The following is a 72,089-nucleotide window of genomic DNA, read 5'->3' on the forward strand; positions in this document are numbered from 1 at the left end:
GAGGACTGAAAGCTATATTGAATATAGCATTTTTATTTCAAATCAAAATCCAGGAAAATATACTTTTATTCACATAATCTTTATAATAGATTAATTTTATTCAAATCAAAATCAATCCAATCACGAACTCTAATCTTTATAATGGACTTTAAGATTTTAATATAAAAAAAAAAAATTTAACAATTAATATATGATGATGATATAATGGGGAAGGATGAAGTCAAAGTTTGAGAAATTTAAATTAATGTGCTAAAATGTAATACTCTTTAAAAATATAAATTAGAAAATTCCCAGTTTGTGCTGACATATCATGGGAAACCAAATCCAAATCTAAACATACAATGTAAATGTATATGTATACATACAAGTACAACAGATAAGATATACACAATTACCTACCCTAATCCTCGGAACTCTGGAATATACGCGGCGCCACGACTTTGCATCTGTTTCTGACTCCTTCTCTGTACCTAACAAAAATATATTTTTTAATTTTTAGTAAAATCGACCCAAGTTGTTGCTTTCTTCTTCCAATTGTTATATATATAGCCTGGAAATTAGTCTCCCAAAAAGCTTAAATTGTGAAAAGACTTGCCAAATACACTCATCTGACTGCCATGGCCTCCGATCTCTCTGTGATCCTCCCTCGTGTTGTCATTGTCTCTAGACGTACCGTTCGCAAAAACAAGTTCGTAGATTTTGTGGGTACGTCCTCTTATTCCACGTATCTAAGTTCTTGCGCAAATCAATTTTTACAACATATTTAAGTATATTCGGGGGCATCTCACTACGGATTTAATGGACTTGAATATCTTGCTGTAAATCCAAGGATCCTAATTTTCATCTAACACGATTTTTGGGGTGTTTGAAGGGTAGGGGGTGGAATAGTTTCGGTTAAGAACTTGCAGCTCAATTGACACTTGTGTATCAAAAACTCAAAAAAAAAAAATTCATTTTATTTTTTATAATTATTTTATTCTTGTATGGCCAACTAAAACTTTATGTGATTTATCAGGTGAATATCATCTAGATCTTATAGTAGGCTATGGTGCAGTACCGGTAATTGTTCCCCGTGTTAATGGGGTTCATATGCTATTAGATAGCTTTGAGCCAATTCACGGCGTTCTTCTTTGTGAAGGAGAGGACATTGATCCTTCTCTATACGAAGAGGCCTCAGGTCTTTCTCCAGAAGAATTGGAAGAAATCAGGAGGCTTCATTCTAGTGATACCTCTATTGATAGAGAAAAAGATACGATCGAGTTAAGGCTAGCAAAGCTCTGCCTAGAGAGGAACATACCCTACTTGGGGATCTGCAGGGGTTCGCAAGTACTAAATGTTGCATGTGGAGGTACTCTTTACCAAGATCTAGAGAAAGAAATATCAAGGAAGTGCCCAGAAAGCCAGAGAGTCCAGCACATTGATTATGACAATTATGATGGGCATAGGCATGTGGTTAAGGTTGTGGAGAACACACCATTGGATCACTGGTTTAAGGATTCTTTGGAAGAAGGGAAAATGGAGATTTTGGTGAATAGTTATCATCATCAAGGAGTTAAGAGATTGGCTCAGCGGTTTGTTCCAATGGCATTTGCATCCGATGGTCTAATTGAAGGGTTTTATGATCCCGATGCTTATAATCCTGAAGAGGGTAAATTTATAATGGGACTCCAATTTCATCCCGAGAGAATGAGGCGGCCAGATTCTGAGGAATTTGATTATCCAGGATGCCCATCTGCTTATCAGGTTTATTATGATCTCTTATTTAAGATAAATGTTAGAGATGCAATGAAATAGTTTTTTTTTTTTTCTTCATTTTAAAGCTTTTCTAATTAGCATGGAAATTGTGCAGGAATTTGTAAAGGCAGTTATTGCTTATCAGAAAAAGCTTAATAGCACAATATCTGTGCCAAAGCCCCTAAAGTTGGATCAAGAAATGGAGAAGCAAAGAAAAATTATCATTCGGAGTTTCTCACTTGCAAGAAACTTATACGCTACTGGCCGTGTGAGACATCCCTGGAAAGAATCTGAACTTGAAGCTGGAGCAGAATTTCTTGAGGTATTATATAGATATAGATCAGAAGAGTGCTTGATTTATTTATTTATTAGGGCTTTCCTTTTTAATTAGATATTATACAAATATACAATCTTTGCCTATTAATTTTTATATGTTTTGGTATGAATTGGGTATGTTATTTCATTGCAGTCAAACACAGCACTAAGTTTTCAACAAGAGAATAGGTTGAAGCAAATGGGTGCAACAGTAAGGAATGCAGGTTCCTACATTGAGAGATTGAAGTTGAATGAGGAGAAAGAAAAGTTAGCAAGAAGTGTGATGGGGAAAATGACAGTAGAACAGCTGTCTGATCTCATGTCTTTCTACCATATGATGGGGAACATATGTTCCGAAGTGTTGGAAAGAAAGCTAAGTTGCATTGTCAGTGACCTTGGTTCATGATCTTTTTCCTATCCCAGCTATTGTGTCGTGCTTTTCGAAAAAGATGATCCACTAGCTGTAGGACTCACATGATTCATGGTTGATGGAGTTGTAGTTGCTTCTTCTGTCTCTTTTAAGAAGAGAAAAAGATTGTTAAATAATTTTTTTTTTCTTTTGCTCTGTGAATTGAAAAATGAGTCTTTTGGCTGAATATTGCAAAAAATTGATTTTATTGGTGATATAAGTACTGTTCAAAGTTATTTGGAAAAATGAGAAAAAAAAGTGAATTTCATCAACAGTGTTGTCGAAATTGCAAAAAAAATATATAAGAGAGAGTAAAGATAAGTGATGTAATGGAGGAGGGAGAAAAAAATTGAATTTCGGTAATGAGATTGCAACATTCTTGTTGCCCGAAGCTGCTGCCCAAGTGAGTGTGAAGTGCCTAAGTGCTAGTGCTAGGTGGAGTGCCCAAAGGGAAACCAATTGTGACAACCAAGTTGCTGAAATTGTAGAGGAGGGAGGATAGAGAAAATATGAATTGTGGCAACCAAGTTACCGAAAATGAGAGAAAAAAAAAAAAAAAAACAATTGTGGCAACCAAGTTGCCGAAATCTAGGGGATGAATTTAAAAAAAAAAAAATTGTGGTTGATTTGTGGCATTTTATATAACTAAATTTGATTCCCTAATTATTATAACACATAATAAATAATTATTATAATGCATTTCCCATGGCATGGGACATGGCTAGTAGTTAATAAATATATATTCATGCATGCCATCGGCTAGTAATTAAAAAATATATATTCATTCACAAGACAAGTTAGACTATTTTCTAAAGCTTATAATGGTCTAAGGCTTAGAAAGTAAGATAATATAGAAAAATAATAATTAACAAAATACATTTTTGTGCAATAACTTTTGCACAAAGTCGCCGAAATTTTAAAAAAAAAAAAATTGTGGCAATTGATTTCGGCAATGCCATTGCTGAAATCAATTGCCACAATTTTTTTTTTTTTTTGTTTTAAATTCCTCCCCAAGATTTCAGCAACTTGGTTGCCACAATTCTTTTTTTTTTCCCCCTCCCATTTTCAGCAACTTGTGTGCCACAATTCATATTTTCTCTCTCCTCCCTTCCCTCCAATTTCGGCAACTTGGTTGCCACAATTGGTTTCCGTTTGGGCACTCCACCTAGCACTAGTACTTCGAGCACTTCACACTCACTTGGGCAGCAGCTTCAAGCAGCAAGAATTTCGGTAATTTCATTACCGAAATTCAATTTTTTCTCCCTCCTTCATCACATCACTTATCTTTACTCTTTCTCATACTTTTCTTGCAATTTCGGCAACACTGTTGCCGAAATTCACTCTCTTCCCTCATTTTTCCAAATAACTTTGAACAGTACCTATATCACCAATGAACTCAGTTTTTTGCAATATTCAGCCAAAAGACTCAAAAAATGAATCAAAAGCATATTTTCTGTACACATAATTACTTCCACTCCTTTTAATTAAATTGCTTTTCCTTTCTAGTTTTCTCTATGTCAAGGTTGCTAAGATTCAATTAGGCCTAAATAATATAGCAAATGGAATCTTGCCAACTTAATGCTAAATAATAGTTTGGATGGAAGACCCAAATATGGGGACAGATGTACCTTGAGACTATGGGGGCCGTGGTCCCATTGGCCCAAGGCTTTATATATATAGCAAAAGTTTTTATAATATATGTAGTTAAAATGAAGTTTGGATTTTCAAAAGTTACATTTGGCTCCCTCTTCAAGCATTGACATTAGGTGTGCCAAAAGCTATAGTTTTAGCATTTGGCACATCAAACACCAAAATCCACATTTATCAGATGTTTCAAATCTCAAAAATTTTAGCAATGTGGGTTCTAGTTAGCCTAATTGGTAAAGTCTCTAATGGTTAAATAAAAGATCCGAGATTCAATTCCCGCCCACACCAAAAACTGATTGGTGTTTGGGTCTGATGATAAAGAGATATCATCAGGAGTGGATGTCATAGGTTGAAACTCTCTCAAAAAAAATTTTAGCATTGAGTTACAGTATTGTTCTAAATTTGAGATGGTCTAAACATATATTCTAAAATTTATACTCTCTCTCTTTCTCTCTCTCTCTTCTATCTTCTCTTTCTCTCTCTCTTAACCCACCTTTGTCTTCTTTTTCTCTCTTGCAACCCACCTCCATAGCAACAAAGATCACAGACCCACTTTCAACACCTCTGCCAATCACCATTAATCATAGCAAAAAATTAAAAATAATAATAATAAAATGTTGGCAAAATCCACCTCACCCAACCACTGGCCAAACCCACTAATCATAGCATAGCCAATAATTGGCTAAACCCACTGATCACACTAAACAAATCATCTTCAAAACCTGCAAAGCCAAATCCCACTACCTCTTTCTTCTACCACCCTCTCTCTTCGTCCTAGATCACTTCTCCCTCACAACCATTCAAATCTATTGCAATACCTAGCAATCAAGAGCTCAAGGTTGCTTTTTACTGAGATCAAACCTCGCCGTAAGAGGAGTTTCATATGTGTTTTGATTTTTTTTTTCCTCCCATGGTGGTTACTAGTGAGTTTTAGACAAAGATTGTGAGTTGTGATTGGTTATTGGTGGTAGCGGGTACCGGGTAGTGGGTTTGAGGTGGTGGTGGTGTTCATTTATTTATTTATTTTAATAGCTACGTCAACATTCTGTGTGCCAACATGCAGTTCGTTTGTCATGTAGGTTATTTTATGTTAATAAGATGACGGTAGGGACCAAATGGAATGGTTTTTTATTTTGGGACTAAAAGCGGTAAAAAAAAAAAAGTAGGGACCAAATTGAGAATGGAATGAAAATGTAGGGACGAAAATAATATTTTTGGCTTTTTTTTTTCTTTCTTTTTCAATCTCTGATGCAAATGATCTTAAGAATTAAGTTGCACAAATATATTATTAAGAAAAAAACCAAGAATTAATAGCTGACCGCACCTATGGTCCCCTCCTAATATATACAAGGGGAAAATTGTAGTTTTATGAATACCTAAACTCATGGTGCTGCTTTTCGATCAAAAAACAAAAAAAAAAAAAAATGGTGCTGCTTTATTAAAAGCAAGAGCCACCTCAAGAGATACAATCAATAATTAACTCATGCATGCATGGAATGCTAGTATCTCTAGACCGGCCTTAATTATCGATGAAACTAACATTAGACAAGTGGGTTCCATTAAGCTTAACTGTTAAAGTCTTTGATGGTTGAATAAAAAATCTTGGGTTTAATTCTCGCCTACACAAAAAACAATTGGTGTCTTAATCTGATGATAAAGAGTCTATCATCAAGAGCAGACGCCATAGGTTAAAATTCTCTCTCTCTCTCTCTCTCTCTCTCTCTCTAAAAAAAAAAAAAACATTTGATGAAGAGGGTCATCCCCAAGATTAAAAAAAATAAAAAATTAAATAGTATGTAATTATGTATACATAATATTTTATAATTTGAACCCATATACTTGGCCCCAAATTTATTTTATTTTATTTAAAATTTGTCCAAGGGAACCAAAAAAAAAGATTTGGTCTTCTGGCCTGTGATTGTGCAGTGAGATGTGCCTATTTGGTGTGTGTTATCATTGAATTTTTTTTAACATCTCAAAACACACTTTTTAGAGCATTTACATTCGAACTGCTATATGCCAAATGTAGGTATATTTTACCATCAAAACACAAAAACTTCGCAGCACCCGGCACGCCAATTGTAAAATAAAATACAATTAAGCTATAGTAGTATTCTACCTTTAGAATCCTACTGTAGCAACTTGCAAAACCAAAATATTCAATTTTTATTCATTTTTCCTAAAATATCTTCTTCTTTCTCTCTCTTCAGCCTCTCATCTCCTCTCTCTCCCTCTCTCTTCAGCCTCTCTTTCTCTCTCTCTCTCTCTCTTCCCCTCTACATTCCCGCCATTATCAATTCCTCCCGCACCATCATCATCATCCTCATCCAACACTCAGACTCAAAGCCACAACTAGAGACGACGTCGTCATAGTCGGCGGTGGCAGAAATTTCAATTTCAACTTCAATTCGTTCCTCTTCGTCGCTAAATTCCTCTACCTCACTTCTTCCTTGGTCGGCCTCACGGTGAATCTTGCGGTGCTCTTGAGCTCGAAGAAGCTGGTGCTGGTGGAATTGGTTGGGAACAAGGTTTGTGCATGGTAGGGGATTGCATTGTTGGCCAGTGGAGTCGTAATTGGGCCATGGATTCGAAGGCGGCAGTGGCAGCGGTTGTGTAGGCAAACTTGGAATAACGGCGGTGGTGGAGTGGTGGAGGTGAATTTGCTGGAGAGGATTGAGAAATTGGTGGTGGTGGTGAGTGGTGAGTGGTTGAGAGAGAGTAAGAGAAACAAAATTAGAGAATTAGAGAGAGAAGTAAGAAATATTAAAATGTTATTTTTATATTATTTTAATGTGTAGTATGGTAAAATAAAAGTTGGGATGTTAGATGTGTTGTAAAATGGTATAGTATAAATGATAAAGTAGCTTTTAAGATGGTAAAATAGAATTTTTTGTAGATATCAGATGTGAATGCTCTTAGTTGCTCACAGTTAGTTTTCTTACCAAATGCGTCATTTTAAAATTGGATTGCAAGTTTCAGTTAACTCAACTGGTAAAGTTTTTAATGGTTGAATAAGAGATCTGAAGCGGAAGCTATAAGTTGAAAATCTATTTAAAAAAAAAAAAAACATGTTTGAAGATTAAATCCTTGAAAATTGTTTTCAAATCACAAACCATGTTTAAAAATTTCGAGCATGTTTGGTTTCAAAAGCGGTGTATCCATTTTTCATTTTCTTTATTCTATATTTAAATCCTAAATTTGAATGTAGAAAAAAAAAAAAAAACACGTATTTTCACATTTGGTAGTGTTTGGTAAGTTGTTTTGAAACATAATTAGGGTATAAGAATACATCATACTTGGGTTTGGTCATTATTTTCTATTTTTTAAAAAAGTAACTTTTCTCACTTTCACATATCACATCACTAAAAAAGAAGTAATTTTGTATTTTCACAATATTTACAAATGTGTAAAAAAGTTATATTCATTTTTTGTATTCAAATCCAACTTTTAGGATACTGAAAACTGAATACAAATATTAAAACCAAATTAGTTTAATGCAAATCCACCATGGAACCCACTAAAAACTGAAAATGAAAACAAAAAAAATAGTGATTTTTTCAGCTAACCAAACAGGCCCTTAAATCCTTGAAAATTGTTTTCAAATCACAAGTTACCAAACAAGCCCTTGGCCATCCACACCGAATTTCATTATCTTAGAGCATTATTATTGGTGGTACTAAAAAATTATATTACTATTTTTAGGACCACCTACAAAAATGAGGCTGCATTAGTGGAGCCAAAGCCAAAAATTTTGGCTTCTCAGTTACCATGCATAACTAAAGATGGCTGTGCACAAGTAAAAAGAAAAAAAAAATAAAAACCATTTTATGTTGCGTCTACACTAGTCAAAATATTTTAATTTTTCTTTTCTTTTCTTTTGCCCTCATCCTTTTCCATTTTTGCTCGTTGCTTCTCTTTACCCAGTCCTCACACTCTTCATTTTTACTTGTTGCCACCAACCAAGCCCCTGCCCAGCACCAACCAAAGCCCCACCTAGCACCAACCACTCTCTTTGTTCTTCATGACTTCGCTCCTCTCTCTCTCTCTCTCTCTCTCTCTCTCTGTGCTATCTTATGCCCAGCGTCGACATGGGTCTCTATCTCGCATTTTCTCTCTCTGGATCTCCACCTCAAAGGCCGAACCTCCAAGCTCCACCCTCTCTCTGCTATCTCATGCCTAGCGCTGATGTGGGTTTGTGTTTGTGTTTTCCGATTTGTTGTGGCCAGTGGGTTTGTGTTTTCTGAACTGTGGCCATTTTGGTACAATTGATGAAATTTTCAAGGGTATTTTGTTTAAAAGGTTACTTTAAGAGTTGTTGGTTCTTGTGTCTTTGGTGTTTTATGTATGTGTTTATGGCATTTAAGTGAAGTATTGGTTGGGAATGGTTGTGTTTATAATGGATTTTGTTTGTCAAGCCCACTAATTATGCTTTCTTTGTTCTTGAGCTTAGTGGTTGTAGCTGTTGTGGGCAGTGTTTTGTGGTTGTTGTGGTTAAGTAATCATATGTATCCAATACTTGTGTTTATGGCTATTGTGGGTAGTGTTTTCCAATCTGATGTGAGGATTGGCTATGGATTGAAAAGAGGAAAAAAGAGAGATAGAGAAGAACAGATAAAAAAAAAAAAAGAATTATTTATTGTAGTAGATATATTATTTTATTGTATTGAAAGCTAAAATAAAACTATTGTTTTGTAAAGTGAGGTGGTAAAATAAATAAAATAGCTTTTTATGGAGCTAAATTGCTGAATTTATGGCTCTATCATTGTGAATGCTCTTAACACATCCCTAACTTCTTTTTTTACACTAGTACCAGAAGGAAAAGGAAAAAAAAAAAATATTTTACTTTTTTTTTTTTTACTTGGAGGTGACCGCATCCACATGTACCATCCTCCTCGATGCTTGAACAGGACACATGGTTTCACTTTAATTAGTTATACTCCTTTACATTTGTATTGTTGTGGAAGGTGAGTGAAAAAGTTCTATGTAAGCTAAAGCGAATGTGGAATTTTTGGGGAAGAAGAAAAATTCAAGTGAAGTGACTGGTCTATTTGGGGATAAGAAGCTAAAATTTAAGGACGAAACAAAAAAAAAAAAATTGAGTGTTCTGTTAGCCTCTCATTTAGGATTGGCAGAGGTTGCTGAGCAACCCCGCTAGGAGCAACAAATCTTTTAAGTTGGAACTGTTGAGGGCTTGGAAACCCTCGTACAGTTAATGCTTTAAAGGAGATGATTAGGTTAGAAGATCCCAAAATTGTTTTCTTGATGGAAACTAAGTTAGACAAAGATTGGGTGGTTAATGTTCGTGATAGGTGTGGTTTTAAACAAGGTCTAATTGTTCCAAGTAGAGGTAATAGTGGTGGTCTTGCCTTGTTTTGGAAGGATGATGTTCAAGTTAATGTTGTAAAATATTCCCTTTCACAAATTGATGCTGAGGTGAATAGTGGCAAGGGGTTTGGCTAGTGGCATTTAACAGGGTTTTACGGGAATCCTGAAACTTCAAAAAGGGATGAATCTTGGGCTCTCTTGAAACATTTAAGTGGTCTTTCCCAATTACCTTAGATGGTTATAGGTGATTTTAAGGAATTGACGGGATTATCTGAGAAAGAAGGTGGTGCAATGAGACCGACTCATCTAATGAAAAAAATTATTAACACTTTGAATTGGTGTGGTATGAAGGATATGGGGTTTGTTGGTTCAAAGTTTACAAGGCTTTATAAAAAATCTGATGGGACTCAAATTAGGGAGAGGTTAGATAGGACTCTAGCAACTGTGGATTGGATGATTAAGTTCCCTCAAGCGAACCTTTTCCATAGATCTACATCAGTTTCTAATCATTGTCCTTTGTCTTTGCAATTGGTGAGGAAGCTGAAATCTAGAAATTATGGTTAGATTTTTAGATTTGAAGCTATGTGGTTGAAGGATGAGAGTTGTGAGGATGTTGTTAAATTTTCTTGGGAAGAATGATTACAATTAGGGACTGAATTTCCTATTCAACAATGCATTGCAAATTGTAAAACAAAGCTAGATGTTTGGAATAGAGATGTCTTTGGTCATGTTGGTAAGAAAATTTTCAAGAAATACAATTGATGGTCTGTTTGATCAAGATAATGTTTGGAACAATGAAGATTCTCTGTACAAAATATATTTTGAACTATTATGATGACCTGTTTAAGACTTCCAATCCTGTGGAATTCTCTGAATTAATTGATGTGTCCAGCCAAAGGTGTCTTCAGAGATGAATGCAATGTTAATGCTATTTTCAAGAGCTTGAGGTATGTAGAGCTCTAAAACAAATGTATCCTCTTAAATCTTCAGGTTGATGGTATGCCACCTTTATTTTTTCAACACTTTTGGCCTACTATTGGGGTGTGGTCAATAAAACTGTTTTGGATTTCCTTAATTTAGGTGTTATCCCTCTTAAATTTAATGAGACTCATATTGTTTTAATTCCAAAATTAAGGATCCAAAGAAAGTCATGATTTTCATCCCATTAGCTTGTGCAATGTCATTTATAAATTGGAATCTAAAGTTCTTGCAAACAAACTTAAGAAAGTTTTACCAAACATTATTAGTGTTCTCAAAGTGCCTTTGTGCATGGCAGGTTAATCACTGATAATGTTTTGTGGCTTTTGAAACAATGCATCATATCAATCAAAATAAAAATGGAAGAATTGGGAGATGGCTTTGAAATTGGATATGAAAATGGAAAAGTTAGGTATTAATGAAAGGTGGAGGAGACTTATGATGCAGTGTATTTCTACAATTTCATATGCTGTTCGAATTAATGGAGTTCCTCGAGGCCAAATCACTCCTTCATGTGGTTTACGCCAACGGGATCCTTTGTCTCCTTATTTGTTTCTAATTTGTGCAAAAGGTCTTTTAGCTTTAATCAAGAAAAGTGTGCAAGATGGTTTTATGCAGGGAGTGGCAATTTGTAATGGACCCCTAACCTTTCTCATTTATTCTTTGCGATGAAGTCTTATATTTTTGTAAGGCTACTTTGGCTAATGTGATTCATTGTAGCATGTACTAAAAGTTTATGAGGAGGCTTCGGGACAACAATTGAATCGGCTAAAACTTCATTGTTTTTCAGTAGTAATACTGAGAGTGAAGTCAAAGAGGAGATTAAGATAAGATTTGGGCTCAAATTATTAAACAAATGAGAAATATCTTGGTTTACCTTCTTTGGTGGGTAGGAAGAAGAAAAATACTTTTATGATATTAAAGAAAAATTGGCAAAAAAGTTAGCAAGATGGAAAGAGAAGTTGTTGTCAAAGGCTAGAAAAGAAGTGTTGATTAAGGTTGTTGCACAAGCTATTCCGGCTTATGCTAAGAGTAGCTTTCGATTCTTGATTCCCTTTGTGATGAATTGACTAGTATGATACGAATTTTTGAGAGGGACAAAAGAAAGATGAAAAGAAAATGACATGGCTAAGTTGGGAGAAATTGTGTGTGCCTAACTCATGTGGAGATTTGGAGTTTAAACTTTTAAAACCATTTAATTTGGCTCTATTAGCGAAGCAAGGTTGGTGTCTTCAATGGGTCAAAATTCATTGGTGTACAAAGTTTTCAAAGCAAGATATTTTCTAGATTGTGATTTTCTACATGCATCTTTAGGGAGAAGCCTTCTTTTATTTGGAGAAGTATCCATTCTACCAAGGGGGATTGTGGAAAGAGGAGTTCGATGGCATGTGGGTAATGGTCAGTGTATTAGGATATGGGATGATAAGTGGATTCCTAATTCTTCTTCACATCAAATTATCTCTCCTAGAAAATCATGTTCACGGGTCTCTATGGTGAGTGATCTTATTGATGTGGAAAAGAAGTCGTGGGATTTGGATATTCTAATCAGGTTTTTCTTCTTTTTGAGGTTGAAATTATTGAGGGGATTCCTTTAAGTAATCTATGCCTGTTGATAAACAAATCTGGTTTGAGACTGCAAATGGAATTTTTCCAGTTAGGAGTGCTTATAAGATTGCTTTGGAGATGCAGGAAACTAATGTGGGTGACTCTGTTTCAAATGGTGGAAGCATACTTGCCTTTTGGAAAAAATTGTGGAAGTTTCAAGTCCTTAACAAGGTTAGACATTTTGTTTGGAGAGTAGCCAGAGATATTTTTCCAACAAAAACTAATTTAGTCCTGCAGCATGTGATTGTTGATGATTTATGTGAGGAGTTTGGGCTATATGCTGAGTCTCTGTTTCATTTGTTAATGGAATGTCCTAAAGCTCGAGAAACTTGGGACTTTACTCAGTTTTCTCATCTACTTTCTTCAATGAATTTTTGAAGTTTTGTGGACTTTCTGTGGTATATTGTAATGGTGGCTATATGGTCAAATGAAGATGTGGCCTTGGCTGTTATCATTGCATGGGCTTTATGGACAAATAGAAATGANTGTAGATTTGAAGAAAAAATTACAGTGGTGGAATTCCAATCCAATACTCTGAGAATATGGCTGCTATGAGGGAAACTCAAGTGGAACTCAATTGTTGGTTAGATAAGGAAGATTCTATGTGGCATCAACGCTCTAGATTGAATTGGATTCAAGTAAGGGACCGAAATACAACCTTTTTTTCACTCAAGGCATCATCACTTTCAAAGAAATACAATTGATGGTCTGTTTGATCAAGATAATGTTTGGAACAATGAAGATTCTCTGTACAGAATATATTTTGAACTATTATGATGACCTGTTTAAGACTTCCAATCCTGTGGAATTCTCTGAATTAATTGATGCTATGGGCTTTATGGACAAATAGAAATGAAACACAGCATGGAGGGATGAGGAAATCTACGAACCTGATTTTTCAGTGGTGTATCCAATACTTAGATGAATATTGGTCAGCTTGTAGTTTACCTGTGAAGAAGCCTGGTGCATCAAAGAAAAATTGGGTGCCTCCTACGGGTTTAAACTATAAGGTGAATGTAGATGGCGCTGTGTTTTCTGCCCAAAAAGCAGCTGGAGTAGGCGTTGTAATCAGAGACAATGAAGGACATTTTATTGCTGGACTTAGTAAGAAGCTTTAATCTTCCTTTAGGAGCAATTGAAATTGAGGCTTATGGCATTTGAAGTTGGAATTGCTTTTGCTGGGGAGATTGGGATGCGGGATTTTGTTTTGGAAGGTGACTCTCTTATTATGATACAAGCTTTGTGTGATTCTGCCCCAACACCATCTTCGATGGCTTCTCTAGTTTATGGTATTGCAGTGGTTGCTCGTGATTTTAGGAGTGTGAAATTCTCCCATGGCTATCGCAATGGAAATATTTCTGCACATTCGTTAGCTAAACATGTTTTACACATTGTTAATTATTGTGCTTAAATTGAGGAGAGTCCTTGCTTTATTAAACAAGCATTTCTCCAAGACGTATCTATGGCCTTTACTAATTAATTAAGTTTCAATTTGTTATATAAAAAAAAGAAAAAAAATATTAAAAAAAAAGAAGAAAAGAAAGTGCAACAGCAAGCAATAATTCTAGGAATCTATTCTAGGATAGCCAGTTAGGTTCAAGTGACAAAAAGATCAAAAATTGTAGAGGAGCCTTATTTTACTTTACATTGGGCTTAAAATTAGAAGATTTACTAAATAGGAGGAGAGTAGGCGGAGGCGGAGGCTGAGGCGGAGGAAATCTTTTATACATCTCACTCTTCAATCTTCATCCCTCCTTTCTCCACTCTAATGGCAATGTACCAAATCACTTTCTCTCCGACTGATATCTTCCTCTCCGCTTTACTCTTCTCCGTCGCCACGACGTCGTTTGCCTCCAATGATACCCACTGTGATCATCAGCCCTTTGACTGTGGGCCCTTCAAACGGTGGCGCATGAGCTTACAAGTAACCCAATTACGCTTAGGGAGGCTTTGATGGAAGGCTTCAACGTTAATTATAGTGATTGTGGCATTCAACCTTGTCGTACGCCAGGTATTCGAGCCTTTTCCCCTGTGAAAATTGCCTTTTTTGACGTGTTCTGCATTTGGTTGTGAATGATTATTAGGATGGAAATGTATTTCCAGGAGCAGTAATTTTATTAGGTTTTTGAGTAGGACATTTTTTGTATAATTTATTATTATTATTGATAATTAACCCATAACTATTGTATATATTGTTTGTTGTAAATGTCAAAATTTTAGTTGAGTATAGAATTTTTGTAGTACTTAGGCGGCAGGTGAAGATTAATGCAGGTTAACACACTAGTCGTAAGTCATGACTTTGTATCTAAGGATGTATATAGTGATTTAGTGATTTAGAGTGTATACTTGAACTAATTTGAATACCCTACTACTCCCCTTAATTTCATGGGGTGTAAGTGGGGCTGTCTTAGTGAGTGGTCAAATTCTGGCATTTAGAGATATTTTTCTGATTCCCATATATTGAAAAATCAAACTTCCATTTATTATTGTATTCGTGATTAGTTAAAAATAGATCTTGATCCGTTAACTTGTTCCTGCTATGGGAGGATGTGCCATTTGAACTAGAACTTGTTGATATACCCTATGTTGCATGAACTCAGCCAAGTATCCGTACCTGTGTTGGTACCCATGCAACTTAGGTGTTTAGTTTATTTGAACTCTTGGTTTGTACTTTAGACATCATTTTATGGGTGTCATTGTACTTCTTTGCTACTTATTATTGCCTTTAAATTAATTTTAGATATGTTTTCAAGAATTTTATTGTTGTTAATCAATTTTAAAACCTAAAAATAAACATATTATGTCAAGCAATATTTAAAATATACCTAAAAAAAAATTATAAATTAATTAATTGATGTACCCCGTACCCGTACCCATGCAACTTAGGGTATACCTACCTTTGTGCATAAGTAATCCTTTCACTCGTTTTATTGCTTTTTTTAGAATCCAGAAACTGAATGAAGCTCTGCACTCAATCATCTGGTTTAGATTCTTGTCATATTTGCTAGAACAAGCTTGTTTACATTGACATTGACATGGTTGTAATTGAAAAGGGTGTTAAAAACAAGTTTTAAAGAGTCGAGAACCGATTTAAAAGCGACCCCAAATTAGAGTTGTGAAAGGTGCATTTTATATCCTAACAACACAATAAAAATGGTGTCAATGCTGGTCACATAAGAAAGCGAAATTTTTCTGCCTCTAGCATTACTTTCAACCTAATGTTAAGACATTCTTATTTCTCACAATAATATTAAAAAACAAAAAATTAAAGCAAATGAAATGGTGAACCTCGGCGTGGCTCAGCTGGTCTGTGGTAGTACTCTGCTGCTGCTGCCCCTCGTGCTCCTGCACGGCCCAGAGGCCTTGTGCCGGAGCTGAGGTGGTGTAGTAATCATCCTCATCCTCATCATCCACATCGGCCCAGGATTTACCCCGTACCCGTACCCGTACCCATGCAACTTAGGGTATACTTACCTTTGTGCATAAGTAATCCTTTCACAAGTTTTATTGCTTTCATTAGAATCCAGAAACTGAATGAAGCTCTGCACTCAACCATCTGGTTTAGATTCTTGTCTAGAACATCAATCTCTCATTGGGTTTTAAGATTTTTCTTTTGGCAAGAAATTTTTTGATACCTGTTATACAAGGGATGTCATGTACGTCATCTTGTCATTTGATATCATATTTTGTACCCTTGTTAGCACATGGAGTTGTAGAGTTTTACTTTTGATCCTGGTATTGAATCATATAATAATGTGCCAAAAATCTTCTTCTTTCTATATTTTAATGAGATTTTCTGTTCCTTGGTGTCCATGGAACTGCAGTTCTGTCGTGCTTTCCATAATTATCTCCATAGATAATATCAGTCTGTATTTATCCTTTTTAATATCTTAACACTGGTTTCTTTCCAGCTAGGGATACCCGACTTGCATCATTTCCCTATGTCAAATAAAAATGCTTTGTAATTATGTAACATTATTGAGATAGAGATAAATTCTTCTTAAGGAGGAAAAGTGATTATGGCTTTCTTGAACAATGTCTTTTGGAATTTTAGTACATAAAACAGAATTTTTGTTTGTACAAATATCATTAAATTTGAAATGATAATATTATTAATATCTTTAGTTTTTAACATAGGAAAATCAGGGGAATTTGTCTACTTGTGCCTTGTGGTTGTGATGGGTTAAGATTTGGGAGGATTTTGGGTATAAAACCTCTTTAGAAGAAGGGTAAGGGTTCAAGTGAGAGAAATATTGATTTGTGGTTGAAAGAGAAAAAAGAAAAAAGAAAAAAGAGAGGATTTGGGGTATAAAACCTCTTTAGAAGAAGGGTTAGGGTTCAAGTGAGAATAATATTGATTTGTGGTTGAAAGAGGGGAAAAAAAAATTGCTATTTTTTTTTTAGTTTAATTTTATTTTTATTTTTTTTTTAAATGTGAATAGTGCTGTGAACAATGCTGATGAACAGCGTTGTGCAAAGCATCGATGAACAGTACCTGAGAGAAGAAAAGAAGTAGAAAAGAGGAAAGAAAGAAAGAGAAAGGGAGGAAAAAGAACCTTAAGGCCAACATGCCTCAATAATCAAAACACTCAATAATTAAATTAATAACCTTTAACTTATTTGAGACAATAAGACAATTATATAGACCATTCTCTTAACTTCTTCTAGTAGAACAGTGGGACTAAGATTTCTAATTAGCCAAACCCTAATTGAATTAGACCAAAGCCCATAAATAAAGACCCATAAGCTTAACAAGAATTATTTATTAATAAAAGAAAACACATGGCCCATAACTATGACCCATACCCAACAATTGTAGAATTATTACTAAATATCTTTGACTATATAATAACCAAATAAAATATAAAACTTAATTAACTACTATGGACACTCATTCTTGGGCTTCTGAAAAGAATTGACTCTGTTAGGTTAGAGTTGGACCAAGAATGCAATCAAAAGGGAACAATTTTCCAAATAAGAAAGGAACTCTTCTTCAACTTCATGGTTAGCATGTCTTTATTTTATTTTATTTTGATAGGTAATCAAAGATTTATTGCATAAAAAAAGACATCATGTTCATGATGGTGAACACTCTGAACTTAAAACGAATACAAGTAACTCAAGAAGAGATACGAACAGAAAGAAGAAATTCAGAAATGGAAATACATTGTGTAAAACCCCAAATTCCACCCCAATGAAATAAGGTCCCAACTATTATAGGCTTCAAAAGATCTACCAATCTCACAATATCTTCAAAAGTACGATTATTACGCTCCCGCCAAATTAACCACATCAAAGAAGCTGCAACCATATTCTAAATATTTAAGGAATGCTTCTCCGACTAATTCCACCAACCAAAAAGAAAGAAGGCTACTGTCTTCGGCATCACCCACTAGATCCCAAATAAAAAAAAAAAATAAATAAAATAAATAAAAATTTCACTCCACAAGACATAAGCAAACTTACAATTGAGTAGAAGATGATCCACAGTTTCCTCATCACTCCGGCACATGTAACACCAATTAACTAGAGGTAGACGTCTAAGAACCAGATTAACAATGGTAAGAATACTACCCCTAGCTGCTATCCATAAAAAGAAAGACACCCTTTTAGGTACCTTTATATTCCAAATACTCTTCGAGGGGAAAGAGATAGAAGGAGAGCCATCCGGAAAAGCTAACAAATTATAATAAGAGTGAACATCAAAGACACCCGAATGATTTAACTTCCAAGTCAAAGTATCATCTCCCTCCCCCCTTGGCATATTGGAGCAAAGATGCTTAAGTGGAGAACACGCTCTCTCTACCTCCCCGTCATGAAAATATCGACGGAATTGTAAATTCCAGCTTCTATTTCCCCCTTCTAAACTAGAAACAACCAAATCAGAAATTCAAGATTCTTTAGAAATAGAACAAGCAAAAAGATTTGGATAGAGATCCTTTAGAGGGATAGGCCCACTCCAAGGGTCGTACCAAAAACGAATATGATGGCCTTCGCCCACAACATACCCTACCTTTCTAAGGAAACTCTCAGCTCCTGCTCTAATATTCTTCCACATTCCACAGCCATAAGTCCCTCGAACATCCTTTGTGCACCAGCCCCCACTATCCACTCCATATTCGGTTGCTATAACCTGACGCCATAACCTGTGAACTCTTTCCCAAAGCACCATAACCACCTACCAAGCAAGGCTTGATTGAACAACCCCACCCTCCGTATTCCCAAGCCACCTTCCTCCATCGGTAAACAAACTTTATCCCTCGTGACTAAAGAATATTTAAAGACTTCATTAGTAGTCCCCCAAAGGAAATTCTTTTGTATCTTTTCCAATCTAGCTGCTACAGCTTGAGGAATAGTGAACAATGATAAAAAAATAAGTAGGAAGGCTTGAAAGAGTACTCTTTAACAAAGTCTGCCGCCCTTAGTTTGTGAGAGTATACTTTTGGTTGCCATTAGTTTGTGGGACAGGTTCTTATTGTTTATTCACTTTGATGTAGATGAAGGGATCGGAGTTCGGTTTTGTCATGATCAGTGGTAGCGAACAACTATTGAGTTTGGTCTTCAGTGACTTGTATAGTTGTTCCTTAGCTAGAGATGCTTTAGTTGGATCCTTTCCTTGTTGGGGAGACAGAGGGATGGGAGCAGAGGAGATATGATGTAAACTTTGTTCAGGATTTTAATGATCAATAGAGGTGGTCAAGTCCTTCAACCTTCTTTATTCTAGAATCCCTCATCATGAGGGTAGTGAATTAGCGATAGATTGAGTGAAGTTTGAAAAGAAATGGAGATTTTGGCGTTCCTTCTTTTTATGATGTCTTAAGGGGTTTTTGTGTGCATGTAACAAACCCAAGGAGAGGTTTTATTTTTTGGACAATAACATGGAGACAGTGATTTCCTTCCATAAAACAAGACCTTGATTTGTGAACACAGTGGAGATTGTGTTTTCTGTGGGGGCATCTGGCTAGTACTTGGTGCATGGGAATTTATGGAAGAAAAATTTATTGAACTTAAGGGAAGTATAGGGGCTACACCTGGACCTAATTTAAAGAATTTGGGGCCTTGATCATGGTGGTTTCAGTAGAAATTTTGCCAAGAACGACTGCTGACAGCCTATCGAAAGCTCCTTTCATGGCGGGTAATTCTTTGAGCTTTACTTCTATTCAATTCACCTTCTCATATAACTAGTTTAAATTCTTCTTTGTTTCTTCGTAATCTTGAGAAAAAGCCTTAAAATCGGATTCTAATTCCACATTAGTCACCATTTTCTAGGATGAGAAATTTGTCTAGTGGTTGGCAGACGTAGATTCTAAAAATGGATTTGAGGTAGGATTTGGCCTTTGAAACCAAATTGACAGTAGAAAAATTGTGGGAATTAAACTACGTGTGGTTATGGTTGACTATGGTTTAGGAGGTCTTGTAGATTTTGGGGTTTAGAACCTTTTTAGAAGGAAAATCAGGGTTCAAGAGAGAAAAAAAAAAAAAAAAAAAGATTTATTATTGATAGATAAGAAAAAAAAAAGAATTAGAATAGTTTTTAATTTTGAGGAGGGAGGGAGGGAGAGTGGAGAAGAGTAGAGTAGAGGTGGCTGAAAATAAGTTAATTTTGGGCCAATTTTTCTCTACTCAACTCTCACTCCCTCCCTCCCTCTCAATCCAAACAGACCATTAGGTCCATCACAAACAGAAACCATAGAACATTTTGTTGGGTTATAGATTGACCCCAGTTAATTAATTCAATTACCTAAGAGCATTCACATAAGCTCTTTTATAAATGTGTAAAATACACATTTTGACAACTTTTACACATTTTGAACCAAAAAACACTCCACATCAGTCCTTTTAAAATCGTGTATACTTGTGTAAAATTATCAAAGAGTTATAGTACCCGTGTAAATTTACACGGGCACTGTAGCTCGTTTATTTTGTTTTTTAATAGTTTTTTTTTCTCTCCTCTCTAACTGACTCTCACCTCCCTCTCTCTCTTTCAGATACTGCGCTCTCCCTTTCTCTCTCCTCTCTCAAACTACCTCTCTTCTCCAATCATTACAACAACCCAACATGCCAGAATCAACTGAAAATTAACCCAAACAAACCCACACACAAACAAACCCAAACGGACAAACAACAAAGAGAGATTGGTGCTTATTGGAACGATTTGGGTTGTCGGAGCTCGTGGGTCGGCTGATGAAGCGTGGAGCGTGGATCGGTGCTTGTGGAGCGTGGATCAGCCGGTGAAGAAATGATCTGGGTCACTAAAGCTCGTGGGTCTCACTTGATCGAAGCTCGTGGGTAGGTTGGTGAAGCGTGGAGTATGGATCGGTGCTTGGGGAGTGTGGATCGGCCAGTGAAGAAAGGATCTAGGTTGCCGGAGCTCGTGGGTCTCGCTTGATCCGACTAGAGTGTGGATCGGTGCTTGGGGAGTGTGGATCGGCCAGTGAAGAAAGGATCTAGGTCGCTGGAGCTTGTAGGTCTCGCTTGATTGGAGCTCGTGGGTAGGCCGGTGAAGCGTGGAGATTGGATCGGTGCTTGTGGAGCGTGGATCGGCCAGTGAAGAAAGGATCTAGGTCGCCATAGCTCGTGGGTCTCGCTTGATCAGAGCTCGTGGGTCGGCTGGTGAAGCGTGGAGCGTGGTCTGAGTTGGTAGTTTTTGTGTGAGAGAGAGAGAGAGGGCGCGTATATATTTTATTGAAATATCTTGTAAAATAGATAAATTAATGTGGGTGTTTTGTAAAAGTGATAGTGTAAAATAGAAAGAGAAAGTTTTTTGTGTGTAAAATATACAACAAATTTAGAAGAACTGATGTGGATACTCTAAGTCGATTAATTATGTCAAATTATCTACAATTCGTGGAGGTACCAACAAATCACCAAATAAAATAATATGTAATGGAAATTAATGGCACAATGATTTGTTGATGAATGGGAAAAACCCCTCGCAAGACAAAAACCCCACCAGGTGAATTTCAGGTCACCATTCTCAAGAATCCACTAATTAAGAATAAATGGTTGCAAGTATAAGGAATCTTAGCACTATCTTGGACTATCTCAAAATACCAACCTATAATTGAACCTTTACACTAATCCCTAATTGGACTTGCTGTTGTAGAAGACTTCTTCGCTTGCACAAATCCTAGTACATGACTAACTCCAAGCAATTGATTGATTGTTATTGGCTGCAAAGTTTTTCACTTCAAAGTATGTTGAATATTTGGAAGCACTTGGTTACAAAACCCTAAGGTGCATAAACGCAATAGCTTCTCACATAGTGTTTGAGTCCTCCAATTGAATTTCTATGTCTTTGTGTCGAGCTTCACCTTTAATTCTTGATAGATGTTAGTGTTGAGCCTAGTGTCGAGAATTATTGAAACTGCTTTTCTTCACTTGTTTCTTAGATCAATCTTTCATGTCTTTAATGATACCACTTTTTATTTTGAGCAACACACTTCTTGATCCATTAAATGTAACTTAGATTTACCCAATTACAAGTGAAGTGCGTTTTGTCAAATGATAAACCAAAACATAGAAAATATGACCCTAACGCATTTTACTGTTTCAAAATTTGGACTTCTTTGTGTTTTTGAGGCTACAACATACGGTATTATGAACAGAATTGCACAGAGAGTCCTGTAACACATTTTAGGTGAAAATTCGTTATTCTCGTTGATGCTATCTAGTGGCACCTATCAGACTTTGGCTATGTCGCTGGCACCATCTCCGACGGCTTTGCATTGTGAGATTGGGTTTTACCTTTCAGCTTAGTTGGATTTTAATTTCTAAGTATTTATAGTGTGTGTCATGCTCTATTTTTCTTCGTGTAAAAATCTGATGTGTCATAGGGTATACAAGTAGCCTTTTACACCAAGACTGCTTTGAATTTAATCTCCATTTAGAATATACGCAAACATCTACATATACATATATTGAATGCTTTGCTTTACATATACTAACATATGCTCCACTTTATACTTGAACTATTTATTGTAATGTATGGTAAACAATTTACAATTAAGTATAACTAAATACATATTAAAATTTTATCAAGCTTATATAATATATATATATATATAGGGTTGGGTTCAAATTACACATGGTGTAACTCTAAGCAATATTACACCATCCAATAACTTGTTATTGAATTAATATTTTGAAAATCCAATTGTTGAATTACATGGTCTATATGTTCTTAACATGCATGCCAATTTTCATACCAATCGGATGCTATTTACCATTTGATTTATAAACTCATTTTTTATTCATTATTTTAAATTACAAAATTTTGAATTTTAACAATTGATTGATGACATTGCTATTAATCTTTGATCACCTCGAAATTTTGTAAGCATGAAAAATATATGAAAATAATGTAATCTAACGAGGGATTTGTCAATATTCACATCTAATTAAAAAATATTGAGTAGTGTAACATTACTTACCCAATCCATATATATATATATATATATAATGTTTGTATGTTTGAAAATATACATAATTACTAATAAAATAAATATAAGTTTATTTGAAGCAAATGAAAAAAAAAAAAATCATCTAAATATGGGTTTTTATTTTTTGTTTTTGAATGCATTTTGTGGTAATATGTTATTCATTTGTTATTATTTGGCATAATTTATTATTGTTTGGGCCATTTCAATTGTTATTTGGGATAATTTTTAGACTATATTTAAGGTGTCAGTCTCTCTCATAGGTCAAAATAAAATAATAAATTGTGCAATTAAAAATAAGTATTATAAAAATATTGTAAGATTTTATTTTGTATCTCATTAGCTATTCTTTCATGTAGTTTCCTAGCTAATGATTTAATTCTCTTTTGTGGAATTTAATAGCTAATTATTTAGGATACGTTTGGTACGCTGTAATAGCTCCTAAAATGGAATAGCTATTCATGTGTAATATCAATTCGGTCATTTAGTTGCATCTTTATTACATGGATTAATTATTGCATTGGAATAACTATTCTTTAAATTGAAGAATAGCTATTCCTCTTTAAAATGGATGTAATAATTATTCCTCAGTGTATATAATAGGTTTTAAAATTAATATATTTCCAAAAATGTAAAGTTTCCTTATACATCTTCTTTTACAAGTTTTCTATATGTAACAACCAAACTAATGAATAGTAATAATTATTCCATTACAATGTCTTCTATTCCCAGTACTAAAGATTACTATTCCTAATGTAATCTACATTCAGTGTACCAAACGCACCCTTAGTTCTCCACATAGGATACTTGTAGTGGGGTGAATATTGGGAGTCCAAATCTTCTGTCCCACTTTTCCTGCTCCACTCTATACTCCACCAATAAATGCTTGTCACGTGTTCACCTAATTAATTAAATACTATCATTATGACTTATTATATTTTTTTATATATTTTAATTTAAAACTATATTTTAGTTATTATTATAGTGTATTAATTAATTAGGTGAACACGTGACAAGCATTTATTGGTGGAGTATAGAGTGGAGCAGGAAAGTGGGACAGAAGATTTGGACTCCCAATATTCACCCCACTACAAGTATCCTATGTGGAGAACTAAGGGTGCGTTTGGTACACTGAATGTAGATTACATTAGGAATAGTAATCTTTAGTACTGGGAATAGAAGACATTGTAATGGAATATTATTACTATTCATTAGTTTGGTTGTTACATATAGAAAACTTGTAAAAGAAGATGTATAAGGAAACTTTACATTTTTGGAAATATATTAATTTTAAAACCTATTATATACACTGAGGAATAATTATTACATCCATTTTAAAGAGGAATAGCTATTCTTCAATTTAAAGAATAGTTATTCCAATGCAATAATTAATCCATGTAATAAAGATGCAACTAAATGACCGAATTGATATTACACATGAATAGCTATTCCATTTTAGGAGCTATTACAGCGTACCAAACGTATCCTAAATAATTAGCTATTAAATTCCACAAAAGAGAATTAAATCATTAGCTAGGAAACTACATGAAAGAATAGCTAATGAGATACAAAATAAAATCTTACAATATTTTTATAATACTTATTTTTAATTGCACAATTTATTATTTTATTTTGACCTATGAGAGAGACTGACACCTTAAATATAGTCTAAAAATTATCCCAAATAACAATTGAAATGGCCCAAACAATAATAAATTATGCCAAATAATAACAAATGAATAACATATTACCACAAAATGCATTCAAAAACAAAAAATAAAAACCCATATTTAGATGATTTTTTTTTTTTCATTTGCTTCAAATAAACTTATATTTATTTTATTAGTANAAAAAAGAATTAGAATAGTTTTTAATTCTGCATATTTTTGATACATTAGAGAAAATTTGATTTATCGTTCAAGAATATTGATGAACAGTATTCCTGAACAGTACCCGAGAGAAAGAAAAAATGAAGAAAGGATGAAAGAAAGAATAGAAATAGAGGAAAGAGAACCCTAAGACCAACTTGCCTTAATACTCAAAAATCAAGTTTAGCTTGTTGGAGTACAATAAGACACTTTTATAGATCCTAGTCTTAACTTCTCTTATTAGAACTAGGACTTGTACAAAAAATGAAAAAGGGTATAATGCTCCCACTTTTTGCAGGGTCTGGGAGAAGTCATAATGATCTATAAACTAATTAAGACTTACTTATTAATGAAAGAAAATCCATGGTCCATAACTATGGCCTATACCCAACAGTTATAGAATTAGTAAAATACCCTTAACTCTAGAATAACCAAATATTATGTATATTTTCAAACATACAAACATTATATATATATATATATATATATGGATTGGGTAAGTAATGTTACACTACTCAATATTTTTTAATTAGATGTGAATATTGACAAATCCCTCGTTAGATTATATTATTTTCATATATTTTTCATGCTTACAAAATTTCGAGGTGATCAAAGATTAATAGCAATGTCATCAATCAATTGTTAAAATTCAAAATTTTGTAATTTAAAATAATGAATAAAAAATGAGTTTATAAATCAAATGGTAAATAGCATCCGATTGGTATGAAAATTGGCATGCATGTTAAGAACATATAGACCATGTAATTCAACAATTGGATTTTCAAAATATTAATTCAATAACAAGTTATTGGATGGTGTAATATTGCTTAGAGTTACACCATGTGTAATTTGAACCCAACCCTATATATATATATATATATTATATAAGCTTGATAAAATTTTAATATGTATTTAGTTATACTTAATTGTAAATTGTTTACCATACATTACAATAAATAGTTCAAGTATAAAGTGGAGCATATGTTAGTATATGTAAAGCAAAGCATTCAATATATGTATATGTAGATGTTTGCGTATATTCTAAATGGAGATTAAATTCAAAGCAGTCTTGGTGTAAAAGGCTACTTGTATACCCTATGACACATCAGATTTTTACACGAAGAAAAATAGAGCATGACACACACTATAAATACTTAGAAATTAAAATCCAACTAAGCTGAAAGGTAAAACCCAATCTCACAATGCAAAGCCGTCGGAGATGGTGCCAGCGACATAGCCAAAGTCTGATAGGTGCCACTAGATAGCATCAACGAGAATAACGAATTTTCACCTAAAATGTGTTACAGGACTCTCTGTGCAATTCTGTTCATAATACCGTATGTTGTAGCCTCAAAAACACAAAGAAGTCCAAATTTTGAAACAGTAAAATGCGTTAGGGTCATATTTTCTATGTTTTGGTTTATCATTTGACAAAACGCACTTCACTTGTAATTGGGTAAATCTAAGTTACATTTAATGGATCAAGAAGTGTGTTGCTCAAAAATAAAAAGTGGTATCATTAAAGACATGAAAGATTGATCTAAGAAACAAGTGAAGAAAAGCAGTTTCAATAATTCTCGACACTAGGCTCAACACTAACATCTATCAAGAATTAAAGGTGAAGCTCGACACAAAGACATAGAAATTCAATTGGAGAACTCAAACACTATGTGAGAAGCTATTGCGTTTATGCACCTTAGGGTTTTGTAACCAAGTGCTTCCAAATATTCAACATACTTTGAAGTGAAAAACTTTGCAGCCAATAACAATCAATCAATTGCTTGGAGTTAGTCATGTACTAGGATTTGTGCAAGCGAAGAAGTCTTCTACAACAGCAAGTCCAATTAGGGATTAGTGTAAAGGTTCAATTATAGGTTGGTATTTTGAGATAGTCCAAGATAGTGCTAAGATTCCTTATACTTGCAACCATTTATTCTTAATTAGTGGATTCTTGAGAATGGTGACCTGAAATTCACCTGGTGGGGTTTTTGCCTTGCGAGGGGTTTTTCCCATTCATCAACAAATCATTGTGCCATTAATTTCCATTACATATTATTTTATTTGGTGATTTGTTGGTACCTCCACGAATTGTAGATAATTTGACATAATTAATCGACTTAGAGTATCCACATCAGTTCTTCTAAATTTGTTGTATATTTTACACACAAAAAAACTTTCTCTTTCTATTTTACACTATCACTTTTACAAAACACCCACATTAATTTATCTATTTTACAAGATATTTCAATAAAATATATACGCGCCCTCTCTCTCTCTCTCACACAAAAACTACCAACTCAGACCACGCTCCACGCTTCACCAGCCGACCCACGAGCTCTGATCAAGCGAGACCCACGAGCTATGGCGACCTAGATCCTTTCTTCACTGGCCGATCCACGCTCCACAAGCACCGATCCACGCTCCACGCTTCACCGGCCTACCCACGAGCTCCAATCAAGCGAGACCTACGAGCTCCAGCGACCTAGATCCTTTCTTCACTGGCCGATCCACACTCCCCAAGCACCGATCCACACTCTAGTCGGATCAAGCGAGACCCACGAGCTCCGGCAACCTAGATCCTTTCTTCACTGGCCGATCCACACTCCCCAAGCACCAATCCATACTCCACGCTTCACCAACCTACCCACGAGCTTCGATCAAGTGAGACCCACGAGCTTTAGTGACCCAGATCATTTCTTCACCGGCTGATCCACGCTCCACAAGCACCGATCCACGCTCCACGCTTCATCAGCCGACCCACGAGCTCCGACAACCCAAATCGTTCCAATAAGCACCAATCTCTCTTTGTTGTTTGTCCGTTTGGGTTTGTTTGTGTGTGGGTTTGTTTGGGTTAATTTTCAGTTGATTCTGGCATGTTGGGTTGTTGTAATGATTGGAGAAGAGAGGTAGTTTGAGAGAGGAGAGAGAAAGGGAGAGCGCAGTATCTGAAAGAGAGAGAGGGAGGTGAGAGTCAGTTAGAGAGGAGAGAAAAAAAAAACTATTAAAAAACAAAATAAACGAGCTACAGTGCCCGTGTAAATTTACACGGGTACTATAACTCTTTGATAATTTTACACAAGTATACACGATTTTAAAAGGACTGATGTGGAGTGTTTTTTGGTTCAAAATGTGTAAAAGTTGTCAAAATGTGTATTTTACACATTTATAAAAGAGCTTATGTGAATGCTCTTAGGTAATTGAATTAATTAACTGGGGTCAATCTATAACCCAACAAAATGTTCTATGGTTTCTGTTTGTGATGGACCTAATGGTCTGTTTGGATTGAGAGGGAGGGAGGGAGTGAGAGTTGAGTAGAGAAAAATTGGCCCAAAATTAACTTATTTTCAGCCACCTCTACTCTACTCTTCTCCACTCTCCCTCCCTCCCTCCTCAATCCAAATCAGCCCTAAGTTTTGCATCTTCATGTTAACAGAGGATCATGGGTTTCGTTAATGATATTTACCTTTAGCTCACAATTTTTTCAAAAATATTGATATTGTTTTGTGGGGATTGGATTATGTTGGCTTTTGTTGAGTGAGGTGAAACTATCGGTTTGGGTTTGTTATGTTATGGCTAGTAGGCTACCCATGCATTTCGGTTGGTTTTCACCTTATTTGGATTTTAATTTTTTTTATTATATTACATTAAGTATTTATGAGAGTAGAGTTGTGTGTGTATCACACTTTTTTTTTTTTTTGCTCAAAAATCGAATGTGTCACATTGTTATTGGAGGGGTAAAAGTAGAACCTATGATGGGTTTAATTTAATCTCTTGTACATGACCATAAATTCAGCAAATTGAACCACCAGATAGGTTGGAGAACAAAATTGGAAGCCTAAAAGTCTTTGGGTTCATGGTTTGTAAGTCGAGTCTCTTCACATAGTTTTTTGACCACGGTTGCCGTGTTTGATCAATCCCTTCGGCTGGAAAAAGATCCAATGAAATAGGACTCTTCACATGGTATATATATATATATATATATACACATACATACACACTATGGGAGCTACACGTTCACATCCAAGTGTTGATGAGTCACGACACCTAATCTGGACCAAATTACGCACAGCGCATTGAATACGCAAAGCTTTTTTAGTCATTATCTGATTAATATAACCTTTGCGACTATGTCCGCTATTTTAATTTGATTCATGTTGAAGTTTTGTTTCGAATTTGCTTATTATATTGAAATTGAAAATTTTTTGTTGAAAGTACTGTAAATGAAGGTAAAAGTTAACTGAAATAGTACAGTAGGACCTATGAATAATACTAAAAAATGCAATAAAACTTATAAATAGTAACAAAAATAAACTAAATAGTAAAATAAATTGGCAAAATTAATCATGCCAATCGGACACTAAATGAGCACATTCTTGTTGGTCTTCCACTTTCATATTATATATATATATATTTATGTCTTAGTCTGAACAATAGAAGAGTTTAATAGACTACAATTTGGTAGGGATATGACATTGGATATTTATATATATATATATATCTTAGTCTGAACAATAGTAGAGTTTAATAGACTACAGCTTGGTAGGGACATGACATTGGATGAGAAGAAAATGTATTTATTTTGTGTAGCGAAAGGCTTTCATATAAACTCACTTTTATATTAATTAACCATAACCACACATGCAACAAAAATTAGTTGGGGCATGGAGTCTTAAAGAAGTTGTAATTAAGTCAACTAAACGTCCAATGTGATTCCTTCTCTCTCTTTCCACACAAATTTTTTTTTTTTTTTGTTTTATTGGTTGGACGTTATGTTCACCTGTTAACAGTCACTCGGTCATGTTTCGTTTATTTTCCTTAGTACAATAGATTAGTCACTACCTACCTTTTTTTTGAGTTTCTCTCAGGACATGAATTCGTGGGTTCTCTCATCGTCTCCTTTTCTGGTTTCTTTATTTTTCATATTCTTCTTTTTCATCAAGATTCCTCTATCTTTATGCGATGAAGATATGTACGAGAGCTGTAGCAATATGTTCAACTGTGGAAAGTTGAATAACATTGGTTTTCCTTTTTGGGGAGATAACCGACCAAATAGTTGTGGCTATACTGGACTAAAGCTCAATTGCCAGGGAAGTGTTGCTACCATAAAGATTATGAACGTGATGTACCAAGTGTTAGGTATCAATCCCGATGCCCAGATACTCAAGATTACGAGAGAGGACTTCTCGACTGGGATTTGTTCACCAGAGTTCGTGAATTCCACCCTCGATCCTACACTATTGGATTTTGGCAGTGGTTTACGGAATCTTACAATAGTCTATGGCTGTGGTTTTTCTTTGATACCTTTCCTCGGAGTCGGACAATTCAATTGCCAAATAAATGGTTTTGCGAACATCAAATGGGGAGATTATGGGCCTGGGGAATGTAAAGAAAGCGTAGTCGTTCCTGTTCCAGTTCCAGTTCAGTCCATTCCTTGGACAGGAATAGAAATATTTGATCGGCCAAAATTAGAGGAAGCCATTAGAGAAGGATTTGATGTAAAATGGAAGGTGGATACAGCGGCATGTCTTAATTGCACGGAATACAAGGGAGTATGTGGTTATGACCTGAAGCAGAATCAGTCAACGTGCTATTATTCCTCACCAGGTACGTATTCCACTTGTGCCAATAATCGATTTGCATCTTCACAATTTATCATCTCAAATGGACAACACAGCACCACTACTTATGTTATTCATCCCATAAGCGATGAGCAAATGATTCTGTTCATTTTTGTTATCCTCATAATTAGTCTCAATAGATTGATTTGCAATATAGATAATTTTTTAGGGGAGAACTTTTGGGGTTGGGTCTGATAACTAATACTCTGGAATATATAGATTAGTAGTTGATATAGCATGTTGAAAGTTGAAACACAACATTAAAATCTTAAGCTAGTAGGATAAACCCGGAAATTTTATGTTCAGCAGTCACTCTTTTACCTATCATGTTTGAATATTTTGACAAAAGCAATAATCCCCCGTGCCCCAAAAATATCTTTAATTTGGTCTTCATATTTTCCCTCTTTTTTTTTTCTTTTTTTTTTTGGGTCTACTTGACTAATTGATTATAAGTGAAATGACCACACAGACTAAAATGACAACAAATTAAAAACTATAAAGACTGAAATGAAAGCTATAAAATGTTGAGAACCAAATTAAAAATTAAAGCTAAAATCCTTGATGATGAACAAGTAGAAGTGGTCAACTGACACAATAGAAGGTAGATTTGAAGAGTTCGTGCGATGTGTTGTACTAATTTCGCTATTAGATTGTACTATCTTTGTCTTAGCGCGTACTATCCATTTATTATTATTACTTCTTTCTCTTTTTCATAATAAACCATTGTCCCTTTCCAAACTCTAGCGACCACCGCAACAATTGAGAACTCTTTGCCCGCTGCTGCGTTGCAATTAAATTTCACATGTCCTTTTGGAGGATGAGATCATTTGCTGTGGATTTTTAAGACATAATTTTTATGTGGGATCTCACTTCTCCAGCCGTGTTCTTTTTTTAGCAAGCATAGATTCCCAACTAGGCTGTCAATCTCAAAAGTCTTCTTTTCAAACAACACTTGGTTCCTATTTTTCCAAATCAATTCTAGTATTATGGCTCCAGACAAAGTAAAAGCTTCCTTACGTTCCATATTCAAACCAAATATCATTGGTGGATATAAAATCCATCTATAAGACCTCCCCAACTTTGAAAGAATATGGCATCAGTTTTAACTTTCCACTCACTTCCAAACCATAATGCCCATGCGACTTAACAATTCCAAGAAGGATGAATGGGGGATTCAATATTATGGTCACATAAAACATAAGAAGTTTCTTCAATGAGACATAGGCTGCTCAATCTATCCCTTGTGGAAGGGGCACCCACTGTAGTATGCCAGAGGTGCATTTTTCAACCTGTCATGGAGCTTCGACTTCCAAATTTTCTTTAAGATTGGGTGGCTAAGGGCTACGTTACCATCCATTTAGCCAATTATTGTGAACTCTATACTTGGCTCTTAGAATTTTGACACAAAAACAATCTCTATTGGAAAGAACCCACCAACCTAGCTTTGCTATAATGGCCATATTAAAACTTTCAAAAGATTTAAAGCCCAACTCACCATCATGCAATGGTTAACATAACTCATTCCAGGAAATAGGAGTAAAATACCTGACTACTCCAAGCTAATAGACAGACCAGACCATCTACAGTATATTTCCAAGCAGCCCATCAGAGACTCAATCTCAGCTACCTTTGCTTTACAAAATAGCATAACATCATCTATGTGCGTATAGTAATTTGGATATTCTCAGGGCCTTATTGCTAGGGTTGTTCAAGCCACCTGCAAACCAAATCCACCCGCCAAACCCAACCCAACCCAACCCAACCCGTCACCACCAAATCTGACTGCTCCCACAGTTGACTGTGAGTCCCAACCTTCAAAAACCAAACAGTGGTAGATCTCCTCCTCCAAAACCCAAGCAACCCTACCCAACTGTAAATACATCAAATTTGGCAATTTTAACCCATTCCAATGACATTTCCAACTAGATGCAACGGAGTTCGGCTACCAACATAGCTAGATCTGGTGGAGATTCGCTAGATTTAGCAGGAATTCACTCCAAGTTCTTCACAAGATTTGGTGGAAATCTCTCCGGATCCAATGAGATGTCCACTAGACCTGGCAAGATCTTAGATGAGTCTCGCCAAATCTTATGAGATCTCGCCACTCCTCCTACTTTTTCGATGGTTTTTGGCTTCACCTGAAGCTAACCACCATCCAAGGATTACCCTATCCATTCAACACGATACCCTTACGAATCAACTACAGGTTTGGAAGTTCTCCATCTGATCTAATTGGGTCAGTTTTGGATTAGGCACAAACCTAACTGAACCAACTTGTGGACAACCTTACCTACTACAATCTGAACTCAGCTGATATTACCTCTATCCAATTCTCGATTAAGAAGCCTACAAAGAATTCATGGCATAAGATAAACAAATAAAGGGAGATGGGATCTCCCTATCTAATGCCCCTTGATGGAGTAATAACAAGCCCTTTACTTCCATTGAACAAAAGGGTGAATCTAATCATTGCTACACAATGTTGAATTGAGGAAATTAACTATTTACTGAAAACTAGTTATGGAGGACAAACCTAGATGAATTCTCATTCCAATTTGTCATAAGCTTTATGGAAATCCAATTTAAACCCCGTATAAATTGAAACTATGAATCACTTTTTGAGCTAAGACCACATTCTTTGATATCCACTTGTCAGGCACAAAAACAACTTAGCTAGGATCTATAATCCTAGGTAACAAAGGTCTCAACCTCTTCACTATAATTTTAGAAATTATTTTGTAATAAAAATTACATAAAATAATTGGCCTGAACTAATTGAAATTGCAAGCACCTTAGGTCATGGGGATTAAATTAAGGAAGATATGATTTGATTCCTTTAATATCCAGCCATCCCATGGGGGAATGTTAGTTGTTCATAGTGATTGAGAGGTGGATGGGGTTTTGGTAGGTTGGGGTTGCTCAAGTATAGAGAGGTTCTTTGATAAGGATAGAGCCAGGATTTCTATTTGGAGGGTTATAGTAAGAATTTTTTTTTTTTTTTTTAATTTTTATAATGATTCAAATTAGCACCCATTTATTAACAAAATATCAACAATTTAATAAAAAACACAAAATAACTATTTCATAAAAAATTGCAATGCAATTATCTATCAAAATGAAATTTGATGTTCTTTTAATTCTCGAAAATCATAAATGATTAGTTCAGCACTAGATGTTGCAAAAATTTCCATTTCAATGTATAAAATCAATGAGTATTTTGATAATATTCATGGTTGCAAATACCCATTCAATAGTTGTAGTGGAAATTAGAAGATTAAGTATAAGCTCAAATGTATAACCAATATATATATAAATAAAAAAATAAAATAAAAAAAATAATAGTAGGCTACTAATTTTCTAGTCCTTGTTAGCCATTGACAAAATTAAAAATATTTAACAATTTTTAGAAGCCAAATGTCAAATTACATTATGCTTAAATGGTGAAATATATTTTCAATAGTAGTTTTGTATGATTTATGAATCTTGTTGCTAAAACTTGTTTAAGCATAAAAAATATCTAATCGAAATAGTGCTCAACTATAAAGTTCACTAGGTGGAACTAGCTAATTGAATAACACCCAAATCTCAAGATTTCAAAAATTTTAAAATAGTCCCAAATAAGCAATCAACCAAAGTGTCATACCAATATTTTTTTTTTTTCCATCAATGATTTTTTAAGGGATTTTTTTTTTTTTTTTTTAGTAAAAATTTGAAATGTTTTGAAAGGGACAACAAACCTCAAATATGAATTAGATGACCATTTTAATTCATTTTGAGTTTTTTTTTTTTTTTTTTTGTATTAGATGACTATTTTGTTTGTTTATTTATTCATTTTATTCCAATATTAAAGGGCCATATGAATTTTTAACCAAAAAATTCAATAATATTTATAAATATCATATATTAAGTGGGGAAAAAAAAACATTTCAAAAATCCAAGGGGAGGCCATGTCCCTTGGTGGCCTAAGGGTACCTCCGTGTCTTTGTCCTTGTTCTTTTGGTCCATTTTTTTGGCACGTATCAATCATCATAAAACATTTTAGAGCATTTCCAGAGAGCAACCAAACAAACAAAAATTTCCATGAGAGAGCTCATCAACACACAATCTTTCCCTTTTGGGGAGCCTATATAAGCAAGAGATGTCAATCTCGTACCAGAGGTTGTACCGATTCAACCAGTGGAATGATATATTTCAATACCGGTCGATACCAGTATACCGTTTTGGGTTTACCATTATTTTTTTATATTTATAAATAAATAAATAAATATATATATATATATACACATACACACACGTATGTATGTATGTGTGTGTGTATTATAATAAATATAAAATTTTATCATAAAATATTACCTCAATTCAAAACAGATTATTCATGGTTTTAGAATTTAGCATCAATTAAAAGAAAAAACAAAAAAAAAAAGCAATATAAAAAATAGAAAGCTTAATTGTTCATTGCATACTAAGAAAACAAATAATACTAATAAGTTAATGCAATAAGTTACTATTCTGCTCTTACAAAAATTCAAAAATTACCACAAAAAAAAAAAAAAAACTTTTTTTCTGTACCGGCCGATACGTCAGAGACCGGCCAGTATTACCCGAAATTGGCCGGTATAACCGATACAGGATCGGTACAACTGGTATTTAAATGTTGGTGTTTTAATACTTGTGTACGTACCAGTACAGTACATACCAACTGGTACCGGTACGGATAGACTATCTTGTATATAAGCATTACTAGGCAAGAACCTTTGCTATCCTAATTCTTAATGCGTAAACTTATAGTTGACAAAACTGGTAATTAGCATAGATGGTCATGCGACTTGAGAATTTGTCGGCATGGGATTCCATTCCGCTACATGCGGTACTAATTGTGCTGGATGTGGCCCCGTATTAGGTACATCGATCAGGTTCAATTGATTTTTTTTTTTAGTCATAAAGCTTTCACCATATGGTTGCGTTTGGTATACGTTTATCATCTTTTCCACAATCATCTTTCTTCGTCTCCCATTTCATATTACAAGCATTTAAAAGTCATCCTTTTATATATGATAATTAGAATTAATGAATGGTTAGTGATTAGAGTGGAAAATGGATTAATAGCCACGTGTTGATAAAGTTAAACTGAAAAGGAAGTGTGGCATTGCTTGTAGTTGTAGTGAAAGGTTTTATGGTTTGCTCGCTCACATATATGATATGGGTAGAGTATCCCAATGACTAATAAATCATATGTATTATGATTCAGTTATAATATTGCCTTTGTTTAAGTCCTAAACTCCCCCTATTTGATCAAGTCACTCATTTCCATTTCTTATATTTTTCCTCCAACAACCAAACTCACATTAGGTAAAAAGAATCCTTTTTCCTCCACCCTCTTGACTGGAAATGAATTTCGAGCTTCACTCTTCGTTTGCCATTTTATTCCTCTCTATGCCGTGTTGTTGGTTTCCATCAAGATTCATTCAGCATCATTCTACAAGTTGTGGTGTGTGTGTATATATATATCCAAAGCTAAGAAAATTCAATTAAATTTGTAAATTGGATTTCAAAGCATCTTTAATTTGGCGAAGATATTTACTACTTATTTAAAAGAAAAAGGTTGTTCATTTTTATATTAAAGGTATCACCACATTCAAGGATAATTATTATTTTTAAAATATAAAAATTTTACAAAAAATTCTTAATTTTGGTGAAGGTATTAGCTACTCATTACAATAGTTGAAGAGTTTTTTTTTTTTTTTTTTTTTTTTTTTTTTTTTTTTTTTTTTTTTTTTTTTTTACATTAAAAGTATTCTTATGAGGTTTTTTTTAAGAGTCAACAAAATATAAGATTTAGTGATGTCTCCAACCCACTACGGGTCAAGTCCAAACCCCTTCCCCCATCTGATTTGCTCTATAGATCAAATAAAACCCGATCCATTCAAGGTTGATCAAGATAGATAGCTACGGGACAAGCTTACATTGCCATCCTTAAGCATATCAATCCAAAATATGTTATCTTCTTCTTCTTCTTCTTTTTTTTTTTATCATAACCCAGATGTATTTTTACTGTATGGGCTAAAAACGACCTCATTGACCTATTCTTGGCCCAATGCAATTTATTTATAGAGATGAGTATGCAGACCAACACTTTGAGCTTCAAAACTATACAATCTGGATTGAATACAAAGAAAGAACAAATCATCTTTATTCTGCTGAGAAAAGAATTGTCAAGTAGGATAAAGATTCTTATTTATATCTCCTCGGCTGATTGAGGAATGATTTCATACATGCATTACAACCTACAGACAAATTTCTTTTCGCTAATTTTTCCAATCCCTACCCTTTTTTTGGGTTGGGGGGGGGGGGGGGTGTTCTTCCTCCTTTTATAGCCATCTGGTTCACATCTCAACCTTCCACTTGGAGGGTTGTTAATCTTTTCTTAGATACTTGTTCCATCACTGCTTTGTCAGTGGTGTTAGAGTAAGATACAGACTATAAGAGTACTGTTTAGGAGTCATTCTGCCATTAATGCGACAGGCTGAGTTGTTGCAGAGCACTTGATGTGGAGGTGGTGGTTGCTTTATCTGGAAGTTTTCTTCCTTCTTTTTTCTGTACGTCACCATGGTCCTCTTTAGCTTCCAATCTTGTAATTCTTGTGGCCCCCTTCTAGCCTTTCCACGGGGCAACTGTCGCTTGGCCTCCTCAGGCGAGTTGTAACCCTTAGTTCTTTTGATTCGTCGGGTACTTCGGTTGTCTTAGCTGGGCTGGGCCTAGTTTGATAACCAGTTGGGCCTGATTATTCCTGATCAAGTAGGTCTTGTCAAGGGTGCCCTCTCTTCTACCCCCACAATTACATTATTGCCAATATATATAACACTTCTACTTAGGTTGGTTTTAAAATAAAAATAAATAAATAAATCAATACTTTCTACTTAGGTTAGATAACATGTCCTTTTCAAAATATAATAAATACAAACAAGTGAGCAACCCCTCTCAAGTTGAAAGGGGTAGTAAAACCATTTGTCTCTCTCTCTCAAGACTAAAAGTTCCTATTAGATGCCACAGCATTAGTTATAATTTGATCAATATATTATCAAAGAATAAGTCTGGTGTCACAACTTGTGCCACAACTCGCCCATGAGGCGAGTTGTGGTTGGTGGAGATGGTGGGTCCATGTGAGGACACTCCTCCATCAACCACAACTCACCACATGGGCTATTGTAGCACAAGTTGTGGCACCAGGACTACTCATTGCCGAAAGTAAAACCTTTCGTCAATAAGTGGACTATCCCACCACTGACACGCTGTAATTTAAGTATCACTCAAATCTATTAATCAAAATGTAATAAACGGTTGTCCAATTTCTCTTATAAACTGCACATAACAATATAGTAGGGATTTTAAAAGTTATTTTTTAGTAGAATTGTGGTATGCCTTTGTGTTAAAAGTTAGAACATCTCTCCCTCTCTCTTGTGTGTGTTTGTTTCTAAAAAAAAAAAATATATATATATATATATATATAGTAGAGATAATATCAATATTGCTATGGATATGGATATGGCAGAAATAATTCTCAAGAAGTAATGATGGATCAATACTAGGAGGCAGGTGCAAACCCTTTTTCTATTCTTTTCTTTTACATTGTGTAGGGTTTTCTAGTATCTTGTATTGGGTCTCTCATTGTTATATTTTTGCTTCTTCTTTTTTTTCTTTTTTCTTTTTTCATTTTTCTTTCGTAAGTAATTAGGTGTTTGATAATCTTTGTTCACGGGTCTACTTCTATTTGGTGTGTTAGTTTTTCTAGCGAGTCGTCTCTTTTTTATCAAAAATTATTCAATATTTTAGGGGTAATGCCCCCTGCTCGTGTGAATGATAGACCTTAACGTAAGATAAAGAAGTAAAATCCACTAATATGTGAAATGAGGAAACATTGTACCCAAAACTGAAGTTTCTTTTTGATACATATACAGCACAAGAAATGAAAATACATTTACATGCTACAACATTGATACACTTCTACTACGTCGCTTTACCACTTTAGGTGTCTCACCTTCCTCAGGGGAGTACCACAATTCTTCTTCTATTATGGAATACAGATTATAAGGTCACCAAGTTGCTTCCAATAAATGCCATAGGTCTTTTATTCTTGGTTTGATTCCTTAAATTTGTGTAAGAAAGAGCACGTAGATCTTAAAAAGGATCAACAAGTGTGTGGCTGCACATGGCATTAGGCTTGTCCACGGGTCGGTTCGGGTCGGGTTTGTGCCCAACTCGGAACCGACCCGATCACTTCGGGTCTCCTAAACTTAGATCCGCCGCCGACCCGCCGGAGGTAGCGGTTCAGGTGGTCGGATGTCATCGGTTTCCGGTCAAGTATCGGTCGGTTTCGAACTATGTGAATCATCACCGGATTTTGCAAAAATTGTTGCCGGATTTTGCCAAAATCTTTGGTTTTAGCTGGATCTGAGCGGATCTCAAAGAGATCTTGGCAAATCTCAACGAGATTAGGCTAGATCTCAATGAGATCAGGCTAGATCTCGAAGAGATCCGGCGAGATCTCAGTGTAAGTCGAAGAGATCGAGCGAGATCTCGACGGATCTCGAAGAGATCAAACTAGATCTCATAGATCTCGACAGATCAGACAAAATGAGGCCAGCTAACCACTCCAATCGGCAAAGAACTGAAATTCCAATGTGTTTTCTGGTCGGGTCAGTTGAAAATCGGTTTCTCATGTTCAAACCCGTCAACTATCTCGCTGGTCTTGGGTTTTATGGGCGGAGACCCGCTGCTGATCGTCGCTAGCGTCAGGTCGGCCGATTTTCAAGCCAAGTCGGCCGAGTTGGTTGGGTTCCAGGTCTAGTTAGACACCCTACATGGCACAATATTGCTAGTCAAACAAAACCAATTTCAGTTATTAGGCTAGCTTGAATATCGAAATTCAATTGAGCCATATAATTAATGGACAGTGTGAGAGATCCATTCCCACCTAAAAGGTAGAGACCAACATATTCTTTTCATACCTGTCCTGTAAAAAGATTGATCTAGCGTCTTGGCATAATTAATTTTGTCAACATATTTTACTATTTAGTTTATTTTTTCTATTATTTATGAAACTCACTTCACTTTTTGATACTGTTCATAGATTTCACTATACTATTTCAACTTTTACCTTTATTTATAGTACTTTCAATAAAAAAAAAAATTAATTTCAGTAAAATAAGCAGATCTCAAACACACCCCTAATTCTTACTTGTGGCTTATATCCTTTGTATTTTTTTTTTTTTCTGGTGGTTTGGCCGCCCTTCATATTATTATTATTATTTAATATGAATGCTTCTTCCCTTCATATTATTTATTGTTCTCTATATCTTCCAGTTTTTCCATGTAGAAAACTCCAAAATCCCTCATGTTACTCTGCTATATTCCCCTCCTAGACCTATCAAGCAATACAACCAATTTCATGTTTCCTCTGGAATTAAACCACATTATTAGGAGGATTAAAAAGTAATAAGCATGAAACGCGAGTCATTTGAGTGTAACCTTGTTGACTTTGATCATTTTGATGACTTTGATCATAGTATATTAGTATGTGTAATATGACGAGGATGTATTTGTTAGACGTTAATAAAAAAATTTGTTTGTTTCTAAAAAAAAAATATATATATATATATATATATATATATAGTAGAGATAATATCAATATTGCTATGGATATGGATATGGCAGAAATAATTCTCAAGAAGTAATGATGGATCAATACTAGGAGGCAGGTGCAAACCCTTTTTCTATTCTTTTCTTTTACATTGTGTAGGGTTTTCTAGTATCTTGTATTGGGTCTCTCATTGTTATATTTTTGCTTCTTCTTTTTTTTCTTTTTTCTTTTTTCATTTTTCTTTCGTAAGTAATTAGGTGTTTGATAATCTTTGTTCACGGGTCTACTTCTATTTGGTGTGTTAGTTTTTCTAGCGAGTCGTCTCTTTTTTATCAAAAATTATTCAATATTTTAGGGGTAATGCCCCCTGCTCGTGTGAATGATAGACCTTAACGTAAGATAAAGAAGTAAAATCCACTAATATGTGAAATGAGGAAACATTGTACCCAAAACTGAAGTTTCTTTTTGATACATATACAGCACAAGAAATGAAAATACATTTACATGCTACAACATTGATACACTTCTACTACGTCGCTTTACCACTTTAGGTGTCTCACCTTCCTCAGGGGAGTACCACAATTCTTCTTCTATTATGGAATACAGATTATAAGGTCACCAAGTTGCTTCCAATAAATGCCATAGGTCTTTTATTCTTGGTTTGATTCCTTAAATTTGTGTAAGAAAGAGCACGTAGATCTTAAAAAGGATCAACAAGTGTGTGGCTGCACATGGCATTAGGCTTGTCCACGGGTCGGTTCGGGTCGGGTTTGTGCCCAACTCGGAACCGACCCGATCACTTCGGGTCTCCTAAACTTAGATCCGCCGCCGACCCGCCGGAGGTAGCGGTTCAGGTGGTCGGATGTCATCGGTTTCCGGTCAAGTATCGGTCGGTTTCGAACTATGTGAATCATCACCGGATTTTGCAAAAATTGTTGCCGGATTTTGCCAAAATCTTTGGTTTTAGCTGGATCTGAGCGGATCTCAAAGAGATCTTGGCAAATCTCAACGAGATTAGGCTAGATCTCAATGAGATCAGGCTAGATCTCGAAGAGATCCGGCGAGATCTCAGTGTAAGTCGAAGAGATCGAGCGAGATCTCGACGGATCTCGAAGAGATCAAACTAGATCTCATAGATCTCGACAGATCAGACAAAATGAGGCCAGCTAACCACTCCAATCGGCAAAGAACTGAAATTCCAATGTGTTTTCTGGTCGGGTCAGTTGAAAATCGGTTTCTCATGTTCAAACCCGTCAACTATCTCGCTGGTCTTGGGTTTTATGGGCGGAGACCCGCTGCTGATCGTCGCTAGCGTCAGGTCGGCCGATTTTCAAGCCAAGTCGGCCGAGTTGGTTGGGTTCCAGGTCTAGTTAGACACCCTACATGGCACAATATTGCTAGTCAAACAAAACCAATTTCAGTTATTAGGCTAGCTTGAATATCGAAATTCAATTGAGCCATATAATTAATGGACAGTGTGAGAGATCCATTCCCACCTAAAAGGTAGAGACCAACATATTCTTTTCATACCTGTCCTGTAAAAAGATTGATCTAGCGTCTTGGCATAATTAATTTTGTCAACATATTTTACTATTTAGTTTATTTTTTCTATTATTTATGAAACTCACTTCACTTTTTGATACTGTTCATAGATTTCACTATACTATTTCAACTTTTACCTTTATTTATAGTACTTTCAATAAAAAAAAAAAATTAATTTCAGTAAAATAAGCAGATCTCAAACACACCCCTAATTCTTACTTGTGGCTTATATCCTTTGTATTTTTTTTTTTTTCTGGTGGTTTGGCCGCCCTTCATATTATTATTATTATTTAATATGAATGCTTCTTCCCTTCATATTATTTATTGTTCTCTATATCTTCCAGTTTTTCCATGTAGAAAACTCCAAAATCCCTCATGTTACTCTGCTATATTCCCCTCCTAGACCTATCAAGCAATACAACCAATTTCATGTTTCCTCTGGAATTAAACCACATTATTAGGAGGATTAAAAAGTAATAAGCATGAAACGCGAGTCATTTGAGTGTAACCTTGTTGACTTTGATCATTTTGATGACTTTGATCATAGTATATTAGTATGTGTAATATGACGAGGATGTATTTGTTAGACGTTAATAAAAAAATTAAAAAAAAAGTTGTTTAGGTGAGTTTTTTGTTTTTAAAGGCGGCTGATATTTTTGACTTAGCTTAAAATCGTTACAGTCTAGTTTGTGTATATATATATATATATATAGAGAGAGAGAGAGAGAGAGAGAGAGAGAGAGATCTGACTTGGGTAGGCAATCTAGAGAACGCTTATAAATATCTATCAACATATACTGGACTAGGTCACCTAATACTGAATTGACCCGTAGTGGTAAGGTTCCAAACAGAAGCTTCTCTTTGAAATTTTTAACCCTTCCATTTTTCAATGCCCACTAATTCTACCATAATGTTTGATAAGAAATATATATAATATAATATAACATTCCCACCATCTCTTTTTCAACCCAATTGCTCGCAATATCTCTTCAATCCTCTCTCTCTCTCTCTCTCTCTCTCTCTCTCAAGATGCATCCCCATCTCTTCTCAGCCATCACTCTGTCCTTGATGATAATAGCCATAACCTTAATCCATTGTCCAACATCCTTGCGCGCAGAAGATGAGCAATACCTCAACTGCAGCGCACCATTAAATTGTAGCGGCTTTACCGACCTCGGTTATCCTTTTTGGGGATTGAATCGGCCAGAATCTTGTGGTCACCCAAGTTTTCAGTTAGATTGCAGCAATGATGCCCCGCGAATCAATATCTCAAACATCAATTACAAAGTCCTTGAGGTCAATAAAACATTTCAGACTCTCAGGGTTGCTAGGACGGATTACTGGGAAACGATTTGCCCTTCTGTGCTTGTTAATACCACCATAGATTTCACCCTATTTTCCTATACTACTTCAGATACGAACCTGACACTCTATTATCAATGCCCTCTTCCTGCAGTTCCTATTACAACTCTGATCAGTACTAGCGTTCTTCAGTTTAACTGCACCATAAACAATACATATTTTTTCAATTACTATTCCCCTAACATCTACTCTCCGGATTTATCCTCAATTAGTAACTCAATCGGCGCATGCAACTACTGGGTCAATGTTCCAATTCAGCTACCAACAGCTATGGCTCTGATTCCTACAACTCAATATGCAGTAACAGCAGCTATTGATGGCGGCTTCATGTTGACTTGGAATGCAAGAAATCCCCAGTGTGAAACATGCGTAGGGGCCGGAGGGCTTTGTGGTTCTGACCCAAGCACAAATGCATTTGCTTGCCACTGTCAAAACGGGACTTTTGTATCCGGGTGTGCTCGACCTTTATCATCATCAAGTAAGCATGAAATTTTGCTGTCATTCGTTCTTATTTCATTTCTTGTCTAGTTTTCTATGCCGTTTAGATGCTCAGTTACTAGCATCTATATTGGTAGCTGCCTTCTGCTTCTCCCATTTTTTTTCCTTCAGTAGCTGGCCTAAGTGCAGCGACCATAGTTTTCATCAGACTAGAGACTTAAGATCAAGCTTTTAGGAAAAACACCGATCTTATTTTCCGACATATATAGCAACCACCCTATATTTGAACATCATACAAGTCCATAAAACCTGGCAACATAGAATTTGCTTCCTTCAATTCAAGAATAAGTAACTATTTCCTCAGGTCAACGATGGACTAATTCTATGGTACTCTTCGGGAGAATATGAAATTGATGGATGATTAGGATTTTTGATCTAACTACTTAGGTGGGATCAAAGCCCACTAGGCACTTGCCAAGTCAAGTTGTGGGATAACATTTCTTAAAGCATTTCATTTTAGACAGCGACCGTCCTCTAGAAGCATTTAAGTGCTGGAGCACTGTTAGTTATTTTGTGTTAGGCTTAACCTGGGATTGCTAAACTGATTAACCTTTTCTAGTATTAGAATTTTGTAAACGTATATACCTAACCTAACCTTCCTTGACCGCATACCAAGCACCAACTCAGTAATTATTTAATGTTTCTAAACTTTTGTTAATAGAATTGTCTATCAATTTTTTCTGTTTGGAGCATGGCTTTTGAATAGAGATTGTAGCATGTCTTTCTGTTTGAACATCTTTCCTTTTCTGTGTATGTGTGATTGGTTCTTAAAAAAAAAAAAAAAAAAGGTTTGGTTGTAAGAATAAGTAACTATTTCCTCAGGTCAACGATGGACTAATTCTATGGTACTCTTCGGGAGAATATGAAATTGATGGATGATTAGGATTTTTGATCTAACTACTTAGGTGGGATCAAAGCCCACTAGGCACTTGCCAAGTCAAGTTGTGGGATAACATTTCTTAAAGCATTTCATTTTAGACAGCGACCGTCCTCTAGAAGCATTTAAGTGCTGGAGCACTGTTAGTTATTTTGTGTTAGGCTTAACCTGGGATTGCTAAACTGATTAACCTTTTCTAGTATTAGAATTTTGTAAACGTATATACCTAACCTAACCTTCCTTGACCGCATACCAAGCACCAACTCAGTAATTATTTAATGTTTCTAAACTTTTGTTAATAGAATTGTCTATCAATTTTTTCTGTTTGGAGCATGGCTTTTGAATAGAGATTGTAGCATGTCTTTCTGTTTGAACATCTTTCCTTTTCTGTGTATGTGTGATTGGTTCTTAAAAAAAAAAAAAAAAGGTTTGGTTGGGTGCAAAATTTTCTCCTATTCGCATTGAAAATCCTAATTAAAGATTTATCTCTAAATTCAACTTCATCAGAGTACTTTTCTGGTTCCCATGACAAACACTGTGCTCCTTCCTTGGAAAGTCTAACCTGACTGTGCTTTTTTATCCTTTTTTTTTATTATTATTAACCCCTCCGTTAGCATGATATTATACTTTCCAATTTCTTGCGTCACATGTATCATGAAATGTATATATTACTGTATTCCTTGATTAATTAATTGGTAGTAGTATAATATTGACGGAGCTGCTTGCATGGGCAGCAAGGTCCAATTATATAATAAGTTTAGAAACATTAAATAATTACTGAGTTTTTTCTTAATACCTTTTTTTTTAGAAACAAATACACACAAACAAAGGAGATGGAATGAGTTCTAATGCAGAACATCCCCATTGAAAACAAAAATAAAATGTTAATTAACCTAAAATTCATTTGACGAATAATTACTCATAGTTAATCACAAAATACACAAGAAAAATTATCAAAAAATATTTATATCCAAATCAAAGAATTTGTAGGAAATATGAAGATAAATAAAATTGAATTTGTTTAGAAGAAAACCAAAAGATGTTATTTTTTCTAATAAAAGAGTGGTTATCAAGAAAAATGTTTCATCTTACTATTATTATATTTTATATTAACTATAGTAATATATTGTTTTCTTTATACAAATGTGGTGAATTTAATTAAAAATATTGCAGCTCTTCTAGATGTAGTATTAAAGTTTTTATGTCTAATGAAACATAACTAAATATAATAGCAAAGAGTTGGTCAAAAGTTCCTGCTTTCTTTTTCTTTTTTTTTTAGAGACCACGTCTGACTTCTCTTCTTTGTATTTTAAATGTAGTTTTACATTGTTGGGTTTTAATATAAAATCATTAAACTCTCCTAAAAAAATATAAATCATTAAATTAAACTATTAACCAGACGCTCATTAGCTTCAATTGTGTCAATGATCCATGGGGCTATTAGTGTATCCACCTTTGAGGTAGCTCTGATTCTCCGAAAAAACAAAAACTTTGTGGTAGCCCTGGTTGGTTTGTGTCTAGGGTTCAATTTTTTACGGCTTCGCCTGCTACCATTTTTTATTGTTTACTTTTATAATGGTTAGAAATATCCTAAATCTACCCCAGACCTGTCCCCTGGGATCTTGAACAAGAGAGCCCCATCTCCCCAACTGCCTAGTGAGGTGCCATTATTAGACCATTAAGACCATTGATTTTATTTCTTTTTATGTGAAGAGATAGAATATGAATCAAAATCATATAATCGTTAGAGATATATATTGGAAACATGTCGGTTTTATTTGGATGGCCTGGCTTCCATACATGCCTCCATGGAGACTCCCAATTTGCTTTTTGCTTCTTTTTTTTTTTTTAAAAAAAAAAAAGAAAGACGACTAATTTGCTTAAATATATGCAATTCTTTTAATTGAGCCTACAAGCCTCTAAAAAATTTTCATGTTGATTTAAACCAATCCTAACATCCCAAAAGTTTCAACAAATCCCTTTTCAACAAAACTATATAGCTAAACTCACCTTAAAACCCTTTTGCATCAGCGTTAACAATTTGTTTAAGAAATTTACAAACATGTCTTACTGTTGATGAATAAATCACTACAAATTATTATTTTATTTTTCTCCATGTGTGTGCTAGGGCACGTGCATGCATGTGTATTCAAAAATTCCCGCTCTCTCTATTTCTCTTTCTCCATCCAATCAACTCGGACACTATGGAGGAGAATGATAAATTCTCCAAAATTGTAATTGGGGGAGGCAATTTCCAACACTGGTCAGCCATGATTTGCAATTCGCAAAGAACATATTGCATGTGATTTGCAATTGGTGGAGAAGAATCCAACAAATATGGTCGATCGACTGTAATGGCTTGCTTCTTGCAAGATCATGAGTCATGTTAAAAAAGAAAGACGACTAATTTGCTTAAATATATGCAATTCTTTTAATTGAGCCTACAAGCCTCTAAAAAATTTTCATGTTGATTTAAACCAATCCTAACATCCCAAAAGTTTCAACAAATCCCTTTTCAACAAAACTATATAGCTAAACTCACCTTAAAACCCTTTTGCATCAGCGTTAACAATTTGTTTAAGAAATTTACAAACATGTCTTACTGTTGATGAATAAATCACTACAAATTATTATTTTATTTTTCTCCATGTGTGTGCTAGGGCACGTGCATGCATGTGTATTCAAAAATTCCCGCTCTCTCTATTTCTCTTTCTCCATCCAATCAACTCGGACACTATGGAGGAGAATGATAAATTCTCCAAAATTGTAATTGGGGGAGGCAATTTCCAACACTGGTCAGCCATGATTTGCAATTCGCAAAGAACATATTGCATGTGATTTGCAATTGGTGGAGAAGAATCCAACAAATATGGTCGATCGACTGTAATGGCTTGCTTCTTGCAAGATCATGAGTCATGTTAGGTGATCAGTGGTGATTAGGATTATTTGGCTCGATTACTATGCTGGGATTCAAGGATTTGGGTATTCGTCCTTTTAATTTTTTGGATTCCATTTTGTTGACAGTTGGGGTGTCGCTAACAATGGTGTGGATGGTGTGTAGTGAATGATTGGGGAAGATTTGTGAATTGATGTTAGTTGAGAAAGATTTTGGCCGAAACTTTGGAAGGATGGAATAGATTAGACTCGTTAGAGTATTCTCTTTGTATAAATAGAGAAATAAATATTGAGCCTAATATTTGTCTAGGAAAATTTAAGAGCATTCTCATCAGGCTAGTCAAACTAAGTTGACGCTAAAATATAACTAAGGATAAACAAAAACCTTATGCATCATACTCAACAAACTACGCACAAAAAAAAGTTAGCGAACAGTGTTATGCCACAAGCAATGAGACATTGTTCATTGCTATTTTTTTATTCTTCTCTCTCTCTCTCTATCAAAGCAAGCCACAAAATCGATGCAGATTAGACCACATTTGATCACCACACAATCCAACCTCTGGCAACCCTCTTCACGCCAGCAAATCCACTATAGCCATATTTCATCCCCTTTCTCTTCGCTTTCTTCAATCCAACTAGAAATCGATTAGCATAGAAGATAACTCTTTGGTCTTGATCTTGATCTGGTGCCTGAGCCTCACAAGAGTGAAGTTATGTGGCTACCGCAAGCTCAACAACCTAGGAATGGCTACATTTGCCCAAATTGCAAGGGTTTGAAGAGGATCTCTTGTGGCCCTTGTTTGATTGGCACCATAATCAGTTCAAATAATAATAATAATAATAATAATAATAATAATCAACCAATAATCACTGATACAATTTTTTTTTTTTTTTTTTTTGGATTATGTAGTTCTTTAAGATAATGCGAGTTCAATTTGGGTTAGTGACGAGGAAGATCACAAGTGGATTTGGTTGGATTGTGTTGGGTGGTTGTGGATTTTGGGATCATTTTCTCTGGGTGTGTGTGGGGTTGTGCTGATGGATTTTATTTTAAGATTAAAAATGTGAATAGAAAGGATATAATATTTGATATTTAAAATAGTGATAAAATATTGAAGTTGATGGATGTGTTTAAAAAAATAGATAACTAAATTAGAAAAAGTAAAGTTTTTTGAGTTGGGGTAGCTAAAAATAAAATAAGCTAACGTGAATGCTCTAAATTTGTTATAAGAGCAAAGAAAAACAAAAGTAGGATTTTTAGATTAGTTTGACTAAATCTATATTAAGCCTTGTGTGAATGCACTTAGTCACAAAAGTACGAACCTTCTTTCCAGTCCTGCTAAATTTCTTCAACAATCCATTATTTTACACGGCTCAAGACTCATATTAATCTTCCTTGTCAACAAATAAATCATACATAAATACTATTTCTTGTCCAAACAAGTTGGCCACATTACCCTCAATTATTAAACAATCCACAACATGTCACACGAATCAATCAAACCACTCTCTTTTTCAAGTTAATCAATCAAATTACGTGATAAAGACATAAAAACCCACGTTACCGTGTGCCACCAATAATTTTAAAGTTAGTAACTTAGTATTTGAATTGTGTGGCTTATTGGTTGGCTCACAATATCCAGTACGTTTTGAATTAAAAACTTCCAACCAATATTTTGAAGTTACTTCGAAAGAAATCATTCACGTAATTGGACTTCACAGATCCAAAAAAGTATTCAATTATAAAAAGAGTTTTAGACATCCAGTAATTACCAAAGCTTGTGGGAATAACTATAGATATTGAATACGCTTTCATGGGATCCATTGTTTTGTTAATTATCACTATTCATAATTTAGTATTGTCATTTTCTAACCAATCTTTCAATTTCAAAAGCTAATAATTTTAGCACTACACATTTTCACACTCTTTGTCACAATTATCCTATTTTATACATTTTCTTGTACACTTTATCACAATCATTCTTATTATACATTAGCTCAAGCTAATAAGTGCTCTTGGAGCAATTATCAATAAACTATTTTAGAAAGAAATGTATAACACTTTTATGAGAAATTGAAAAAACTATCAAAAATTTATTTTTTTTCTCTTTTTTATAAAAATTTTCCTAAAAACTTTTTCTAAAATTATTTATAGAGCATTTGTTAACTTTTTTCATATACATTTTCACACAATTTTTATCACAACTGTTTTATATAACAGATTATGATTAAGTATTTATCGCTTCCTTCTATAAATCCAATATTTTTTTTTTCCACCGTTTAGAATATATCCTTTGGCAATCATGACAAAATGTGCGTTAAAGTGCGTAGTAACATGATAAAGAGCATCTACTATTGATTCAAAAGCTCCTTTATTTCGGTCTTCATTATTTTTTTATTTTTTTTTATTAAGGAAGATTTCGGTCATTTTGTGCAACTGAGAAATGAGAAAACAAAACGTTAGTCCAAGTCAACGAAAGCCGGCCCTGTTATCAGTCAACCTTCCAGAAGTCCAAACTCCAAGCAAGACAACAGCATTACCCAGCAAAGAAAGACCTCATGCCTTCTCACTCTTCAGCCCTTCCCACCTCAATCAATGTTCCCATTAATCTTCTTCTTCTTCTTCTTCTTCTTCCTCTCCGTCTCCGACTCAGTCAATAACTCCGACGAATGTTATCAGGCCCCCTTCGACTGTGGGCCCTTCAAGAACCTCTCTCAACCCTTCACCTCCCAAACCCGGCCCGCCAACTGCGCCCAGCCGCAACACGAGTTCCTGCTCACCAAATGCGACCCCACCGACACCGAGTCACCCGAGTTGACCATTCCCCCACTGAGATACCGAGTCCTCCGACTCAACCAGACCGATAAAACCATGACCCTAGCCAGGTCAGACCTCTGGGAAAACACGTGCCTAACGGAATTCACTAATACCTCTCTGGGTTCCACGATTCTGAATTACACTAGCGACAATGAGGACCTCACTATCTACTACGGTTGCTACGCTAACTTTTGGGTGAAGCCTACTAATCAGTTTAATTGTAGCATTAATGGGAACGTGAGCGCTTCTTTTTATCTGACCGGTCCGGTTCCGACCGATCCGGTTCTGAATATTACTACATGCGAAGTCGGGGTCAGACTCAAAATCCTTCAAACGGCGGCGATTGAGCTAACAACCAATCGGTCCGCTCTTAAGGAAGCTTTGATGAGTGGTTTTAATGTGACTTATAGTGATTGTGGCACTCAGCCGTGTCCCAACCCAGGTATTAGACGGTTTATTTCCAAATCAGTAAGTCTTTTACCAACTAAATTTAAATAATAGGGAAAAAAAAAATATCAAGCTTCCATTTATCTTGTTATCCTTCCTTGCTTGAATTAACTTTGTTACGCTGTTCTTTGAATCCTCTGCATTCACCAAACCACATAAAACTTGGAAATTTGTATTCAATTTGCCTCGTGCTGGTCTAACATTTTTTATATTGCTCATTGTTCTGTTTGCCATTTTCGTTCATTCATTTAGTGGTCCCAGTCGTTAATGTGTTCAATGTAACGAAAGCTTAGAGCGTGTTGAGATAGTACAGAACACATTAATGCACTCCGTACCATTTAGTTGCCACAGGACATGGTTGTGCCAGGGTTAAACTATATCTACAATACATCTATCTTACATATTGATTTTTGCTTCTTGGAAAAATTGAGATTTCTAAATAGTGTGAAAGTGACCAGCCTTACACTTGCTACCTATATTTTAGGACTATGTAGTAGAATGGTTTCTTCTGTCCTATTTACAGTTGTTCTTCCGATGCTTTTCTTGCATCCTGTAGAAGCCATCAAGCTGCTCTGGCTAATAGATAATTCTCTTTTTGTATGCTAATGTGAGTCTTTTTTTCAGTTGGTCACTTGATGATGCAAATTTATATCCCCCCTGTTGTTTGATCCTGTTACTGGAACAAAAAATGAAAACTACGTTCTGTTCTGTTCTTTCCTTCCATCTTCTTCCTTTAAGTTACTGCTGTTGACATATGTATCTAAACATGATTAGTTTTGAAAGGGTTGACTTTCTTTGGGGGGATGAAAAGTTTAATTAGGCTTAGGCATTGCAGTTTCTGCAGTTCCTTGCAGCCTGACTTGTATATAAGACCCATTCTACAGTGTATTTATATGCATACAACACCCACACACACATACTACTAATATAGCACACTTTTTCTGAGAATTTTTGTCAATAAAATTTAAAATTTCCCACTAATTATTTTATAAAAAGGACCTTGAAACCTTTCATTGCTATTTATAAGAGCTTAAAAGAAAAATGTTATATTAGCAAATTTACATGAAGTGGAATTTATCCCAATATCCAATAAACATTGTCCAACTAATGACCAGACTGGTAGAGTGACAGGCCTATCTAGTTGATATCTATTCTGGCCAATATGAAATGCTATCTCCCATATCCCTTACAATACAACATGGCAAGCTCACCTCATTTATTTAAAATAAAAAATTAACAAGTATTCTTAAGTTTTTGGGTACCCTGCAAATGTGAAAGATTTTCATATTTTCTTTTTAATTAATTTTTTCCTCTAGATTTTTTATGTGCAGATCCTCCCCCTTCCTCTCTGTGACGGCTGTTCCATGGTCTTTTCTTGTTTACAATCTAAGTTGCAGAAAAATATCAGTTTTGAATAATAGCACTTGGATTATCTTTTAAGCTTAAATTAGGTCTTGACCATTTGTGTATGATCATGTTGATTGAATATGTTCCTCTATAGTATCAGTCCATACTCATTTAGACTGACATTTCTGCATCTTTTGACTATTGCAGACCAAAACCTTAAGGTATCACTCGGAGTAGGTAATATTTTATGGTTTTAAATTATATTGCATGTTTTCAATGAGAGCAGAGGAAATTTAAGCAAACCCTTGTTTCATCTTCAGGCCTAGGCATAGCAGGCGCGGCCATTGCTGGCATTTTTCTAGGTTTCTTGGTCTTTTCCATCAGGAAACGAAAGAAAAGACACGCGCAAGAATCAAAAAGCAAAGACCTGCCTACACCTCCTTCAAGCACAGTTGGACCTGCTTCTTCATCTAATTTCGCTCGAAGCATCCCGTCTTATCCCTACACAAAGTCAGATCTTGAAAAGGGAAGCACCTACTTTGGAGCACAGATCTTCAGCTATGATGAACTGGAAGAAGCCACTAACAATTTTGACACTTCTAGAGAACTTGGAGATGGGGGATTCGGCACTGTTTATTATGGTAGGATAACTTTTGTTGTATAGTTCACTCACCCATGCCACCGACCTACATTTGTTTTTAATCTCATTCTTTGAATTGTTCTCCTAATCATTTACAGGCAAGCTCCATGATGGGCGTGTAGTTGCAGTGAAGCGCCTATATGAAAATAATTTAAAACGTGTTGAGCAGTTCATGAATGAAGTTGAGATCCTAACTAAGATAAGGCACAAAAACCTTGTGACACTGTACGGGTGCACCTCAAAACGTAGCCAAGAACTTCTCCTTGTTTACGAATACATTCCCAATGGAACTGTGGCTGATCATCTTCATGGAAATCGTTCAAAATCCGGTTTGCTGACTTGGCCAGTTCGGTTGAGCATTGCCATAGAGTCAGCTGAGGCACTGGCATACCTCCATCTATCAGATGTTATACACCGTGATGTCAAAACCAACAACATTCTCCTTGATGAGAAATTCCAAGTTAAAGTGGCTGATTTCGGTTTGTCACGGTTGTTCCCAACAGATGTCACACATGTATCAACTGCTCCACAAGGGACACCTGGGTACGTCGATCCTGAGTATTACCAGTGCTACCAACTCACTGACAAAAGTGACGTTTATAGCTTTGGAGTGGTATTAATTGAACTTATATCATCATTACCAGCTGTGGACACCAATAGGCACCGGCACGATATAAATTTGGCCAACATGGCTGTCAACAAGATTCAAAATCATGCGTTACATGAGTTGGTTGATCCACTTATTGGGTTTGAAAAGGATTACAATGTAAAGAGGATGACAACGTCAGTGGCAGAATTGGCTTTTCGGTGCTTGCAACAGGAGAGGGATATGAGGCCTAGCATGGATGAAGTACTGGAGATTTTGAGAGGAATCCAAAATGAAGAGATAGGTGCTCAGAAAGCTGAAGTGGTGGATATTAGGGCAGCAGATGATGTTGGGCTTTTGAAGAATATTCCTCCCCCGCTTTCTCCAGATACATTTGTGAATGATAAATGGGTTAGCAGCTCTACTCCACCTAATTCCTTCTAGCTGTTGATTTCCTTTTCTCTATGTTTTTGCTTAGAACTCTAAAGTAGAAGGGTAATTTAATACACTCATGATTGGATGTCAATGAGTGGGTTAGCATTTCATTATCTTCTGTTTTGATTGCCTTTTTTTTTTTGTGTTAATAGAATATAAATGAGAAAGAATTCATATATTAATGTTGGGCAGTGTACATAGTATATGGAGCAGTCAACAATTAAATTAAATCATGTTGGGATGTATTTACACACATGCTATAAGGCTTTGATGCTATATTCGAATCTAAGATTTTGAATTAAGTTGATTTTTATGCTAAAATGAGAATTGTAGTTCACATAATGAATTGATGAATTAGAAATGATGGTGATATTCAAAGATTAAATTTTTTGATGACAACTCCTAAAAATTCCTCATTTTCTTGTTTTTGCGTTTTCCTTCCTAACAGCAGATGCAAGATTTAAGGAGAACTGCTTGACCCGAGTTGTGCAGGCAAGTACGGACATTCATTCAGTGCTCTGGCAAGTGGGTTCAGGTTTAGCATTAGTGATGTGCATTTGTTTGAATATAGTGGTAAAACCTTGGTCCATTTCAATCATGTACAAAGTCTCTAGAAATTGCGTCATAAAATATCCCATTGAAGGATCAATAATGGGAACCCCAGTGTAGTCTTCAGCCTGTAATTCCTTTGAGACATCCGTTTGGGATATATTTATTTTGCTGAAAGTACAATAAAAGTTAGTTGAAATAATACAATTGGGATCCTTAAATAATATCAAAAAGTACAATAGAACCTATTAATAGTAGCAAAAATAAACTGAATAGTAAAATAAGTTGACAAAAATAATTTTTGTCAAATGGACACTTAACATGTTCAACTTTCCTGCCATCTAAATCCCACCCATCCCATCCTATAAAAAAAAAAAAAAAAAAAAAAAAAAGGAAAGAAAGAAAAAAGGGAGATATATACAAATTTATGTTATTTTATACAATTGAGATTGGATGTTGAGCCTTCAATTCCTGTTACGGTGTAGAAAAAAAATTGGTAGGATAGTTGTTTGTGACGGTAATGGTTTTGTTTTTGGGGTTAATTGCATTTTGCTCACCGCCGTTACTGAATTCTATTCATTTCAGTTCTTTTTTTTTTTTTTTTTAATGGAAAGTTTTTTTTTTGTTTGAAATTTATGCATTATTCATACTGAAATGTCAATTAAACCCTTAATAAACACTGAAATGCCAATTTTATGATCCATATCAAATAGGGTAAAGAAAATATATTAAAGGGAACCCGTTGTGAATCATTTGGATCAAATGCAAAATACATTGTTACTCTTGATATAAAAACTAAAAAGTGAGAGTAATAAGAAAAATATGACAACAATCCTAACCATCATAATGGGAAACTAAAAAAAATACAATTCATAAAAGGTTCTCAATTCACAACCGGATTATACCTAGAAATCCAACTAATTAACATGTGTTGTGAATCAAATCCCCCAAAAAAAAAAAAAAAAAAAAAAAAATTCAAATGCATCCCCAACACAACCATGCCCGACTTCAAAATCCTATATATATTGTACAAATAAAGGATCCACCAGCCCATTGTCTTAGGACTCACGGGCCGTGGATTGCATGTGGGCCATACCATTGGCCCGACCTATACTGGTTAGCCCAAAAAAAAAAAACCCAGGAACTATTATAATCTTGGGGTCCGGTGGTGCTCAGAGCCTGTCTCTAATATATCTCGGTAATGCCTTAGGGGAGATTGCTTGCCGAGCACTATCCCGCGTCAGTCGTAAGTTCTAAAACTGACGTACTTGTTCCCAAAATGGGACCACCTTTTTGTCAAGAATAATCACAAAGAGGCCCCACTTGCACGAAAATCCACTCTATGAAATCATGACAAACCCACTATGTAAGCCTATAAATAAAGGAAAAGACAAAGGAAAGAAGGCTAGACATTTTCTGAGCGGGATATCAGAAAGAGAAAGAGCTTATTAAGGAATCCCTAGAGAATCGTCAACAAGGTAGAAGAATTGCCTTTCAAGGAACTTCCCGTTGTAGGATATCCATAACCCACGCAACAACAAATAGATTGTGAGCACAACCTGGTAAGCAACCCATTAACTGAGCTGTACACGCCATAATTGGCGTCGTCTGTGAGAATCTCCTACTCAACTGAAAGACCAAACGAAATCTACTACCTTTGAACATGGGAGACCAACATTTGATGAGTTTTGTGGGTAGTCATTCTAGGGGCTCATCTCAAGGCTTAAGAAGGCATGAAAGAGAGAAGAAAAGGGACTTGGATCACATGCACAAAGAGCAAGCAATAAGGCTGGATTCGAGGGAAGGTTTTTGGCAGGGGTATAGATCAACATCTTATATCCCCAAGCAAGTGATCCCCAAAGGGAGGGCTCAGGAGCAAGAGCACCTACACAAGCAGGTCAAAAAGTTAGAGTTAGAAGTATGGGGAAGATGTCGAAGAAGGAACCGTGATGAATCTCCTGATGATTTTGACAACACGGGAGAAAGTAGGAGAGAGCCCTCTCACTAAAGTAGTTCACATTGATCAAGAGAAAGATTGAGCAAGATCATCAAATGACACCTAGACTTGTCCAACTGACATGGGCGTCACAATGCTGCAATGAACGCGATGAGTCGGGCACAATAGAGAGCCACTTAGTCTTCATTTTCTGACAAAATTGAATGTACTCAAATGCCGAGGCTTTTTAACCGCCCACCATTCATCTCGTATGATGGTAAGGCGGACCTTGTCGAACATGTCAACCATTAAATCCAGATGATGTCACTTTATAGTTAGAATGATGCACTCATGTGTAAGGTATTTCCTTCTAGTCTCGAGCCTACAGCTCTGAGGTGGTTTAATAGGTTGAAGAAGGGGTTAATCCACAGCTTCGGGGAGCTGATTCAGAAGTTCTAGGCTCGATTCATTAGTTGCAGTCAGGTACTCCAGCTCATTGATGCATTACTGTCCATGAAGATAGAGGTGAGATAAACTCTTCAAAATTATGCCAACCAATATTGGGAGCTGTATAATGAAATCGAAGGAGGTAATGAAAAGATGGCCGCCAGTACTTTTAGGTTAGGACTTCCCCAGGATTCTGAGCTAAGAGATTCTGTAACCATGCGACCCCCCGAAAATATGCATTAGCTTTTAAGGCGAATTGAAGAGCACATGAGGCTGGAAGATGACCAACAGCAAAGTAAGGGTAAGGCTCCTGCTACTTCACATTATATAAAGGATTCATGGCCCAAGGGTTTTCAGCCAAGACCAAGGAGAGAAAATAAGAATTTAGGATCCTAATACCTGAACCAGCAAGATCAATGTAACATTCAAAAAGCCCGTTCATAAGATTTTGGAACATATAAAAAATGAACTATATTTTCGATGGCCAATTAAGATGGGGGGTGACCCAGCAAGGAGAAATCAAAATTTATATTGTATATATCACCGAGAAAAGGGGCACACAACTGAGTAGTGCAAGGTATTCAAGGATCATTTGGAACAGCTGGTGAAATCTAGGCATTTGAAGGAGTTCATAGTTGTACCAGAAGGCAGTATAGTAGGGTAGACCTCAAGGAACTGAGTGAACACGCTCCCACAACCATTGGGGGTTATAGAGGTTATACATGCAGGTTCAATTAGCACGAATTTAAGCCGACGTAAGGGGATCCTGAGTTTGACTTTAGTAAAGGATGCCAAGGATAATGATCGACCAAGAAAGAGGCTGAAATTAAGCAAGAAGCCAATTGAATTCGGAGATGAAGATTTGGAAGGAACGACCTAGCCGCATGATGATGCCCTTATAGTCACCTCTAAAATTAAGGGTTTTGTAGTGAAAAGAGTGTTAATAGACCAAGGAAATGGGGCTGAAGTGATATACCCCAATCTTTATAAGGGGTTAGGATTAAAGTCCGAGGACCTATCTAAGTATGACACACCCTTGGTAGGATTTTATGGAAAGGTGGTAATCCTCGAGGGGCAAATCTCATTACCTGTTAATACTAAAGGAAGATGAGGTGGTGGTCTTCATTATAGTAAATGCCTTCTCACCTTACACTGCGATTCTTGGGTGACCGTGGATCCACGTTATGGGAGCCGTGCCGTCTACCTTGTATGTGAAGGTGAAATTTCATACTAAAGGGGGAATTGTTGTAGTGAAGGGAGATCAGCAGGTTGCAAAACAGTGTTTAGTAATAGCAATCAATCATGAGATCAAGCAGAAGGAGCTAGTCAAGTAGGACCTATCATAGCAATTGCAGGAGCCCGTGGAGGGCAGGGGGGCTGATAATGCTGAGGATCTAATTAAGGTCAGGATACTTCCCTATGAAAAGAAATGCTTCCAGGTAGGCAAGAGTATGTCTCAAGAAGATCTGGTGGCCGTATTGCTGACTTTGATACAGAATTTAGATGTGTTTACTTGGAGCCCGTACGAGGTTCCCAGGGTAGACCCCGAGTTCATTACTCATAAAATAAATGTGGATCTGTTGTTCTCTTCTAAGAAGTATAAGCCAAAGAGGTCAACCAAGCAACATGTTGAGGCCGTGAAAGAGGAGGTCACAATACTAAAGCAGACTGGGGCTATCAGGGAGGTATTTTTCCTAGAATGGTTATCAAACACCATGGTGGTTATAAAGAAGAACGGCAAATGGTGGGTTTGTGTCGATTTCATCGATCTCAATCGAGCATATCTCAAGGATCCCTTCCTTGTCCCGAAGATTGATAAGTTAGTTAATGCGACGTGTAGTCATTCAAAGATGACCTTCTTGGATGCTTTCTAGAGTTATCACCAGATTGCGCTGGTAGCCAAGGATCAGGAGAAGACATCCTTTATAACCCTAGAGGACAATTATCACTACATAGTGATGCCCTTCAGACTTAAGAATGCATGGGCCACTTATCAAAGGATGATAACGAGGATGTTCAAAGATAAGATGGCCCAAAGGTATGATAGGAATATGAGAGCAAGGGAGTTTAGTGCAAGGGACTGCGCAGGGTGGTAGGAAGTACTAAGGATCTGAACGCGAGAAAGCTGGCTCCAAATCTGGAAGGACCATACAGATTTACTGGAATAGTTGGGCTAGGGCTTATTACTTGAAAGATATGGAAGAAAGACCACTCCCTCGACCTTGAAACATGCAGAATTTGAAAAGATACTACAATTAAGCATGATAGACATGAAGAGTGTTTGTTCTATAATTTACCCAACTGTTTATACATCTATAATACCGTACCTTCATATATTCTGATTTGCCTTTACTTTGAATCGCTCTAAGGACAAAATCCTAGCCTTGACCTGACCCCAGTCACCGACTAAATGGAAACCTTATTAACTGATTCACAGATGGAAATCTCGACCACCGACACGGTAAAGGTACTAAAATAAACTAAGGCCAAGAGCTTGTCCACGGTTCGTACAAGTCCAAGTCTATACGAACCTCAGAGGGAGTCATTCCTAACAATTCGCATGGGACTCGAATTACACTAACTTAAAGTATGAACAATACTTATATCAAAAGCATAAGAGGAAGGATAAAAGTAGCATGAGACCAATATGCAAAGGAAGGGAAAAGTAAAATAGTAGAGTATGAACAAAACAACACAAGATTTCAAAAATGAAATGGTGTTTAGTCCACCTAAAGGACTCAATAAGTTTACCCGATACTTTAAAACTAAACAAGATACCAAATGAAACAAAAATAAGAGAGCATCAATAAGTTCTTACATAATTTAAAGAAGAGAAATATATAATAAATAAAAGTGAGAATACATAAATAAATAATGTTTTAAGTATTTGGATCTTGGGCGTGGTTGGGGGGAGTGATAACAATATTTGCGGTCACTAGGGGCCTTGGATTAGGCAAGGAGGCTGGCAGCTCTTAACCCTTAGTGGCATCAAGGGTGGCCAAGTTGTTTAGATTGATTATCACAGTGTGAGAATCAATCTCCTTAGCCAACTCCCTTATGTTGGGGCTGTCTACCTCTTTAATCAGGGCTGAGGTTTAGAAATGAGGACAAAAGGGAGGTTCGGGTAGAGGTATCTGCTCGGAATTCCTAAAAGGAGGGTTCTCAGGGAGATGAATAGCATTCACAGCTGCCATCCACACCTCCCCGAACCCGTAACACCAGGATTCAAACATAACGAGCTGGTTGGAATTCTCGACATCAATAAAGCCCATATTGTAGAACTTCTCCTCGCTTTGTGTCATAGCAGCCTTCAGATCGGTTATTTCCTTTTCCCTAACCAAGATGTCGCTCTCAGCTTGAGCAAGCTTAACCTTTGCTTCACCCAATTTACCCTCCAAGTATGCCACTCTCTTCTCAACAGCCGCATAAGCTCTCCCAGCCTTTATAAATCGTCGCTCAGCAGCGACTAAGTCAACAATTTGCTCTCGAAGGGTAGACTTAGACACCTCCTTTAAGGCCCTCTCCTTATTAGCTTCTTCCACAGCACCCTTGAGCCGACCTTCAAGGATATAGGTCATCTAGGCAACCTGATAAGATAGTAGGGATAAAAGATGAGAGGTAAGGTCAAAAGGAAAAATGAAAAGAATATATAAATAGATTAAAAAAAAAATCAAGGTTTACCATGATGGTGTGCCATTTCAACCTAAGGGAGATGGCCTCATCACTGCCTTCTGAGAAGTATTACAGGTCGTCAAGCAGTAGAAATGCTTGCCTGAGACTATCTGCAATCCGGTCCCCTACCTTTTAGCCAATTCCGGATAAAGGAATAAGTTGGAAGAGGGCTATCTCCCAACATAAAGACACTCTACCAACCTTGGAAGGGAGGTGCAAATGAAGAAGCAATATTAAAGCCGACCATCTCAGTGGGCCTTAGTTTAGGGGAAGGATCCCGAGCAATTAAGGGTATGGCAGTCAAGACCGGCGTTGGACTAGAGGATGGGTCAATAGGTTGCTTAGTTAGATCAGAGGAATCTCATGGTCTCTTGCAATTAGAGGAACAGTAGGGGAGTATGCTATTGCTATTGCTAGGGAGTTGACCATCCACCAAAAGCTTGGCCCTTAAGAATAAAGAGGTCGGCATTCATCTTTCGCCTTACAACCATCTTAAAGTCCGATTCTTCGGCAGTTGGCTTTTCAACTGGAATGTGCCCGACTCTGCTATGGAATACTCCACCAGTAAAACTGTCCCTAGCAGGGAGTAAAGAACCCTCTGTTATTCGGTGAGGACCTAGTCTCCAAGCTTCACTAAGAGAAAGACCTTTCGGAAGGAAAACTGGGTGACGAACATCGATATATGAAAGCAGGGGGCTGCCAATGGTAAAAGCTTGCCCTAGATCTTGGTAGCTAGTGTATGAAGGAAAGGAGCTGAGGATAAGGTGGGACGCTCTTAGCTGACCACCATAGTGCACGAATATCTCTGAGTGCAGTACAAGTTTAAGTCTCGGGAGTGCACGACATTAAGATCAAGCCTAAAACATTTAGTAACTGCATGGCAAAAGAAAATACACTTCATTAGAAAGGATTTTTTTTTTTTTTGAGTCATAGAGTTGTGCGATCACATAATGAAATTAAAGAGAAGATCCTCAAGCAAAATTAGGAGACCAATGCTGAGTAGTACAACCCTATGGTTAAAAAATGAAAAGGAAAGGGAATACTGACTAATGTCTCGAAGTGAGGTTAGGCAAGTGAGCTCGCTAGCAAGCCAGTTCCCACTTACTTTGATGCACTCTCCAACTAAATTCCTGTTGGAATCAAGGAGGCACGATATTAACCAGACAACGGTGTCTCGAAATTTTAGGTAGTAACTCGTCCTTGAGCCACCATAAATAATGTACATGAAATTGATGTCATGGTGGTTGAGTCTTAATCTGTACAGGTTGTTAAGCCTACTTACACAACTCACCACTCTATAGAAATTCGATGGAAGTTGGTCGGGCCAAAGGCCATGGAAACTAAGTGTTCTAAGCAATAAGGGGTCCACAGGAAATCTAACCCCCCCCCCCTCTTTCTAAAATTGCCAATAAAGGAAAGAAATACCACCTGAGGACGCCTATCATTCTCCATGTTTCCTTTAGGGTAGAGCTTTATATCTACATCTAAAGGGATATCAAACTTAGCCCTAAAGGTTGCTAAGGCAGCCTCAGTTTTAAGAAGATGTGCAAATCCCATTTGTATGTATGATGAAATTGGAAGAAAACTTGAAAAAATAGAATAGGGAGTAGGGGACTTACAATAGTGCACTAAGGAGAGCAATCTCAAGAAAAAGGGAGGTTACTTGGGGTGGTAAGGAAATAGAGATTGAGAGAAGGAAACAAAGTAAGGAAATGAGTAATAAGGGAGAAGACCCCTATTTATAGAGGGGGAATCCTGAGAAGCATTGATTGAATTTTTGGAGGGAAAATCATTAATTCCCCTTTTGCAATCATTACACGTGTGGCCTTGGTTTATGAACTGTTAGGTAATAGTCACCATTTGATATGACAGCCTGTTGCTCTGCGCGCCAAAGACGCAGGTTTTCTTGTCTGCAATTAATGGTTAATGATTGATATGACCTAAAAATTGCCGATCATTAAATTTGAAATCTCGATTCCATCCTCGAGATACAAGGAAGGAATCGAAGGGGGCTATTGTATGGAGAATGGATCCACCAGCCCATTGTCTTAGGGCCCATAGGCCGTGGATCGAATGTGGGTTGTACCATTAGCCCAACCCATACTGTTCATCCTAGGGATAACCTGAGAACTATTATAATCTCAGGGTCTAGTGTTGCTCGGAGCTTGACTCTAATGTATCTCGGTAATGCCTTAGGGGAGATCGCATGCCTTGCATCATCCGGCATCAGTCATGAGTTCCAAAACTGACGTACCCGTTCCTAAAGTGAGACCACCTTTTTGTTAGGAATAATCACAAAGGGCACCCATTGCACGAAAAGTCACTCTATGTAAGTATGACAAACCCACTAAGCAAGCCTATAAATAGAGGAAAAGGGGAAGAAGAGGAGGATGGACATTTTCTAAGTGGGATATTAGAAGGAGAGAGAGAAAACTAAGAAAGAGAAAGAGCTTACTTAGGAATCACTAGGGAATCATCAACAAGGTAGAAGAATTGCGTTTCAAGGAACTTCCTGTTGTAGGATATCGATAACCCATACAACAACAAATAGATTGTGAGCATAGCCTGGTAAGCAGCCCATAAACCGAGCTGTACATGCCACACACACACACACACACACAAGACTCTAAGCACATGCGTTGCGTGTGTTCAAAGACTCTTCTATTTTTTGAGGTAAGGATTATTAATTTTCATCTTTTATAATTTAGATTTTTTTTTTTTAATTTCTAAACAAATAAAATTGATAAACTTTAGAGGTGAACGTAAGGGGAAAGAAGGCTAAATTTTAAGAAATCTCTTAGTTTTTTATTTATTTATTTATTTTTTAATATAATTTGGGGTGTTTTACTTTTATTCGAATGAAAAGAAGAATAAAAAGGTTAAATTTTAGGGAGTAAAAAGATGAACGTGAGGGGAAAATCCTAAATTTTAGGAGTTCTCCTTTTGAATTTAAAATAAAATTTGTTATTTGATATTTATGATCTTATTTCTAAGAGAAGTTACCCTTTGTTAAATAGTATTTTTAAACTACATAAAAGTCTAGTTCAAAGAGCGAAATCCTTTTATTTACAGTGTATATATATATATATATATTTTAATTTAGAAAATCCCACTTGTCACTTGTTGGCAGCCACCAGCCCACCGCTTAAAAATGTGGATTTTTTATGGGTTGTGTTGGGTATGTGTAGGGTTGTGCTTGTGGATTTTATTTTAGAATTAAAAATGTGAATAGAAAGGATATAATACTTAATGATTGAAATAGTGATTTAGTATTGAGACTAATGTATGTATATGAAAAAATAAATAAATAGCTAAACTAGTAAAAAAAAAAAAAAGCATAATGTTTTTTGGGTTAGTTTGGCTAGATAAAATTAATTTTTTTGGGGTTAGTTTGGCTACAAATGTGTAGAAACTGGTTTGAATGCTCTAAATTTGTTAAAATAACAAAAGTAAGACTTTTAGATGAAACTTGATTAAATCTATATTAAGCCTTGTGTAGATGCTCTTAGCCACAAAAGTTGCCTAGAAAAACATTGCTTAATATGAACTTTCTTTCCATACCCACTAAATTTTGTTTTAGGAAAATGTTAACGGGTACCGAAGTCTGTAAGATGCTTGTTAAAGATGATTTTTTGTGGGATTCATCTAATAAAAAATTAGTATAAATTGATAAAGTGACTGAAAATATTACTGAAATGACAAGTGAAACTCAAAAAGTTAGTTATTACTTAACCACCTTTTAAATCACCCATGGTTCTACAATCCATTGTTTTACACGACTCAAGACTCGTATTCATCTTCCTAGTCAACAAATAAATCATACATAGACTATTTCTTGTGCAAACAAGTTGACCACAATACCCTCAATTATTAAACAATCCACAGAGTGTCACGCTAATCAATCAAACCACTCTTTATCTTTTTCAAGTTCATCGATCAAAATTACGCTATAAAGATATAAAAACCCACGTTACCACCTGCCATCATTAATATTAAAGTTAGTATTTGTATTGATTGTCTTAGTGGTTGGCTCACGATGTCCATAAGGTTTTGGATTAAAAACTTCTAACCAATATGTTGGAATCACTTCAAAAGAATCCTTTCATATAATTCTTTCATGTAATTAATATTGTCTGTAAAACAAGGAACTTCACACATCTAAAGAAGTATCAATTATAAAAAAAGTATTAGACATCTAGTAATTACCAAAGGTTGTGAGAAAGAACTATAGATATTGAATATGCTTTAATGGGATCCACTGATTTGTTAATAATCACCATTCATAACCAACCTTTCAATTTCAAAAGCTAATAATTTTAGTAACATATATTTTCACACATATTTTACTAAAACTCTTTTATATAACAGCCAGTCATATAAACTTACTATTTTTTCCTTTACTATTTACTCAAAACAGTCGCATGGAACATGCTAATAGCATTTTTGTTTCAAAAGTTCCTTCATTTCATTTCGCTCTTTTTGTGCGACTGAGAAATGAGAAAATAGTCCAAGTCAACCAAAGCCATCCCTCAAAAAAAAAAGAAAAGAAAAAAGTCAACAAAAGCCCGCCCTTGTTATCATAAAGGACTATATATATATATATATATTGTTTATATAATGGAATTTGGCTAAAGCTAGAGGCTTAATATTTTACACAAAATTTCACAAGGGACAAATTTTCATTAAAAATAAATAAAAATTAAGGGAAAAAAAAAAGCATTTACAATGTAAATAAGAAAACTTATAATGATTGTCGCTTAAATATTATTATGAAATTTAAGTGAAAATATTATATTAATAATTGCGCAACTTTAATATAATTTTTATTTCTATTCATTGTCTTACATGACAGCTGACACACATAAACACTTTCCTTTTTTTTTTGGTTCTCTTTTTTCTCATCCACTCATTTCTTTCAAAAGTCCTCTGTCAAACTCTTCTCCTCCTCCTTTTCTTATTTTCCACCAACGCCTTGTTTTCTTCCTCTTCTTCTTTGCCCTCTCTCTTTCTTTCTCCATGTAACCACAAAGCGGCTTTAGATCCAGTAACTGAGGTCTATGGCTATTTGATACAAACACCTCTCTCTCTCTATCCGTAGACCCAAAACCAAATCCAATCTCCCTTTCGATCTGTAACCCAAAAAACCAATTTTAATTCCTAAACCTTACATGAGCCAGATCATTTTATCTCCGGAGGATTTTTTGTAAGTATTTTGTGGTTAGATTATTGTAATTTTCTTATCTCAATATGATTATCTGGTAAGTATTTTTGTAGTTAGTATTTTTTGGTTAAAAAAAACTATTCCATATCCCCTACAATATCAATATGATGAGCTCGGAATTTATTTGGGCATCTCTGGAACTTCCTCCCTCTTTATTTTTCACTTGCTTATCCCCGCCGCATTGCTTTTTTCTTTGTTGGAGCTGTTCCATCGCCTTTTTTGGTATATAATCTGAGTTACATAAAAGCATGTCTTAACAAACATGATCATGTTGATTGAATATGTACCAGTTCATGATCATTTTGACTGACATTTCTACATCTTTTAACTGTTGTAGGTAAAATGGCACTGACTAACCTCCAATTAGGTAATATTTTGTGGACAAACTTTTACTCCAACCCATTGCATGTGATTCAAAAAACCATCCACATGTGTTAAATCTCATGACTTATTATTTATCAAATCGTTTAAATAAGTCACATAAATACGTGAATAGAAGTACATATTGATGTTGGTTGAATCTCCTCCCATTCATTGCATGATAATTTATAAAACTATCCACATATATTAAATCATATGTCTCTTTATTCGTTAAATCATTTAAACAAATTCATAATTATTAAAGTGTTTTACTATTTAAGGACATACATTACTAAACTATTTTATGAAACTTTTTATGAAAAAATAAAAAAGTGATGGTGATGCTTGATATGTGCACTAGGCATAAATAGTTCATGTAAATATATAAGAGTTTCTGTGGATATATTTTATGGCGTTAGAACTATATTGCAAGTGTTCGATGAAGTCAGTAATATACGTTTTTTCCCATCTTCAGGCCTTTTCATAACAGGTGCAGCTATTGCTGGCATTCTTCTAGGTATCTGGCTCTATTCCATCAATCAACGGAGGAAGAGACGTGCTGAAGAATCTGAAAGCAATGAACTTCCTACAACTCTTTCAAGCAAAAGTGTAGCTGCTTCTTCAACTAATATCGCTCGAGGCAACCCATCTCATCCCTTCTCAAATTCGGATCTTCAAAAAGGAAGCACCTACTTTGGAGCGCACGTCTTCAGCTATGAGGAACTGGAAGAAGCCACTAACAACTTTGACCCTTCTAAAGAAATTGGAAAAGGGGGCTTCGGCAAAGTTTACTATGGTAGGATATAACTTCTGTTGTATTGTTTCACACACCGATGCAACTTTACCTACATTTTTAATTTTTTTAATCTCTTTTTCTGTACTGTTCTCCTAATCCTTCACAGGCAAGCTCCATGATGGGCGTGTAGTTGCAGTGAAGCGCCTACATGAAAATAATATGAAACGTGTTGAGCAGTTCATGAATGAAGTAGAGATCCTAACTAAGATAAGGCACCAAAACCTTGTGGCACTGTATGGGTGCACCTCACAACGTAGCCAAGAACTTATCCTTGTCTACGAATATGTTTCCAATGGAACTGTTGCTGATCATCTCCATGGAGATCGATCCAAGTCTGGTTTGCTGACATGGCCAGTTCGGTTGAGCATAGCTATAGAGTCAGCCGAGGCACTGGCATATCTCCATGTATCAGATGTTATACACCGTGATGTCAAAACCAACAACATTCTTCTTGATGAGAATTTCCAAGTGAAAGTGGCTGATTTCGGTTTGTCACGGTTGTTCCCAACAGATGTCACACATGTGTCAACTGCTCCACAAGGGACACCTGGGTACGTCGATCCTGAGTATTTCCAGTGCTACCAACTCACTCAAAAAAGTGACGTTTATAGCTTTGGAGTGGTATTACTGGAACTTATATCATCATTACCAGCTGTGGATATGAATAGGCACCGGCAAGATATCAATTTGGTTAATATGGCTGTGAACAAGAATCAAAATCATGCGTTACATGAGTTGGTTGATCCGCTTCTTGGTTTTGAAAAGGATTACACTGTAAAGAAGATGACAACATCAGTGGCAGAATTGGCTTTTCGGTGCTTGGAAAAGGAGAGGGATATGAGGCCTAGCATGGATGAAGTACTGGAGATTTTGAGAGGAATCCAGAATGGGAATGAAGAGATGGGTGCTCAGAAAGCTGAAGTGGTGGATATTAAGGCTGCAGATGATGTTAGGCTTTTGAAGAATATTCCTCCTCCTCTTTCTTCAGATTCAGTTGTGACTGATAAATGGGTTAACAGCCCTACAGCACCTCATTCCTCCTAGCTATTGAGATTTCTTTTTTTTCTTTTTTCTTTTTTCTTTTTTCTTTTTTAACTCTAAAGTAGAAGGTAAAGTAATGTACACTCATGATTGACTGTCAGTGAGTGGGTTAGCATTTCATTATCTTCTGTTTTGATTGTCTTTGTTTTTGTGTTAATAGAATACAAATGAGATTGGTTTCTCAAAAAAAAAAAAAAAAAGAATACAAATGAGAAAGAATTCATTCATTCGGAGCCGTCAACAATTAAATTAATTCATATTGGGACATGCTATAATGCTGTGATGCTATATTTGAATCTCAGATTTTGAATTAACTTAATTGTTTTTTATGGCTAAAAAAAATAATTAAAATTCTCATAATTGATGAATTAGAAATGGTGGTGATATGCGAAGATTTAAATTTTGATGACAACTCCTAAAAATTCATCATTTTCTTGGTTTTGCGTTTTCCTTCCTAACAGCAGTTGCAAGATTGCAGGAGAACTGCTTGACCCAAGCTGTGCAGGCAAGTATGGACATTCATCTAGTGCTCTGGCAAGTGAGTTTTATGTTTAGCTTCGTCCATTTCAATCATGTGCAAAGTCTACTACTTGCCTCCAGAAATTGCACCATAGAAAATCCTTGGCAATTCCTATTGAACATGTTATACTATCATGCATGAATAATGGGAATGCAGACTCTATCTCCAATTATAGATTCATAGAATGCAGCCACAGTATATAAGTTGGGAACCCCAGAATAGTCTTGAACCTGTAATTCCTTTGAGAGTTAAGATACAGTTTCCTCGATTATGAGCTTCGACTTTCCTGCAACCTAAACCCCACCCATCCCACCCAAAAACTTAAAAAAAAAAAAAAGTATATACAAATTTATGTTATTTTATACAATTGAGATTGGATGTTAAGCTTTCAATTTCTGTTACAGATTAGAAAAAAAATTAGTATATAGGATAGTTGTTTGTGACAGTAACTGTTTTCTTTTGGGGAATTAATTGCATTTTTCCCTTTAAATTATAAAATGCAATATCCCTCCTGAATCCCTAATGATTGGTAACTTGCAAATTGATCCCCGCTTTTACTAAATTCCATTATTTTGATGTTTTCAGCTCTTTTTTATGCTAAGTTATTTTGTTTGAAATTTATGCATTATTCATACTGAAATGTTAAACCCTTTTCTCTCAAAATAAAGTGTTAAACCCTTAATAAACACCGAAAATGCCAATTTTACTATCCATATGATGAAATAAGGTCAATTTTTATTTTTATTTTTTTAAAAGAGAACCCATTGAGAATCATTTGGATCAAATGCCCAAAATACAATATCATTCTTGATATAAAGGGTGAATAATAAGAAAATATAATAACAATCATTCTAAGAAACTAAAAAATACAATGGTTCTCAATTCACAACTGGCCAATTATACAATGAAATCCAACTAATTTACAAATGTTGTTAATCAAATCCCCTAAAAAATAAATAAATTCAAATGCGTCCCAAACAAAACCATGTCCATCTTCAAAATCTCATTAATCAGGGTTTCATGATTTTATTTATTTATTTATTTATTTTTTACAAATCCCACTTGATGGTGGCCAGTACTGCTTAAATATTCAACATCCTTGATAATAGCTGCATCAAATCCTCACCTCCCTCCCCTTCATCCCCTTTACTCGACATTTCCAGTGTTGTCTACGATACTCACACTCACAATTCGAGCTTCATGACTCCCTCATGGATCCAAATTAGGACCTACCGTCATATCCCCGTTCAACTAACCATCAACTTCACCACCCTTAACTAACTGACACAAAACTTGGCCAACCTCCAAGACTTCTTCCAAATCAAAAGCTCTACACCTTTTTCAACCACCCTCACCCCCATAATAGGGCCTTCCTCATTCTAATGCGCAATGTGAGTGAGAGGACAGGGTATTTTTCTCTTTTATTGTGAATTTTTTTTTTAATTTTTTTTATAAAGGGTATGCATAACAATTTCCTTAATTTTTTCTTAGGTATTGTAAAAATATGGGAAAATTTGTAAATTATTAATAAATCAGAGGTGAATATTACTCTATTTTATAGTTTGTGAGGAAAAAGTGCTTTTTTTTTGGGGGGGGGGGGGGGGAATTGGGGGACAAGGTGCAATTAACTATTATTTTTAATTCTTATAATTTACATTAAAATCCGATTTTTTTTTCTTTTACTAAAGATATTAAAGTTCTTGACTTTACCTTAAACTTCACCAATGAGTTGAGCGGAGCGACTATATATGATAAGAAGGGTAGACTACCTACCATATATCTCTCCTAAAACCCATAAAAAGTAGGAATTTTATGCATTAAGTATGCTCTCTTAATTAATAAAATCTCATACGTAAATTTTAAACTCTTTCCTTTTTAACCCTTTTATTTTGTATTACAAAAAAAAAATTTTAAATTAAAATTAAAAAAAAAAAAAAAAAACTCCTTTTGAGGGGGGTAGAACTCGAATTTTTTTTTTAAGAGAGTTTTAACCTATGGTGTCCGCTCTTGATGATAACTTTTTATCATCAATCAAGATACCAATTAGTTTTTTGGTATATGTGGGGATTGAACTCTAGATCTCTATTCAACCATTTGAGACTTTACCAATTGAACTAATTGGAACCCATGAACTAGAATCTTATGTTAGGCACACACTTGGGTTTCAAGTTCCTTGAGGGAATTTTATAAAATTCCATATTTGGATGCTAGGATTTAGGGATTGAGACCTTAAAGGTTCAAGTATGGCTTAGGAATGGGAGGCATAGTAGTTAGGGTGATCACATGACCATCTTGACTAGCACAAAAAATACACACACACATAATTATATTTAAAGTAATATGTTTTATCTACCCTAAAGAAAATATTGACCACCCTGACTTGATAATCTTAAGAATTTTGATTCAATAAAAATAAGAGTAATGTCAGGTTCATGATAAAATGTAACAACAATTTCACATAACATTCCAAAAAGTATGTCAACTCACACATGGACTTTTTTTAATCTCTAATTAATTTTTTTTTTTTTTGTATGCTAATATTGGAATTTTTGCGACATCTTATTGTGTTTCTAGCATTACTCACAAAAATAATCTTGGTCCCAAACATAATCCTTAACTCCTTAAACAAAAACAAATAACAATAAAATTTCAAATAACAATAAAAATAAGCTCAAATTACATCAAAAATAGCCCCCAGAAAAATAAGATTAAGTTAAACAAGAACAAATTAAAAAAAACAAAAGGTCATTAAAAAACAAAAAAATAAAAACCTCTAATCATTCAAATTCGTAACTCGTTCAACCATTTCTTAAAAATAATTAAATAATTACTTATTTTATTTTCTTGAAAAAATGTACCAAAAGAGAGATTGTGACTATGAGTTCTCAATAACACTGGGAGTTCTGCTCCTTAGCAGCTTGGGTCCCAATCATAACATGTATCATCATCATTTTCAGATTCAGACTCTTTCTCATTTTATTACTATCTCAGGATTTTCTCACTTAATTTTTCATCAATCTTTTTTTTGCTTTTCAAATTTTGTTTGTAGAAGACAATTGTGAAACTTCATATATTTGCATTTATTTTTTTAAGATGTCGATATATTCAAGTTTTATTTTTATTAGATTTGGTATAATTTAAGTTTCTTAATGACTAGCTTAGAAAAAAAATTTCTGGAACCGCCACCACTAATTTCAAATTGATTTGCTGCTAACCATCCGCATTTCAATTGGTTTCTTATGACACAAAGGATGTTTTATTTTTCTTTTCTTAAAAAAAAAAAAAAAAATTCCATAAGAAGACCGTTATACCTTACTAGTCTAATTTAGTAATTTCATTGCCCCTGTAATTAAACAGACAGTCAAACCCCAAAAAAAAAAAATCAACATCACCTTACCAAACCAGGCCTAGGCCTACTAATAAATAGAAATCGAATTCCCCAACCTTAATTTGACATAAATAAAAAGAGAAAGAGAAATGGTAGCAGTTAACGAATAAAGCTCCTAAAACCACTACAGTGAGCCACGTGTAAGAAATTGGTGAAAGATGAAACAGGGTATTATACTAGGTAGCTTAATAGACAGACCCAAAACCAAAACCGAAACAGACACATAAATAATAAAAATATAGAGATTTCAGCTAATTCGACTGATAAAGTTTTTAATGATTAACTAAAAAATTTAAGATTTAATTTCCACCCATACAAAAAAAATTGATTAATATTTTAACTTAATACAAAGAGCTATCAAAAACCACCGTCATGTGTTGAAACCTTCTCTCCAAACAAAATAATAATAAAAATACAATACGTACTAGTAACACATAACCGTCCCAATTAAAAAGCCGTCCATTTTATCACTTTCCACTTTCTAGTTTCCAAAGAATCCAAACCCCACCAGCCCCCTCTCTTAACTTTCCACTTTCCTCTCTGTCTCTCAAATTCACAATCATATCTCAATTCCTCTCCACTCTCAACTGTTTTTTCTTCCTAACAAGAAGAGTAAAGCGCAATGAAAATGGAATCCAAATCCAACGCCAATCATATTCCCTGCTCAGATCTCGCTTTCTAGTTTCTCTCCTTCACAAGCAACTACTGCTACTCTACTACACCCACAATTTTTTCTGTCTATAAAAATGGCCACCCTCCAGAAGTTCAAGCTCCTTGCAACTCAGTGCGCGGTAGTCGCCGGAAGCCCCACCCGAAGCCCGTCGGCGAGTCCTGTCATCCATCTCCGTCGCCGCAAGACTCTCCGGATGCTCCTTAACCGCACGGACCGACGATTCTCTCGCCGAAACGACTCGCCGTCGGAGATGGACTCCGATCCCAATCCCACATCGAGAAACAACAACAACAACAATAAGAACAGTAGCAAAGAGGTTATTCGGTTGAGCATAGCTATAGAGTCAGCCGAGGCACTGGCATATCTCATGTATCAGATGTTATACACCGGATGTCAAAACCAACAACATTCTCTGATGAGAATTTCCAAGTGAAAGTGGCTGATTTCGGTTTCACGGTTGT

General features: G+C 35.5%; 4 protein-coding genes across 8 annotated transcripts in view; all 4 read left to right on the forward strand.

Annotated features, from left to right (window-relative positions):
* The first annotated feature begins 332 nt into the window (after positions 1-332).
* On the forward strand, positions 333-2,645 carry LOC112009328 (putative glutamine amidotransferase GAT1_2.1). Its single transcript, XM_024041657.2, has 4 exons — positions 333-705; positions 1,016-1,743; positions 1,850-2,056; positions 2,204-2,645. The coding sequence occupies exons 1-4, from the start codon at positions 618-620 to the stop codon at positions 2,453-2,455; spliced, it is 1,275 nt and encodes a 424-aa protein (XP_023897425.1). The 5' UTR covers positions 333-617; the 3' UTR covers positions 2,456-2,645.
* Positions 2,646-29,142: 26,497 nt separating this feature from the next.
* LOC112011185 (LEAF RUST 10 DISEASE-RESISTANCE LOCUS RECEPTOR-LIKE PROTEIN KINASE-like 1.3) lies at positions 29,143-53,781 on the forward strand. 5 transcript variants are annotated; one of them, XM_065772727.1, is made up of 5 exons: positions 42,085-42,957; positions 51,572-51,601; positions 51,685-52,005; positions 52,103-53,001; positions 53,477-53,781. In XM_065772727.1, the coding sequence occupies exons 1-5, from the start codon at positions 42,147-42,149 to the stop codon at positions 53,501-53,503; spliced, it is 2,088 nt and encodes a 695-aa protein (XP_065628799.1). In that variant the 5' UTR covers positions 42,085-42,146; the 3' UTR covers positions 53,504-53,781. The 5 variants fall into 5 exon arrangements, with proteins under 5 accessions (XP_065628800.1, XP_065628799.1, XP_023899334.1 ...); XM_024043574.2 differs by having other exon boundaries at positions 42,086-42,957; positions 53,474-53,781; XM_065772728.1 differs by lacking the exons at positions 42,085-42,957; positions 53,477-53,781 and adding an exon at positions 29,143-29,924 and having other exon boundaries at positions 52,103-53,332.
* A 10,749-nt stretch (positions 53,782-64,530) lies between these two features.
* Positions 64,531-67,196, forward strand: LOC112011203 (LEAF RUST 10 DISEASE-RESISTANCE LOCUS RECEPTOR-LIKE PROTEIN KINASE-like 1.4). Its single transcript, XM_024043585.2, has 4 exons — positions 64,531-64,832; positions 65,188-65,217; positions 65,686-66,006; positions 66,113-67,196. The coding sequence occupies exons 2-4, from the start codon at positions 65,193-65,195 to the stop codon at positions 67,048-67,050; spliced, it is 1,284 nt and encodes a 427-aa protein (XP_023899353.1). The 5' UTR covers positions 64,531-64,832; positions 65,188-65,192; the 3' UTR covers positions 67,051-67,196.
* A 4,505-nt stretch (positions 67,197-71,701) lies between these two features.
* Positions 71,702-72,089, forward strand: part of LOC136067216 (LEAF RUST 10 DISEASE-RESISTANCE LOCUS RECEPTOR-LIKE PROTEIN KINASE-like 1.3) — an 845-nt gene continuing 457 nt past the window's right edge. The window contains exon 1 of the mRNA XM_065772757.1: positions 71,702-72,020. Coding sequence (XP_065628829.1) covers positions 71,702-72,020 — 319 coding nt within the window. The remainder of the gene's footprint in view (positions 72,021-72,089) is intronic.

Source organism: Quercus suber, unplaced genomic scaffold (assembly GCF_002906115.3).
Source record: "Quercus suber isolate HL8 unplaced genomic scaffold, Cork oak 2.0 scaffold_63, whole genome shotgun sequence".
NCBI lineage: Eukaryota > Viridiplantae > Streptophyta > Magnoliopsida > Fagales > Fagaceae > Quercus > Quercus suber.

Excerpts from the sequence above, each read along its gene's own strand:
- LOC112009328 (XM_024041657.2), top strand. The coding sequence starts at position 618 with ATGGCCTCCGATCTCTCTGTGATCCTCCCTCGTGTTGTCATTGTCTCT. Across the intron at positions 706-1,015 it reads CAAGTTCGTAGATTTTGTGG|GTGAATATCATCTAGATCTT; the intron begins GTACGTCCTCTT and ends GTGATTTATCAG. Across the intron at positions 2,057-2,203 it reads CTGGAGCAGAATTTCTTGAG|TCAAACACAGCACTAAGTTT; the intron begins GTATTATATAGA and ends ATTTCATTGCAG.
- LOC112011185 (XM_024043566.2), top strand. The coding sequence starts at position 42,147 with ATGCATCCCCATCTCTTCTCAGCCATCACTCTGTCCTTGATGATAATA. Across the intron at positions 51,602-51,684 it reads TAAGGTATCACTCGGAGTAG|GCCTAGGCATAGCAGGCGCG; the intron begins GTAATATTTTAT and ends TTTCATCTTCAG. Across the intron at positions 52,006-52,102 it reads ATTCGGCACTGTTTATTATG|GCAAGCTCCATGATGGGCGT; the intron begins GTAGGATAACTT and ends AATCATTTACAG.
- LOC112011203 (XM_024043585.2), top strand. The coding sequence starts at position 65,193 with ATGGCACTGACTAACCTCCAATTAG. Across the intron at positions 65,218-65,685 it reads ACTGACTAACCTCCAATTAG|GCCTTTTCATAACAGGTGCA; the intron begins GTAATATTTTGT and ends TCCCATCTTCAG. Across the intron at positions 66,007-66,112 it reads CTTCGGCAAAGTTTACTATG|GCAAGCTCCATGATGGGCGT; the intron begins GTAGGATATAAC and ends AATCCTTCACAG.